The 72,089-nt window shown below is 35.5% G+C and overlaps 1 protein-coding gene and 1 long non-coding RNA gene across 6 annotated transcripts; one reads left to right on the forward strand and one right to left on the reverse strand.

Moving 5' to 3' along the window:
• Positions 1-15,323: 15,323 nt before the first annotated feature.
• LOC148845413 (uncharacterized) lies at positions 15,324-32,326 on the forward strand. 5 transcript variants are annotated; one of them, XM_088955604.1, is made up of 12 exons: positions 15,324-15,578; positions 15,673-16,019; positions 19,244-19,336; positions 19,458-19,683; positions 19,783-21,296; positions 21,853-21,930; positions 22,110-22,177; positions 24,481-24,599; positions 28,896-29,032; positions 31,244-31,391; positions 31,478-31,637; positions 31,927-32,326. In XM_088955604.1, the coding sequence occupies exons 7-12, from the start codon at positions 22,165-22,167 to the stop codon at positions 32,016-32,018; spliced, it is 669 nt and encodes a 222-aa protein (XP_088811730.1). In that variant the 5' UTR covers positions 15,324-15,578; positions 15,673-16,019; positions 19,244-19,336; positions 19,458-19,683; positions 19,783-21,296; positions 21,853-21,930; positions 22,110-22,164; the 3' UTR covers positions 32,019-32,326. The 5 variants fall into 5 exon arrangements, with proteins under 5 accessions (XP_088811730.1, XP_088811731.1, XP_088811732.1 ...); XM_088955605.1 differs by having other exon boundaries at positions 19,249-19,336; XM_088955606.1 differs by lacking the exon at positions 19,244-19,336 and having other exon boundaries at positions 15,351-15,578.
• Positions 32,327-49,912: 17,586 nt separating this feature from the next.
• Positions 49,913-55,382, reverse strand: LOC148845414 (uncharacterized). Its single transcript, XR_016101944.1, has 3 exons — positions 55,285-55,382; positions 55,082-55,190; positions 49,913-50,042 (listed from the first exon to the last, which is right to left on the reverse strand). It is a non-coding gene; the product is annotated as an uncharacterized LOC148845414 (long non-coding RNA).
• Between the last annotated feature and the right edge of the window lie 16,707 nt (positions 55,383-72,089).

A 72,089-nucleotide genomic window follows, 5' to 3' on the forward strand; every position in this document is an offset into this window, starting at 1 on the left:
TCTCTCTTTTTGCTCTCTATTTTCAACACACTACACAGATCAAATATAACCCTAATTTGGAAGACAAAAACAATGGGCCAAAGGAATATGGGCTGTAACATGGCTCAATGTCTCATAATGGGCTGGACCCAACAATTCTCCCCCTCCAGCTCACGAGAGAAGGGAGACACTTTAAAAAGCAACTATCCAAATTTAAGGCCGATTGCTCTGGAACACAATTCAAGCTTCTCTCGATGCACCACTTTTGTCATCATGTCAGCAGCATTTTGTCAGTGTGAATCTTTTCAAGTTCAATCAACTTGGAGTTCAAAATATCTCGAATCAAATGATATCTTACATCAATATGCTTCGATTTATTATGAAATGTTGTATTTTTACCAAGATGAATGTCACTCTGATTGTCACAATGTAGTATGTACCTCTCTTGAGTGAAGCCAAGTTCTTGCATGAATTTCTTCATCAAAGAAGTTCTTTACACGCTTCGGTAATAGCAATAAACTCTGCCTCAGTGGTGGATAATGCAACACACTTTTGCAATCTAAATTGCCACGCCACAGTTCCCCTGCAAAAGTAATCAAATAGCCTAATGTAGATTTCCTTGAGTCCAAATCTCTGGCCATTTCTGAATCTGTATAACCAACAAGCACAAGTTTTTCATATCCAAAACAAATCTTCAAACCACTAGTACCACGAACATATCTCATAATCCATTTCACAGCATTTCAATGCCCTCTACCTGGATTAGCAAGAAATCTACTAACCACACCAGCTGCATGAGCCAAATCTGGCATCGTGCAAATCATAGCATACATTAAGCTTCCAATTGCAAATGCATAAGGAACACTTTGCATTCCTCTCTTTTCTTCATCACTAGAGGGAGATTGTCCATTACATAACTTAAAATGTGCAGAAAGAGGCGTACCTACTGCTTTAGCATTTTTCATGTGAAAATACTGAAGTACCTTTTCAATGTACTTTTTCCTAAGACAGCCACAACATTTTAGCTTTCCTATCACGTGAAATTCTCATGCCAAGAATCTGCTTCACAGGCCCTAAGTCTTTCATTGCAAAAGACTTACTCAATTTATGCTTTAACTTATCAATTCTGGAAGCATTGTGACCAACAATGAGCATATCATCAACATACAACAATAAAATAATAAAATCATTATCAAAGAATTTCTAAACAAATTATACAATGGTCAGAAGTAGTCTTGCTGTAGCCTTGTTGAATCATGACAGACTCGAACTTCTTGTACCATTGTCTAGGAGCCTGCTTGAGACCATACAAGCTCTTCTTCAACCTGCAAACAAAATTCTCCTTTCCTTTAACTACAAAAGCCTTAGGCTGCTCCATATAAATTTCTTCCTCTAAATCACCATGGAGAAAGACTGTCTTCACATCCATCTGCTCAACTTCTAAATCAAGACTAGCAGCTAAACTCAACACAGTCCTAATAAATGACATTTTCACAACAGGTGAAAAAATTTCTTCAAAATCAATACCTTTCTTTTGACTGAAGCCCTTGACAACCAATCTAGCTTTAAATCATGGTTGTAGAGTGTTTTCCTCTATCTTCAACCTGTAAACCCATCGATTCTTTAAAGCCCGTTTGCCCTTAGGCAACTCTACCAATTCAAAGGTGTTGTTGTCATACAAAGACTTCATCTCATCTTTCATAGCATTTTGCCACTCATTTTTGTTCTCACTTTCAATAGTCTCATCATAGCATTTGGGTTCTTCAAAATCAGTCAAAAGAACATATTGGTCAGAAGGATACCCGGTGGAAAGCTGTCAGTCTCTAGTAGACCTCCGAAATGAAACATCAGATGGAATAGTAGAAGCCTGGTGTTGTTCAATTGCATCATCATCTAAAGAAACATCAAAATCCTCTATACCATGTTGATCATCAGCTTCCACATCATTCTCAACCACATCTGGCACATGTGTCAAAGGAACTGGGTCAACATCAATCAAATCACCACTACTCTGAGAGGTACTTGCATTATCTACCTTATCAATGTCTTCAATGGTCTAGTCCTCCATGAAGACCACATCTCTCCTTCTAACGAGTTTCTTTTCAACTGGATCATAAAACCTGTAGCCAAACTCATCTTGACCATACCCAATAAAGATGCACTATCTTGTTTTGATATCTAACTTAGACCTCTCATCTTTCGGCACATGTACAAAAGTCCTGCATCTAAATACATGCAAGTGATCATAAGAAACATTCTTCCCATACCAAACTCTATCAGGAACATCACCTTGCAATGCAACAGTAGGGGACAAATTAATTACATGTGCAACAGTGAGTAATGCCTCACCCCAAAATGATTCGGGTAATTTTGCCTCTGAAAGTAAGCATCTGACTCTTTCCATTAGTGTTTTGTTCATCCTTTCTACAAGACCATTCAGCTGAAGAGTCTTAGGAGATGTTTTCTAATGTCTAATGCCCTGTTCTCTGCAATACACATCAAATGAACCACAATATTCACCACCATTATTAATGTGAATGCATTTAAGTTTTGTTCTTGTTTATCGTTCAACTAAAGCCTGAAAAACTTTAAACACGTCAAGCACCTGATCTTTGGATTTCAAAACATAAATCCAAAGTTTTCTTGGATGGTCATCAATAAAAGTAACAAAATAAAGTGCACCACCATGTGTCTTTACCTTTAATGGACAGTAAACATCTGAATGTACTAATTCAATAAACCTAGTTTTCCTGGATGGAGGATGACTCTTGAAAAAAACCCTTTTTTGTTTCCCAGCCAAGCAGTGAACAAATCTTTTCAGCATCGTACCTTTCAAACCCGACAAAACATTTTTCTTGGCCAAACAATCAAACCCTTTTTCACTTATGTGACTAAGCCTCTTGTGCCATAATTCTGATAAGTTATCACCATTAATTGCATTCACAGAATTTGCAAAGATAGAAGCATTCATCAAATATAAGTTAGAAACTTTGTTACCTAGGGCCACAACCAGATTTCATTTCTTGAGTTTCCATTTTCCATTGCCAAAGAAGTTATAGTAACCATCATCATCAAGCTTTCCTGCAGAAATCAAATGTAAGCGAACACTAGGAGCATGCTTAACATCATTCAGTACCAACTTTATTTTGTTGTTGATCTCTAAGCAAACGGTTCCAATGCCTACTACTGATACAACTGCACAATTCCCCATCTTTAAACCCCCAAAGTTTCCTAAAGTATAAGATGTGAAAAAATCTTTTCTTGAAGTCACATGAAATGAGGCACCACTATCAATCACCCAACTTGTCTCATGACAAGCAACATTTATCAAGTTATCATCATAAACAAAAACAATATCATCATCAGTGGCAGTAGCAACATGATCATTATTTTCATATTCCTTTTTCCCTTGCTTATTATTAACACTCTTATTTTCTCTTTTCCACTTCTAACAATATTTCTTTATATGCCCCATCTTTCCACAATAATGACACTCAAGATTTTTGTATCTTTATCTTGACTTGCTTCTACTTTTATCTTTAGTAGAATGAAAATAAAGTTAGGTTGATAAGAAAAAATTACTAATAACTTTCAATAATTACAAATAATTTATTAAGATATAACAAAAATATAATGAAAATAATTACTTAAAATTTACTAACCTAAGTTCAATTTGACTTAGTCCCAACTTGAACTTAATAATGGGTAGAAACCAAGTTTACCCACAAACTATTTCTCTCCTAAATAACCAAACTTGTAGATATTCAACTAGCATAATCCTAAACAAGATATCAACCAAAAACAATCATAAGCCAAGCAAAGAGAGAGACACGATATTTAACGTGGAAAAACCCTCCAATGTGAATGGGTAAAAACCACAGAACCAAAGAGACCCAACCAAAATCACCACTAATAACTTGAGGTAACAATTGCAATAACTCAAACACCACAATTGCTCACAAACTTAGAGCAAATATAGATTCTCAAACATATACACGAGAATACCAAAAAATGGAGACCTCCAATAATCCAAATAAAATCTCAACCATTCACATCGTAGGTCCATGAGTCCGAACAAGCCCACCAAATTTTGGCCAAATCGAACCACAAATGACCATTGATTAGAGTGTTTGATGAAAACTACCGCGAGCTGTTTTCTTTTACTGACCAGCTGTGAGTTGTTTCTGTTTAACATCAATTAACCGACGATTCAGAACTCCGATCAAAGATCCAACCGTTCAGAATGAGGAGTAATGAGTCCTCCACCTGCTGTTCACGTTTCAGCTCGATCGGACAGTGAATCAAAAAGTTTCGGCCGTTTGATAAACACTGTATACTAAAAATCTACAACACATTTTTTCTGATTTCTCTCTTTTTGCTCTCTCTATTTTCAACACACTACATGGATCAGATATAACTTAAGTTTTGAAGACAAAAACAATAATGCTGAAGGAATATGAATTGTAACACGAGTGAATGTCTCATAATGGGTTGGACCCAATACTTAACTTAATATCTTGGGGTGCACTTGGGCTTAGGTGTATTGAGCTTTATAGTCAAATTTCCATATATAATATATTGATAATAAGTAAATATGTATATCATAAAATGTTGGCATAAAATCAAATAGATCGAGTATTTAAGAGTATAAAAAATAATTATGAGTTATATTTTAGGAATTGAGAGAGGATTTATGAATTATGAAAGGAATTTTTTCTTAAATAATTAGAAAGTTGGGTTTCAAAGACAGTGTATAAAAATGGAAAAAGAGAGTTTTGAGAGCAATAAATTAAAAGTGTGGATATGTTTAAAAGAAATGATAGAAAGAGATTTTATAAATAGTTTTAGTAAAGATACGTCTCAATAAAAAATGTTTTTATATAGAAATGAGAAAAGTGAGATGAGTTAATATAGTTAGGGAAAAGTATGTGTGAGTAGAAATAGTGAGTAACGTGAATTGTAAAAACAAATACCATGTGACATTGATAATTTTACTTTATATAAATAACATAAATGGTGTTTAATATCGCAAACATTTTTTGACATGATTTAAAAAAAAAATGCCCACGCCTAAGATTATGGATATTATTATTTTTTATTATTTTTTTTCTTTCTACCACATATGTAGAAGAAACATTTTTCCTTTTTTTGTTGTTTGATAAGGTGATTTTCATCACAATTTTTTATACACATTTTAATTGGTATAAAACAGTGACACATTAGAGAACCATTGTTAGGAATGATTTGTCAATGTATAAAATATCAAATTTGCATTTTATGAATTAAAAGCAACACAATTTATAAAGTATTGACACTTTTTACTTTTTTTTTTTAGAAAATGCCTAAGCCAAATAGCATTATAATTTGACATCAGTCATGTCAAAACAGTACAAGAAGAAGTTCTTTCAACTTCGCTGTTTCACCAAAGTTGTTAAAAGTCAAATTTTTTCCTAGCTCTCCGCCAAATGTAGAGAGTGAAAATGCCGATGTACTTCTAATGTAACACTATTTTTTTATAAACTACTCGATACCAAACATCTCCATAGATTGGGAGGTTTTGGATAAAAATTTGATATATTAAAAATTACTTTAGATCGTATGCTCATATTATTAAGAGAGTGGTAGTTTATAAAAATTATTTGTATCTAAGATTAAAACATTACAATTTAAACACAGAATGTTAGAGAAGTATTTATAAAATTCAACCATTTTATAAAAATTTTAAGATAGTTTTAATATAAAAAGATATTAATAGATATTGGTATAAAGGTAAAAAATACTTTGCAAAAAAAATTAGAGTGTGATATGATAATCAATAAAGAAATGTATTAATGATTAATAATAAAAAAACAATTACAAATTTATACAATAATATTCTTATAAATGTGAAATCTTTCTCTTATTATTAAATAATGTTTTTTATAGAACATTACCAAGTAATAATGGTTAAAAGCAAGAAAATCTATAAAGGATTTATACCTTATAACATTATTGAAACATTTTTAAATGAAATAATTGGTGAATTAAAAAATCATTTCAATATATTATATTTTTTAAATTGAAGTATAGTGAAAATAATGATTACCTTATCTCACAAATTTTTATTGTATCAGGTTCCTCTACTTATAATAGTGATAAATTTGTGAAGTGAAAGATCAATAATTTGCTTTGAAATATACAATGTTATAATTGTATTTTAAGGTCATTAAAAGAAAGATGGATGATAATAACCATATACATTTTATAATAAGAGCAATACATTCTAAATAGACAATATTAAAAATATATTTATAAAAATCATACCCTTTAAAAAATTTTGAGAAAATGTTCGTTAAAACCCACATAACACACAATCGTAACAAATTATAAATTTTAAAACCCCTACTTATAATATTATACTTATTTGTACTAGTATCAATTCTTTTATTATCATTTTTTTCAACTAAACACTATTATAAAGATTTGTCAAGTGTGAATAAATAAAAATTCATAAAATATTTTTTTAAAAAGACACTTTTAAAATAAAAAAATGTATAAATGTTTGCATAGAATTTGAAATATTTTATAAATAGACTCAAATAGTATTATAACAACAAAAATGGTTAAGAATATAATATTAAAAAAATAATTACAAATTTTTATTATACAATCATAATTTTTTAAATGTGACAACCTCCTTTTATTATCAAATAATAACATAAGTAAGAAAAAGATATAATGGATTATACACTTTATGAAATTTTGACAAAAGTTTTTCATAAATAAACTAATTAACTAAAAATTCATTTTTATTTAAATATTGTAACATATGGATTTATATCAACATGTGATATTTAAACAAAATCAACTAAAATAATGTTTGATTCCATTACCATTTATTTGAAAAATGGTGTCAGATCAACATCACATATGCATTTTTTCCAATTAAGTTTGAAATGTTATTTGGTTAAATTATTTATCAAATAAATGTTTTTCTCGGATTATGTGAAACCATATATTAAAAGATGTCTTTTTGATAATTTTTCTAAATGTTAAAGTAATTTTTATTATTCAACTTATGTAGCATGTAATGACATATAGTTTTTAAAAAATGTTAAAAACGTTAAAAATATTTTTAATAGATTTTTTTTTGTTTTTGAAAATGCATGTTGTACAAAATATTTTTTAAATAAAGTAAATGAAACTAAACAACCCCAATCATCCATCATTTATCTTATATTGTATTATATTTCGTTTGTAATAGAAAGTAATTATTGTTTCATTTTTTAAAGAAAAATAGAAAATTTATGTTGGAGGGATATTCAAAATTTCAATAATTTTTCCTCTCTCTCTTGTACTTAGTTTTGTCTTTTCCTCTTCTTTTTTTCGAATGCATGGAAAAGACTCATTATTCCACATTGCTTGAGAAAAGAGTAGAGTGGAGTGTATCTATAATTTTACTATCTCTCTATGAGTAGGGACCTATAGGAGGAAAGCAGTATAGATATTCCCATTTATATGAGGGGGGTTGGGGGTGCTTTTCACACATGCACACTGAGCTGGGTGGGCCAAGTCGGGGCGTGAGTGTGTGTGCGTGTATACATGCGCTACACCAAATCGATTCTATTTTTTATCGGATTAAACTTTTGACTTCTAAATTTTAAATTTATTTTTTAAAATGCTTTTTGTCCATTTGTGTCTCTTGCTCTCTATCTCTTCGAACAAGTGCACTATTCTTAAGAGGCATGTGTCCGAAATGACACTTCTGTGTCCATTCGGGTGATTGAGAACACTATAATAGGAGTGTTGGTCAGCCTAGAAACACACACCAGTGCACTCAACGCAATCTTCTGTGATTTCAATCGTTCTTCTCTGAGCATAATTCTTTGTGACTTGTGAATGTCTAGTAAGCGAGTGCACACCTCCCAGTGGCCTGTGGGTTGTTTTATCTTGGCGACCGATTTGCAATCACCCGACTACATCGTAGAGGGCAAATGCTATTTTAAGGAAAGTGACCAAGTGGCACGACTTAAACCTCATTCTCTTTACAGTTTTTCATATTCATAGTTCTGCAACACTACATGCCTACAAGTTCTCGATATGGAAAGTGATTACTATTAAGTTTTGTTCTGCCTTTTTTACTATTTTCCAACAACTTATAATTGCAAAACTTGTTGTAATCATTATGGATAAAGTACAAAAGTTTGAGCCAATAGTGGTTCAAGATTAAAATGGAAAAATGGAATGAAATGAGGGAACAGGGAAAAGATACAAAAAGTATGTTTCCCTCCCTTCATAATGGGTCTGATGGTATCTTGTTAATGATTTAAAAATTGAATTTGAGTCACCAATTTATTGTATTATTCGTGAATCATATTCATAAACTTTTTAGACTAAAACATTTTTATCTTTTCAACTTTACCTCTTTCAACTATTATTGTTTAAAATGTTCTTAACAATTATATATATTTGAGTATGAAAAGAAAAATAAAATATTCATGAATGCATGTATGACATGTCCCACTACTCTCTCTCTCTCTCTCTCTCTCTCTCTCATTTTCTCAAACTAGTTTCCCCACTTTTTTCTTACTTCAAGATCGTTCCTCATGTTGTCTTTCTCCCCTATTCTCTGTTGGATTCCTTTGATTATTTGTTTTTCTTTCCCGTTGCCCCTTTTTCTATCACCATTTCCTCTTTCCTCTCTCCCTCTCTTCTCTATTGTGTTTTCCCTGCTCTCAATGGTTTCCTTTAGTTATTTTTTAGTTAAGGTTTATTCACCAAGAGTAAATGATTGTAATATGATTTTAAAAAACAACCTAGAAATAGAACTGTTTTGGCCACCAATTTTTGGGTCAACAGTTCGACCATCCAATTCAAACAAACGTCACATTCTGATAACAAAAATTAAAAAATAATTAAAAAAAAAAAGGCCAAAAAACCACTAAAAGGGTTGATAGTTTGATCACCCGGGTCAACGTGTCATTGACTGATTCAATGGTTTTTGCTAGGGACCAGGTTTGGGGTAAAATGGAACAGATTGCCCCAACAGTTCCCGGGCCAAACAGTCTAACCGTCATGGTTAACAACAGTTCAAAAACCATGGTTTGTAATTCCGCAAGGTCATTGGGCAAGTAGATTGAGTGCCTTACATGAAAATAACCCAATCGTGTAGAGTCATCTCACTTTTGAAGTGACTTCCTGAAAAAATTGTCTTTGTTAATGGGCTTTCTCTTTCTATCTTGTCAAACTCTCTTTACTCGAATTCAGTCTCCAATGCCTTCTCTATCTCTCTCCCTCATCATCTATTTTTCTTCATTTGGTTGTTGATTTCCCTTTATAAGAGTATTGTTTCTTTTTCTATTTATGCACGGTCAAATATTTAAGGTATCATTCTATTATGTCCCATCTATAGAGCATATATATAGTATTCTCGCTAAATGAACGTCATTTCATAGATTTGAAATAAATTAAGCCTCCTATTGTCCTATAGATATGAAAGAGTATAATATTCTCGATCAACTAGAGAAATTTCACTAGGAGTTCCCTAATGGAGGCATTGACTACACCCTGAGCTTGTGACCCTCTAACTCCCTACCCAAATACCATTGTTGTAGTTACGACGACTATCAAACCTAGAAGCATGACATAAACCTTGAATCATATATGACTTTCTTCCAAATATACGTTCTTTTCAATTGATAATAATTGATCATCTATCTGCTAGTATCTGATGTTGAGCATCGTCTAAAGGATAAATATATCTATAATAGATATTTTTTTTTTAAATTAAAGTATTGCATTCTTGTGTTTTGAACATGAAAAAGGAAACCATGGTTGCACTTCGATCCTAGGGTTTATATTAAGCAAGTTTTTTCTTTTGTTTTGATGGAAGTCTTGAGTTTTTCTTAAAGAAAACTTATTTATCTATTTATTTACTTACAGAGGTACTATTTATTAATCATGAAATTCCACTAAGAAATGAATCTATCTTATTGATTCATCTATTTATTTATTTGATTCATGTTTCAATGGTTCCATATCCTCTTACCATGCCCACTCTTCCTTAAAGAAAACATATTTTTCCTCGTTATGTTTCTTGACTTTCTTGGCATATTATATGAAAGAAAATGTAACATCTCTTCCATGGTTTTTTATTTCATACATGATTGTAAGAACAACAATTATGGCTATCAAGTGAGGTTATTCTCTTCCCAAAAAAAATCCCTAGGGATGGCTACCAATCTCAATGGCAGTAGTTATAACAACTAGATTTTTGTATTATTCAATGACGGCTACTCTTTCTCTCTATCCCTACTTCCCTGTTTTGATGTTTTTTGTTCTTTATTATAATTTTCTAATATTCAACATTATTAGTTGTGTTGTGTTGTTTGATACAATAAACAATAAAATATATCACTTGGATTATTATTATTAAGTGGTTCAGATATTAAATCTTGCCTTTTCTATTGATTTTTCTTTACTCAAAATATGGTTTCAAAAGTTTTAAAAGTCCCTCCCCCAGCACACTCTCCCTCCCTCCCTCCCTAGGTATCCATATATTGTAAGTTGATTTACTAATCAATACATATTTTTGTAATTATTTAATATTCATTACAATTCGTAATCACTATTTAGTATAATTTTCTTTTCTATTCATTTTCTATTTCTTTTAATTTGTCCATTATTTACTTCCATTTTTTTCATATATAGAAATGGTTTTGAGGTCTTTTAGAAGTGGAGGTAGTAGGGTAGAAACTATAATTATACCATTTTTTTTTATTATTCTTTACATTTAATTTATTTTGTTTTTAGGTAGTAGAGATAGATACCAAATAAGGGATTGCAATGGTTAAGGTGGAGATAACCATTTTTCCATTTATATTTTCTTTTTTCTCTTATTAGGTGAACTTATTATCCATACCTCTAACTTTATCTAAAACGATTAATGGCTATTTTTTGTAGGGGCAATGAGAATTAGTCAAGTAGACTTGCTCATCTTTATCCATATGGAGCTTATCTTCGATTTTATACTTATATTGTTGGGTAAGTCTATGTGTAAATAAAGCACTCTTGCTTTATTTTCCTCAAATTTATTTATATTTATGATGTTGGTTGATTGGTTGTAAATAAGTCGATAGTTAAATGGTATTTGATATTAATCATGTCTTTAAGCTGTATGAACAACACTTGAAATTTGGAGATGGAAATTCAAGTTATGTATCCATTACATATGCTACAAAGGAAATCATCTTTTTCATTTCTTGTACAAATTGTAGTTTATACTTTTTCTTAATGCCCAACTCGATAAATCAATGGTAGTTCTACTTTGTTGCTATGGTATTTGTTGTTTCTTTTATATATTTGGAACTATTTTGTGTGTGTTCTTTTCTTTCCAATTGTATAAGATGTCTACACATTTTCCTTTAATTATATGCAAATTTCAACAATGTCTAAGTTGTCTACTTGTTATATAACCAAAACTTAAACCAAATAATTGGAAGATATACTATGCTGAACCATTACCAAAAAAAATGTGCTATAACCATTGTTTTGGAATATCTTTTTATAGTTTATAGTTGATAGAATATGTGAGAGTGAACTATTCTCATAGAGCAAACAAAATGAATGATTCTCATCCAATGAACGACAATGTCTATGAAGTGAAGGCCATGCCCATACACCCTATAGTATTATAAAGTCGGGTCTATTAAGATACAAAAAATGGCCTCCTTTCTCACCTTTTTCAAAATTGGTTGTACAAAACTCGAGACAATGCAAACATCTGAAACTATGTTCAATTGGGCATACTATTGTGTTATTTGGTTGTCTCTTTGATTGGTATTTGGTCAAAGGGAGTTTTGAACTAGTTTGTGGCCATTTTTAAAGATATTCTAATAATTTGTTTCTTGGAAAACTGTTTTGGTGCATTTTTATTTGAATTAAAAAATGAAACAAATATAAGCATGAGTCAAATTGGTATAATAAGTTAAGTAATTAATTCATTTAGTTAATTAAGTCAACTAGACCAAGCAAATAAGTTAGTTAAGTTTAGCCAATTAGTTTAATTAATTTAATTAATTAACTAAGGTGATAAATAAATTAATTAATGAACTTAATTTATTATTAAATTTATATTGATTTTTAGTAAACTTTATTGAGTTTTCATTGATGAAGTGTTTAGCATATAGAACCATAATAATGTACAATAATGTCTAATACATGCACTCATGTTTCAACATGAACTAAGTCATTCTTTTCACAAAAATTAAACATGCATGAACTAAGTCATTCTATCCATATAAAGTGGCTAATTACAAAAAAGACGATCAATGACAAAGCAAAGACTAATTAAATGGGAACTGTCAATTTTATCAAACTTGGTAAGGGGATTATTAAAAAGAAGATGATCAATGGCAAAGCATAGATGTTTAAATTTGAACAAATATTTTAAATAGAGCTAGATACTTGTCACCTTTCTAATACATCATGTGTGGAATGCCACTTCTAGTATAATCGTAAGGTTTATTCTCAAAAACAAAGTAAACATAATAATTGATTTTGTGTTTGAGATTGCTTTGTCTTATAGGATATGTAAAATTTGCACATAAAATTAAAGTCATGCAAATACGTAAACTAAAACCATATGTTACAATAGTTCCATTCAAGATTCAAAATTTTGATACGTATTGTATCGGGAGGCCATCGATATGCCTTTATAGGATATTGAAGTATGGATAATTCTCAATTAGTCTTATTTGCTTAAATGTAGCCTATGATAAGGAGTACATAGAACATCATAGGGATCAAATGAATTCCCAAAGTTCGAATACATAAGTGAAGACTTGAAAAGCTCGACTCCATATGCTTCAAATGGAACAAAATTAAAATCACACACAAAATGAATTAGGGGGAGGGGGATTGTAAGAGACAAACCATTCTAGCACTTAATGAGGGTATTCACCAAAGTTAATGTGTTGAGATCTCAAGAAATTTAGTTCAAAATTCTCCTTTCAAAATTGAAATAGCTAGCCAAAGCAAACCAACAAATGTGGCATAAAAGAAAGAGATATTTTAAGAGAGAGATCTTAGAAATATGAGAAGTGGGTAAGATAGATGGAGATATTTTATGAGGCAGGGAGAGAGAGAGAGAATATCATATAATGGAAACTAATCTAAAATAGAAACACAATTAATGGACGAGATTTCTAAAATATCAAAGGTGCACCTAAAAACCAATGCATGGCTCTATAACTATCAAGAGTCATGTATTCTCTCACCTTTTTAAAAAATCCAAGAAACTCTCAAAAATAAAAATAATTGGAAAGAGAAAGGAATGGAGAAAGCGGCTAATGTTTAACATCATGGTTCAAAGTATCAATACCCCCTTGTGTATCGGCATGGGCATATCAATACTTAAAACGATGTGCTTTGGTGTTTTTTAGCTTTTTTTTTTTCAAATTTTGGTTTTTAGTAATGTTTTTTAACTATATTTTTATTAAAAAGAAGCAGGTTCTTGGAACACCTATAAACAGGTGTATCATGACCAAAAGATACGATACAATATTGTATCGATACTTTGAACCTTGCTTAACATATAATGGGAGATGTGGGAAGGGGAAAGGAGAGAGAGTTGAGGAAAAAGCAATAAGGAAGGTTTAGAGAAATGAGAGACATGCTAACATGGACTACTTTGCTTTATTGTGGGAAGCCTATGAGGTCGAATGACCATACAATTGAGAGTATCCAATTTTGTTTGTTTTAGGGATGGGGTTAGGAGGTGTCAAATTCTAACCAGAAAGGGGAAATTCCCGATTAATACCCTGTACTTTGGGCCTAGTGCCACTTTGATCCCCGAACTTTAAAACGTGACAATTCAATACCCGAACTTTTAAAATGTGCCAATTTAGTACCTACCATTTAGTGACATTTGAAAAGACACAAATGCCCTTAGAATGTCATCTAATCTTTTCTATCAACCATTCAAACGCTGACAAAAAAATGAATAGTCCCAAATTCTTGCCTCTTCTATTTAGAAAAGTTGGGTTCACCAAAATGCCCATTGAGACGTGACCCCAACTTTTTTTTGAATAAAAGAGAAAAGGATTTGGGATTGTTCATTTTTTGTCAACGTTTGGATGGTTAATAAAGAAAATTAGATGGCACTCAAAGTGACATTTGAAAAGACACAAATGCCCTTAAAGTGTCATCTAATCTTCTCTATCAACCATCAAACGTTGACAAAAAATGAATAGTCCCAAATTCTTGCCTCTTCTATTTAGAAAAGTTGGGCTCACCAAAATGTCCATTGAGACATGACCCCAACTTTTTAAAATAAAAGAGAATATGATTTGGGATTGTTCATTTTTTTGTCAACGTTTGGATGGTTAATAAAGAAAATTAGATGGCACTCAAAGGGTATTTATGTACCTTTTAAAATGCCGCTTAATGGCTAGTTAACGTCTGGTTAAAAGTAGATACTGGATTGGCACATTTTGAAAGTTCGGGTACTAAATTATCGCATTTTAAAGTTTAGGGACCAAAATTACACTAGGCCTAAAATACAGGATACTAATTGGGAATTTTCCAAAAAGAGGGTGTCAAATGATCATATTGACTTACTGGCTTTTTTTTTTTTTTACTACGATAAAAACATTATAATTCAGTAGTAAACAAAGTACATGAGATCAGTCAATTGTTTGAACATCATAGGCTACCAGTGGAACGAGACAAGAGGAGCGACCAAAACAAAAACAACCTCAGTCCCTAATACCCCTGTTGGCAAGTGCATGAGCCACCTGATTTGCAGACCTTCCAACAAAAAAAAAAGAGACATCAAAAGACGAAATCCTCCATGGCCAATCTTGAGCTTTAGCTGTAAGTTGGTGTATCAACACTTGAGACTTCATCACATTGAACCACTTGAAAATATAACCTATTGTTTGGAGTAAGGTATGTCTGAATTGGGTCAAATTCAGATGAGATTTAACAAAATCTTAATTGGCCCAATTCATGAAAAATGAAATCCAAATCCAATAAGATTTTAAGATCTTGGATTTGATTCCAATTTTATCTTATTGCTATATTTCTAAAATTAAAGAATAAAATAAACAATTAAATACTTTTAACTTATATATAATAAATTAATAAAATATAAAATATTGAATTTATTATATAAATAAGTATATAATATAAATTTTATATACTAAATTTTTATATTATATATCTTAAATTAATTTGACCCAAATCAGATATATATATATATATATATATATATATATATTACAAAATGGTGATTCAGACCATCAAGTGAGCGTGCGAGAAAATGCCATTATTTTGTATGCGGTCCCCCCTCCAACGTGTGATATGTGTTTGGGCTTCTCAAGCACACTATCGTTTGCAGTCAGCACTGAGTCTCTCCTCTCTGAATCAACTTTCATTCTATCTCCCTCCATTTTGATCAAGACAGACCATGCCTGGGGAGAAGGCTTTCTTGGTGATGATAGGCTTTGTCAACAGATGTTTGATAATATTCTCTAGGCGACATTGACGTTGGGAGTTCTGAGGTTTCTTCTTCCTCTACTAAGCTCATCTTACTAGGCTTCGTTACCTAATACACCAATGTGAGCCTCATGTTTAGTTCTCTGTTACTTTCTTTTCTCAATAATATTGGTTTTCTTGGAGGAACAACTAACTAAGACAATCTTTTTGATTCAGAAATACGAAGGGGGGAGAGGGTTTCTCGAATGCTCCATCTGCATGGCACCAACCACTTTGTTTCTCTTTCCCTCCTTCTTGACAATAATGCCCAGAGTTGCTCGTCCTATTTCTGTTTTGAGCTAAACCCTAGGGCCCCCGCTCTTCGATCCCTCTGTTTCTCCTTCTCATCATCCTCTCTCTCTCTCTAGCATCCCTCTCTGGTAAAACCTAGGGTTTTTTAGTTTCATTTTTTATATGCTCAGCTTGGCATTTGCACACCATCGACGGAACTTTGTATTCAATTGATTCTATGGCATGCTTACGGGAGAATCCCTCACATGGCTTCCTTAAGTTCAGAATGCATGGTAATCCTTTTCCATCCACTACCTCTTTGAATTATTTTGAAGATTTTTGTACCTTATAATTGGATTTGGCTTTTATACTTTCGTGGAATTGTATCTTATAATTGTCTTTCCCTTCACATGGAATTGTACTTTCGTGTATCTATTTATAACACATACTAATTATTCTTCTTTAGTTGTTGTTTCGTGGTTTTCTTCTTTAGTTGTTTCTCTTGGTTTTCTTACTCTGTTATTCCTTTGTTTTTTTTTTTTCCTTTTCCCCTCTGTTCTTTTGTTGCGCGTTGTGCTATTGTTTCTCTGTTTCTCTTAAAATTTCTTATTCTTTCCCCTCCATGGGGTGATCTGTATGCTTTTGATCTTTGGTTCTGTAACTTAAAATATTTCAGGTATGGGCCTAGACTTTCTTCAATATTTTATTGTTTGCTATGTTGGCTTAGTTTGTTGTCAGGTTGATTTGTGCCACTAATGTTCCTTATATCTAGTTTCCCTCTCTATGTATAGGTATGTTGATTTGTGCCACTGATTACAGATGAGTCTGTGTTTTATTGTTTGCTTTAATTATATATGTATATTGGCTTAGTTTGTAGTCAGGTCGATTTGTGGCATATATGTTCCTTATATCTATGACTTACCATTGTGCCGAGTTATTCAATAAATTCGATACAAGTGCTCATAGTATAACATTTTGCATATTTTCTACCTTTTATCTTATGTTTAGGGGCTATATTTGATAAGAGTCATCTATTTTTATTTTTTTTTTCCTTACCCTAAATTTTTTCTCTGAACAACTATAATTGCACCTACAACTGTTGTTAGGAGAAGCATTGGAATATTGTTGTGTATTTAATTCCATTGGTTTTTCTCAGTCTTCTCTTTCCGTTGATTGGGTGTGGATTATTTCAACTCTAGTCTAACATAAATGGTTCTACCACTTAATATATAAAATTTACTCTGGTACAAAAGTAATGTACTATCCAAAACCTAATTTGTTGGGATGGGCTTAACCTTTTTTCTTATATTGTCCAATTATTGATGATTATGCATCACTCAATAGATTTCCTATTTCTATTCATTAGTTATTGATACATCATGACATTTAACCATCCATGGGCATTAATACCAACGCACAAAAACACTTGGAGATAGGCATCTCGTACCCTTTTGTTTGTGTGCATTATGCATCTTTGAGCTTGCATGTTGTAGTTAATTTTCCATGTTACAACAATGGTATTTGTACTTTAGTTTTTTTTTTTTTTTGATAGAAGTACTTTAGTTTATTTTGATTCCTTAAGTCTCATCCTTGTTTTTTTTTTTTTTTTAATTTGAGTTTATAATTTTCTTTTCCAGGTTTTGAGACAGTTACATATATGCTACATGTATAATTATTACGACTTGGATAAGTTCCAAGTTGTTTTCTTTAATTATATCAAGGAAAATAACATTGGCTTGTCTTATCGATGCCAAAATGTAGTTTCTTGCTATCCACAAAGGCATGACTGATAGAAGTATATCCTATATTTAAATGAAACTAGCATTTGCTTTCCATATGGATAAGCAAATATGTTTTTCTGTTCCCTCTAAGTGACTTTGCCCCTCAAGATTCATACTCAGGTTCTACATTTCTCTTTTAATTTGGGATTTTCCTTGATTCTTTACTTATTTATAGATTTTTTTTTCTTTTCATTTTCTTGATATTTTGCACTCGCAAGGTCTAAGGCCTGATTTTATTTCATGTATTGTGAAGCTATCAGGTAAGATTCATTATTCTACAATTAATTAGCAAGTAAGATTCTTTATTCTACAGTTACAATAGGTTTATTAGGTGAAAAATCCTTTGATTTGATTTGATGAATACCCAAGTATGTGATAATATTATATCTTTTCTTTGTCATTTCACATAAAAAATCCATGGAGAAATGGTCAAAAGGTGTAAACTACTAAGGAAATTTCATTCTAAACCGTGCAGGTCCCAAACACGTTCTTCATGTACAAGACAAGAATGGATACCACGTCTTGAAGTGGTATCATAAGTTAAAACCTGATGATATGGCTAAAACAGGTGTCATAAGTTATAACACTTTTTTCGTTGGTTGGAAGAGAATGGATACCACGTCTTGAAGTGGCTGATTTGTTCAAAACAAAGATGATGAATTTTGTGGCATTGCGTACACGGAGCAATTTTGTGGGGGTCTATGGTGTGAGAGAAATGCAAGGATTTTCTAGCGTATCTCTTATTAAAGAGAAACACAAATAGGTTGAGGAGTTAATGAACTCCGAAGTCATAACATTAAGAACTCTACATTGTGCCATCATATATGAAGAATTTTTCTAGCCTATCTTTCATGATTTATTTATTTAGAGGATAGAATATACCTTAATGCAATGTTTAGTTTGAAGGAAAATGTAGGGAAAGGTAGGGAAACCTTTACAAATCTTTCCTGCCTTTCCCTTCCTTTTCTTATTTTTTACTTCAAACCAAACACAGCCTAAGTTCCTTACCATTTTTCCACGAGAATTTCATGAGACCAGCTTTTGTCTAAGGCAAGCCCATGCCTACACTTTTCAACCTTGCATTGGGAATATCTCCCCATAAAATAAAGTGAACAAGTACAGAGATATTCTCAACACAAGGCTGCAAAGGCTGCTCCAGTGGGCTTTTCCCTGACGGAAGCCGAACTCAAACATCATGACCCATTCTAATTATTATACTTATTGGAAAACTATGTTCTATGTTAATTGATTTGGAATAACTACTTATATGTGATTGACAATATGAATAGACGAAACCAAGTAATTTTATTTGTGTACCCTTGTAAATATATATCGACCTGTAGCAATAACGTGAAAATGGTAATTTTTTTAAACTACCCTTATGGTTTAGCTAATTGACTAAGTATACTCTTACTGTTTGATTATTGTCTAGCATTATCTTTACTGTTTTGAAAAATTACCGTTAAAATATTGACGGAAGGGCTGAAATGTCTAATTTTCCCTCGAGTCAAATTAGAAATTCCTCTAGTTCTTCATCTTCCTGAGTCTGGTCTTCACCACCAAAGTCCAGTCTGGTCTTCATCGATCAAAATCATCACTGCCATTGCAACTTCCGGCAGTGACAGTGATCTTCTTCCTCCACCCCTTCCCTTCTTTGTTCTTCCTCTCCACTTCCTCTCTATACAATCCCATCTCGGGTTCTGTACCTACCAGATCTGTTATCTATATTTGTTCAGGACAGGTTACGATGGTTGGAAGCTGAGTTTGTGAAGATCTGTGGATGCTCTTCATTTCTGAACCGATACTGTTGGATCTAGAGGATTTGCCTAGTACCGACCTCCTTACTTTAAACTTCAACTTTTTCTTCTTAGCTGCTCAAACTCAACTTTCTTCCCTTGGGTTTCTTCCGTTCAATTGAATGAATGAATGGGTGGGTGTTGGAAAATGTAGGGGTAAACAGTGGTACTTCTTCACCCGTAGGGACAAAATGTACAGCAGTCTGAGATCCAATCCAGGAAAGGTGTGCTACATTATTTCGAACTTTCGGGCTGTAGGCATGAAAAAGCTCTTGGTTTTCCATAAGGATCGGGCTCCGACTGGCCAACTAACCGACTAGGTGATGCACGAATATACCATGGATGATGAGGAGCTTAAGAAATGCCAAGCACACTTTGAGGTTTTTACATCACTGAGTTTACATTTTGGTTTTGGTTGGGAGCTCTTGTTTTGCTTCTTTTATATTTCTAAATCTTGATTATTCCTCTTTTTGTTACAGGAATCTTATGCTATCTATAAGATTTACAAGAAGAGTGGGCCATATGCTACCTCTGTAAGATTTACAAGAAGAGTGGGCGTGGCCGAACAGTATGGGGTGCCATTCTACCTGGATGACGATGAAGATGATGTTCTAGTAATATAATTGATGAAAGCCCCACCAACCTGGATGCCCTTCATTTAATTTGACAGTGGGGACAACGCCACCTGTTCTGCCTCCACCCTTTCCCCTCTTAATTCTCCCTCCACCTCCCCTATTCGTTCGCTACAAGAGTAGAGGTCTCAGGCGATTGCTGTCATGTCATTGCTTGTCTTCGAATCACCATGGTGGTCGTGGATTACGTCTAGGAGGATAACGAGGAGGGAGATGGTGTTTAAAGGATAAATCACACTCCCCTCTTTTCACTGAGAGGACTGGTTTGACAGATTCGATGAAGGCTAGTCTAGAGAGAGAGAGGCTGGAGGTGGAGAGAGCTATCGCCGTTGCTAATAAAATTGAGTTTTAAAAAAAATATACATCATGTATATACGAATTGTGATAGAATATTAACGGATGCTAACATTAAGGGTATAACTAATCAGTTATCATAAATAATAAGGATAGCATTAGATAATAATCAAATAATAAGGATATACTTAATCGATTAACTAAACAATAAACAATAAGGATATTTTAAAAAATTTATCCAAGTGAAAACAACTTTGTCATTCTTATGATTTTACTAAAACTATTTTCTCCCTCCCTTATTTATACAATTTTTTTTTTCTAGAAAATATTTTTCGTTCCGCTTGTGTTGCATGGGCCTTTGCCAGCTTTTATATCGGGTGCAAATTGAAAAATCCAAATCGATTTCTAATTTTCAGTTTGGTAGTCCCACTATCGGGTTCGGGTTTTAACAAAACCAACATTCATCCTGACATCCTTACACTATTAGACCAATCTAAAGGTTTCTCAATTTGATGTACAATTCAGATATACAACACCCTCCACCCATGCCACTAGATGATCTACTCCACTTTTTTCAACGTGGAGTAACGTGGCAGATCCAAATTGCCAACCACATGTGGGACCTTCTTCCACGTGGTTCAAAATTCTAATTTTTAAGATTGTAAAATATGTCTGAAAAGAAGAGTTAAAAATAGACACTTGGCAAGCATATGGAAATTGCGATAAATTTAACTCATGAATAAGACCACTTGCCACGTTGAACACATACGGGTCCTATCCGGCTCCAAGCTGAAGCAGGTGGAAGTATTCCAGGTCGTACAGGGAAGGCTCACTGAATGACCCGACTAGCAGACCCGCTTCTATATATTTTTACGGACCGTTTTGTTGTCTGTGTTTATCGTATCCGTATGCTAGCCAGGTCCTAGGGTTCGATCAACAGCGGCTTTTGAGCACAAACAATAAGAGCCGACTGAACCAGCCGATTAAAGGGGGATTGATCTAAGGAGGAGGGCGACCAAAGGGAACTAGAGAAGGTGAATAATCGAAGAAGAGAACCAGTCAAGCAGGTATCTTTCCGCCTTGTTCTTGTTTTTCTTACTGTTGCTTTTTATTCTTCCCCTTCTTTTTTTTTTCCTCCGTCTCCGCCCATCTTCTTCCCTTTCTTTTATGAGTCAGAGCGCCCCGCCCCTCCTCCTTCTGAACTGGGGTTCCACCCCATCTTCTTGCCCTAATTTTCGAGTTCCTTCTTCTTCTTCTTCTTCTTCTTCTTCAATGAGACTCAAACAGGGCGGCTCTGAGTTGAACCTGACACTCCGTCAATCCTCCATGTTTTCCACTAAAGACAAAAAAAAGGGGGGGTCTCTATCCCATCTTCCTCCCCTTCTTCTCTGAGTGACACAGTGGGGCTCCGTCCCTTCTGCTCATGCAAACCATATCTGTTCTGTTATGACTGAGACAGGGCCACATGGGTAAGGTTTTAGTAACAACTGATAGTTTGATTTAATTATCTGGTTCTTAGATTAGGGTTTCTGTTAGAATTGGATTTCTTTAGTATTTCATGTTGTTTAGAATATTAGATTAATTTAAGTTAAGTTGCATTATGATTATTTCCCTCTTTTGCAGTGTATCAGAGTTGATTTGAAGAAAATTTCCGCACCTTTTCATTTAAGCAGCTCTTTCGAAAACAAGAAGTGCTTTTGGGTATGTTATAGATTCTGTTTGCTACATTGCCTCTATCAAAATCTGTTGTCTGTTGCCTTACCTTGTTGCCTTGATAATTATACTATAACTGTGATTTATTCGTCCATCAAATCCTAGGTACTACAGACATGAGCTTCTAAAATTAGTTTTCTCTCACATTTGTCGTTATGCACATGCAGGAACCACAATTTGATTTACATTCAGCGCATCGAATAGCAGAAGAGTTCAAGCAAGATGGAGGACTGGGGTAATGTTTATATTCTATTCAATTCATTGTTTATTCAGTTATTCTTTTATACCCCCTCACGCATTTCTTTTAACCACACATGTATATTATCAAATTACATAATAAATGCACATATATCTTGCATTGAACTTCTATGTGATTCTAGGGTATGGGTATTCTTATGGGGTTTGATACTATCAGTAACTGCTTGGTTTTGAAACATTGACAATTTGATGTAATTATTTCGGGTTATTATTGTCTGTTTTGGTCGCTATTTGACCTTAAAGGAGTAAAACTGGCCTGAATAACCAGGGTTTGTTGGATTTATGTGCGACTATTAGTGGGGTCTGAAGTTTCAGGTTATATATACAGAAATACATTTTTTTTTTTTATAATGTCAAGGAAGCTGTTCAGTAAAAATATGATTCTGAACTTCACTAAAATTATGAAGTTTAGGATTTACCAATTATCATAATGCAAAAATGGTGATTTTCATTTGGATTTATACTTTTGATGATAAAAGAAATGTACCATGGGAAAACTTAGTTTATTGGTACTCAAATTTACAAGATCAGAATATTTAGTACTACCTTGGGCCTTCATTTAAGGGATTTGATGTGAAGTAGGCACTGGTGAATGGGGGAGCTTTTGGTCAAGATGTTTTGCATGGAGATGTATTCTTGTCTCTTGAGAGCTTTTTCTTGATCGATCATTCTAGGCTGCTGAAAGAAAGTAGTCATGGTTGTAACATGGATGTAGTGGTATGGGGAGCTTGGATTTCTAACGTTAGAAGATAATGAAATAATTATGTGTAAGTGATAATGATTTTCTTTTCTTTTTGGTTGGGATGATATATTCTCTTTTTTTCTAGTCTTGAGAAGATCCCCTTTGTGGAGGGAATCAAATGCAATTGTATGGAAATGGTTTCCTAGATTATTTTATTCCCTATGACCCTATTATTACTGCCTTCTGTTCTGGATCTTTAGTTTCAAGCCAAGGTATGAATGTTTTCAAGAGGTGTAGGCTTGATATTACTAGAAAGAAGTAAAGTTTTTGAGGTGAAGAAGGGTTTTAATTAGATGAAGAAGAAGGAATTAGGATAAATAGATATCTGAATTCTGAAAGTGTATGGGAGAGGAGGGCCTATTATTGTTTTTTTTTATGGATGAGGGCCTATTATTGTTAACTAAACTATTAAATAAGATAATAAAAGAAAATGAAATTCTTGATGAATGAGGAAAGAGCACCATGATGCCCAAATTTAAAAACAAAATAGAAAAGTGTAATAACTATCATGGGACTAAACTTATGAGCCACACTATGGAACTTTGGGAAAGAGTGATTGAACAAAGGTTATGTCGTGAAATGTGCATGTTAAGAAAACTAATTTTATCTTATGCTAGGGAGATTGACCCTAGATGCTATATTTATTGAGGCAATTGATAAAAAGTTTTGGGAGAAGCATAGAGATCTTCACATGGTATTCAGTCCCTAGGAAGATAATAAGGTGGGTTTTAAAAAAGAAAGGAGTACCTAATAGGAATGTGGACCTAATTAAGGACGCTTATGATAGTGCAACAACAAATATTAAAACATCTAGGGAAGAGTTATCAGAGTTTCTCGTAATAATTAGGCTCCATCAGAAATCATCATGTAGCGTTTGTTCATTTGCATTTGTCATGGATTTTAGGAGGTTTGCTGGTTTCTGTTGTTTGCTGATGACATGATATTAGTTGATGAAACTAAATGGATTTAACTGTAAAAATGCTTTAGAAACAAGAAGTTTTAAAATAAATTGGACTGAAACATAATAAATACAATGCATATTTAATAATAATAGGGATTACCCTAAATTTGATAATAAAAGGAAAGGAAATAATGAAGTTACAGCCAAAATTGGACTTGGTGATCAAGAGATACTTCAATGTGACATCTTTCATTAACTTGGTTTGATAATTCATAACAGGGGAGATATTAAAAAGGATGTCACCCAAAGAATTAGAGCAGGATGGACAAAATGGAGGGTAGGTGAACATCACTTATGCTGGAAGGAAAATTTCTTCAATGATGCCCTTACTGTATGTACTTGTTTAGAAATGAAAATAGTACCTAGCAATCTAGCATCTCAACCAAAGGGACCCACAATATTTAGGGATGAAATTGATGACTTTTTGTAGGATTTTGAACTTTGAATTTTACCTTGTATGCTTTCAAAATAGTGAGCCGTTTTGTTTTTCCTACAACTTTTTAACTCTATTCATTGGATGTTGTTTAGATAGCTTAAGCAACCACTAAATTTATCAATGACACCTGGATTGTTACAGAGGATGAGCCAGTTCCACCTGTTCTTAAAAAGGAGCAACCCAAAAATTTATGGGATGATGAAGATGTAGAAGAAGATGATGTGAAGGATTCTTGGGAGGATGAAGATGAGCCTGCACCGGTACAATTCTTAACTGTTTTAGGTCATCCTTGTATTTGTTTATTTTAGAAATAATGTATGTAGAATACCAGTCTTATGTACCAACTAATATGAGGATGCAGCAAATGACACGCTAACTTCCTAGTGCAAATTTGCTTTCTTTTTATTTATGGTTGCATGGCCATGTTTTGATGTTGCTTGTTTTCTGATGGAATATATGTGAATAGGTAGGCTTTAAGTTTTACCATGCATTGTTTTCTCTTTTCCCTACGTGAACTATTGAATGGAGAGGAATATGACTTGTTTTGTACATTCATATATGGAAAATTAAAGGGGAGATTGTGTGATTTAGGAAACCAATCAAAGATTTTTTTTTGGGGTGTGGGTCATCATACAACTTGGATTAATGTTATTTTTTTGTGTTTTTTTGGTGGTGGACAACACCTATCTTCAGCTTCTAATGGCTAACCAAGATGACATTACTTTTGATATAATGTTCTATTTCATTCTTTCTAAAATCTTCAATTTGCTAACTGTAGAAAGATGTAGAATCACAAAATGTGACAATGAGTGAAAACACAGTACAAGCATATCATGTTATTTTTGAAGTATTTTCCATGGGCAAGAAAAATCCAAGGAAGCCCTTGTTGAAGGCATTACCATCAAGATTCTACATTTGCTGAAAGCTCTGCAACTATTCAAGGACTTCTCCCCAGTTGAATTAATTATAAGTTGGAGTTCTATAGCTGTATCCTCATCCTCTTCTCCTATAGTTCAAGAGAGTTGGCCCCACTGCCTCAGTTCAGGGTGAAATTAAATTTTGATGGAAGCTCCTTGGGTAATCTGGGTCTGTCGGGAGTTGGGGGTGTTTTCAGAGACGAGGAAGGAAGAGTTTTGGCCCTATACTTGTTCCCAATTGGGGTGGGAGATTCCTTAAAAGCAGAAGTCAACGCCTTACTCCAAGGCTTGAGATTGGCAAAACAATGGGGAATGCCACACTTAGAAGTGGAAGGAGATTCCAAGCTGGTAATGGGGAGGATGCAAGCTAGAAACCTGGGAGTGTGGTCACTTAGAGAGTCACTAAAAGAAATTGTAAGCTTAGCTAGGGAGATTGGGGTGCAATTTAAATGGGTAAGAAGGTCTGCAAATGGAATGGATGACACTTTAGCTAAGCAAGGAGTTAATAGGGAGGCTTTGTTTTGGGCTTGTTTGTAAGGCTAATTTTGTTTTGGCTTCTCCAACCATCCTTTGGGTGGTGATATTTGTACTTTCATCAATGAATGTTACCATTTCCTATCAAAAAAAAAAAATTTTGAAGACATGATACAGAAATGGTTAAAAGCTTCTACCATGATATAGAAAATAAAAAACATAAAAAATTACATACATCAAATATCATTTGCCAGTTGCCAGTGAATGCTTCAGATCTAGAAGATAATTTTTGGGATGTTCTTGAACTTCAAGATTGTGATTTTGAAAGTTTTTTTTGATGTGCTTTCTGGTGTCTGCTTGACAGTAGAGTGATTGTAATGTTATTTTCATTTTAATGATTTTTTCTTGTATGGAAATTAGCCAGTCCATAAAAAAGGACTAAAAGTATGCATAATTCTTCTATTGTTTTCTGCTTCCCATTAAAGCTCTTTCTGTTCCTATTCTTCCAAATGCCCAAGAAAATCACAAATGGAACCATACTACAATAAACAAAAGGGAAGCCTAGCAGCCTAGGCATGTGGACACATAGACAGGCCTTGAGGGAGGTTGGGTGTATTTCTTGGCATGTAGGATCTTCATTATCTTGGGTAAGAAGATCTGCAAATGGCTTTGCAGGTCCCTTAGCCAAGCAAGGAGTCACTAGAAATAAGATGTGTTAGGCAGTATTCTAATTTTTTCTTTGTTGTGTCCTGGTGTGTAATTATTTTTCACTTCTACTAATGGAAAGTCATTGTTACTGATCAATTTTTTTCTCACTTTTACACTTTCCTTGCTTTGATATTTTTCTCGAACTTTTCTTGATTCTAATTAACAAGTTCATTGTTATTCACTATAGAAAAGGACATTTTTTTTTGGTACTAGAGAAAGGATGTTTAAAGGATCGTTTTTGAATCAATAAAACCGATCCAATATTTCAGCAGCCAATTTGATGGTCTCTATGTGACAATTGTTTTGAACATGATGCAACAACCTTTTTTGGGCACTACAAATATCTCAAATTATTTCATTGTAGCCAATGTAAGGACCCAATGTAGCTGAATTTGCATACTCTTATGATTCTAGAATTGGATGGATTTGTTCTAGAAATACTTGTTTGCTTGAAAGTTTTGTAATAAAATGAATAAAATGGAAAACTTCATTCAAAGGAAAAGCGAGTACAATCAAAGCAAAAGGAAAATGTATCTCTTTGAAGAAAAGAATTTACATTTTATAAATCCTTGTCCACTAATTTTAAGTGTGACCAAATTTTCTTACCATGGAACTCTTTCTATCCTCAACTTTGGATGAACAAATATCCATTATTCTCTCACAGACCTGGAATCCTATAAGTCCTTCAAAAGTCAACTTTCTGATTTGGACGATGGCCCTTGACAAATGTCTTTCCAGAGTTAATCTGGTGAGGAGGGGCATCCAGGTCATGGATCTTTCATGTAGTCTTTGCAGGCAACATGCTGATTCGACAGATCATTTATGTATTCATTGTCCATTTTCCTCTCAGATTTGGGGACACTTTCTCAGAGCCCTGGATTTCATGTGGGTAATGCCTAGATTAGTTAAGGATCTTCTTTGTTGTTGGAACGTGAGAGGCCTAAGCAAGAAAGGGAGCCTGGTGTGGAGGACTATTCCTGCTGCTGTCTTATGGTCCATTTGGGCTGAGATGAATAGTAGAATTTTCTGTAATAAAGCTAAAAGTCCTGAAGATATCATTCAGAGGGCTATCTGAGGAATTCAAAAGTCTGAATTTGTCTTCTTTCTCTTGCTCTAATTCCTGATGGGAGAGTGTAACTACTGTGGTTTTCATTCTGCCCTTCTGGGTCTGAAGTCTGAACCCAGCTTGTATGTTTTTTTGAGCTGAATAAAATTACTTTACCTTTACCAAAACAAAAAAAAGGATCCAATATTCTCTCAATTGCACTTAAACCAATACAATATATATGGGCATCTATGAGGCTATGATCTATCTTGCATAACTATCTAGAACACATTTTCTGGAGGCCCCTTTTATATCTTGCCTTTTTTGCATATACATGCTACAGTGCCTTCTGGGGCCACCTTTTATATAAATATGTTGTCCATTATTTATTTGTTTCAATTAACTGTACTATTGCTTTTGTTTGTCTTATTTGTTTGAATTATTGTAATATGGAAATTTGTGATTTTAAATGTTCTTTTCTGCTTTTGCTGAATGTAAGGACAATAATGTTCTATGGAGCAGAGTATTGGGCGCAAGAAACATATTCAAAAATGAGTAACAGAACTATGAATGTTGAGATAGATGAGTGGGAATGCTAGAAAGGATAGACTAGAAATGAATTTCTATGGGGGAGACTTGGAGTATCTCCAAGAGGTAGTAAAATGAGGGATGGTAGATTAATGTGGTTTGGACACGTGCATGCAGGACTACTATAGCACTAATAAGAAGGAAATGACCTGTTACAAGTTGAAGGGGCTAGAAGAGCTAGGGGCAGGCGAAAAGGGCATTTTTTTGAAGGAGATATGACAATGAATAGAATGGCATGGAAAAACAGGATATTGTAGCTGATACCATATGGTTGGGATAAAGCTTATATGATGATGATAGCATTACCTAATATTATGTGCCTTGCTGCTTTATATGAAAAATTCATTATTACTGACTTTCTTTTTAGTGTTTTTCAATGTCAAATAACAATTAATTAAAGTTGCAGGACATCTCTACATGGATTATACTTTAGTAATTATAGGTCTTATCTGTCAAGAAAACCACTGCCTAAGTAAGTATTCTATAAGGTGGGGTACACTGATACCTACTCTTGCCTAGCTGCCTTGATTACCATGTTGTTCTTGGTGCTTGTTGAATAATTGCATTTTCACCATGTTTGTATGAGCTGGAAGTGTATGGTGCGGCAACATTGGGATTGTAGCATCCTTGCTATTATTGGCATTTGCGAAGCCACCACTGTTTCACATCTTTGGTGATGCTAGTTTTGGACTAAGCCACTGCAATGCTATAGATTTTTGTGAGGTTGCATTGTGATTAGCACATATTGTTTGCAAGACCATAATTTTTTAAAAAGATTGGCACTCATGATGGTTTTATTTTATATTTCAAAATTGTGTGGTCAGGCACCTAAACTAGAACCTCCTGTGGAAAAGATCCCAAAAAAATCGGCAGTAAAGCCTAGTGAAAATAAGGGAAAAACTGCAGAAGTAAAAGTCGAAGAGCCCTTGGATCCTGTTGCTGAAAAGCTTCGACAACAAAGGTAAAATTCTTTGCTGTTTTGTTTCTCATTTGGACATACAGCTATTTTATGCATGTGTCTTGTGTTTGGAGAAATTTAGTATTTTAGGCATGAATTTGAGTTCTAAGAAGTAGCATTTATAACTGACATTGATAACACCTTTATTACATGCATTTGATATTGTACTTTGATATATTTATCTTTGATTGATAATAGAAATCAGGGTATAAAATTTTATACAGAACACATATTAGAAGTAAAAGGACAAGTTTCCAATATGATGACAGGCAATTCAAGTTCTGATAATCGGTGCAAGGAAAAATATATGATAATTGTGGTAAAAAAAGTAGCATTTAGAACTGACACTGACAACCCCTTGATTACATGCACATTTACCATTCGGTTTCAATATATTTTATTTTTATTGATAATAAAGATCAAGGTATAAAGTTGCATAAAAAACACATAGAAAGGAAAGGACAAGTTCCTAATTAATGATTGACAATTCAAGTTATGATTGAATCATATAAGTGGCACAAGAGAAAATATATGATGAGCTGCAAGCTTATCCATATTGGAGGGTCTTATTTGTGGTTGATTACTTGATCTTGTACAAAAAATAATCAATCTGTTGAATTTGATATTCACTCAATTGAACCATCCCTTGATCTGGATTAGGTTTCTGTCATTGAGAATTGGCTTTTATAGGTTGAGAAAAAGTAGACAGTTGGGAAACTTGGACAGATTAGTGCATATCAATCTGAGAGATGCTCTTCAAACTTAATATTAACTCTAATAGGATGGTGGTGTTGTGGGTATACCATCCTATTTTTTTCTTTGTGATCCTATGGTTATAGAATAGTTTTTATTATGGTTAATTTTCTTTTTCTTATATTAATGTAGCATAATTTTTTAGTTACTAAAAAGAAAAAAATAGCGAAATGACATTTTATATTGTGGTGCTGCTTATGGCCTGTTCTCTTGCTTATTGTTTTCTTAACAGCTAATCAACTCTAATCTTTCCCTGTTACCAACAATGAAAAATAGTGTCACCAAAGCGTTACTAATCATCTACTAGTCAACTGAGAGCCATACTAACGACTTCACCAATCATCCGGTTAATACTTGGGATGGCTAAGCATTGGTTTGGTCGGCTAGTTGACCAATGATTAACAACCTAGTCAACTAAGAGCCACACTGACTGCATGACTAACTAGGTGCATCTCTAGCTCTGACTACGATGCTTAAGACTACATCCTCTTTAATTTCTCCCTTATTATGGTTGAATGATCCAAGGTACCGGAAGTGGTTAGTTTGGGGTAACTCCTGATAATGACTTTAACTGCACCCAAATTGTGACTAATATTTTACTAGAATTGCAATACATGTATTTTGTTTTACTCTAAAGCATTTCTCCATTGTTCATAGCTTTGCATTTAAAACATCATGGGACCACCTTAGTAGATCTATAACCACAGCAAATATATATGGATGTAGTGCTGGCTTATCATACCATCATCTGAGCCTTGTCCCAACTATATGGGGTTGGTTACATGAATCCTGTTTTTCCATTTCATTTTGTTCAGTGCCATATCCATTGTTAAAGTTTGAGCCCTTAAATCAACTTATGCATTTATCCTTGTATATGTAATATGCCTGAACAATGTATTATGTCAAAATTTTGTCATTTTGTCCTGTTTAGTAGCTTAAGTTTCGAACTCCCAAGGCACTTTTATTGGGATGTTCCTTCATTCCTCCTTTTAGCTTCAACATTACAACGGCATACAAAGATCATATCAATTTTGACGTGGGAATCAAAAGGTGTACTATTTATGTCAGCAGCCCAGCATGTTGCAAATTGCAATTGCCATGGACTTGCACCTCACAGCTTCGGCATTCATGCAGCCATTTGTAAGGGTGGCTTTTAAAACTCTAAATGGAAAAAATTGTAGTACTTTATGATGTACTTCTCTATGCCTAATGTGATACATGTTTTTATTTTTCCAAGCAATGCCCTTCATATCCCAAGGCTTATTGTCTTGATTTTTTGTAAGTAGAGATGGAATAGATTGCCCATAATAAAGAGAGTTGTTGATTTGCTGTCAACTCTTGATTCAACAGATACTGACTTTTAATGTCTTGAGTAGATACTGCTACTTCCTCTCAATCATAACGGTATTATTTGATCAAATCAATGAACCAAGAGCTCATTGATGTCTGTATTTCTGTCAGGCTTGTGGAAGAAGCGGACTACAAATCCACAACAGAACTCTTTGCTAAGAGGGGTGATGAGAAGACACTTGATAATTTCATCCCCAAATCTGAAAATGACTTCTTAGAATATGCAGAGCTTGTTTCTTATAAACTACGGCCATATGAGGTTTGTGTGTATTACTTTTCTGTATCTCTGTTAATTGATAATGAAAGATATGGGATTCACGAATCAATTGTGTTCTACTTTTTCAGAAGAGTTTCCATTACATAACCCTCCTCAAAACAGTAATGAGACTATCAATGACAGCTCTGAAAGCAGCAGATGCAAAAGAGGTTGCTTCATCTATCACAGCAATTGCAAATGAAAAGCTCAAGGCAGAGAAAGAAGCCAATGCGGGTAAAAAGAAAACAGGTAAGCATGTTGGTCATACTTCTGAATCTTGAGTAAAATAATTGAGGTACACCAGTGGAAAAATGTCATATCCATGTTCAGAATGGGAAGCAAATGTGGTTGTGACAAAGTTTGGGTATATAGGTTATCTGATATCTATTATCAAGTTATCTCATTAGGCAGGCTCACTATGACATTGATTGAATTTGTCACTAGTGCGCCATTCGTGGGATTTCTTCAAATGTCTTCATTTTTTCGTTACTTGCAGATTGGTCTTTTTCCTAATTGTGTTCTGTGTCTATTTGTTCAGGTGTCAAAAAGAAACAGCTTCATATCGAGAAGCAAGTAGACGATGTTGTCGTCGATACTTATGATGCTCTTGATGACTATGATTTCATGTGAGTGCTTGCTTGTAGGAACACTCCATTTGAACTGTAGATTAGGATCCAACAGCTGAATTCAATCATAAACTAAAAGGTGAGGATCCTTAGGCCTTGCCATCTCCTAATCCTGGAGATCGATTTGAGAGTGTTCTAATTTGCGGTTTGTTCAATAAGACGAAAGGGTCTTGGGTTACCATTGTTTGGCGATCGGTTTTTTTCGTCGTTTAGTTGATGATGCTCGCAATACCCATATAATATGATGTGTCATAATTGTACCGGATTATTTAAATACATCTTTACATTTACAGGTTTAGAATTTATGTGCTACTCAACTCTTTATTATTATTATTTTTTGTTTCGTCCTGTTTTCCCTTTCTTTCAGTAGTTATTTCGTATTTGATTATTTCTCATTAAAGAGCAGTGTGCTTCTTTCTGGGTGTTGGTGGGCTGTTTGAATGTGCGTTGTCTTTACTTCTGCTTCCTGCATTGGATATCATCGGACTAGAATGTAGTGCAAGTGTAGTATTTTACTGCCTTCTGCATTAGATGAAACCAGACATCTATTTCTTGTTCTCTGGTAGGTTTCGTTCTTGCAGACTGAGCGAAACTGACCGAATATCGACTCTTGCTAAATGGATGTCAAAAGAAACACTGATTTTGTTGTAAAATTCACCTCACTGAGATGGGGCCAATGTTTTTTGTTTTGTTTTGTTTTATTTATTTTTTGATAAATAACATGGGGCCAATGTTGTGGAACGCACTTTCTTTCGAGGCATGTTTATATCAATTCTTTCCATTACGGTTGCTTGAAGCTTGTGCCTAACTGTTGCTGTAAACTAGGGGATGAGGGAGATTTCTCTAATGTGAATTGTTTGTTTTTTGGTCGCCGGTTCCAAACAAAACAAAACCAGCTGGTTCGAAAACTATTTGGTTCTTAAAACAAAATCTTACAGAAAGCATGTTGTTGGTTATGTATATGGCACGGTTTTTAAAACCAAACCGGTCAGGGCACTATTTTCCAGTTTGGCAGTTCAACCGTCCGGCTTGAACGGTTTGACCAGTGATGTCATAAATAAATAAAGAACAAAAAATATTTATATATAATAAAAAATACCATTGAAATTTAAATAAAATACAAAAAATACATAAAAAATATAGGAAGAAGAAAAACATATGAAAAAAACAAAAATAATAAAACACAGAAAATACAAAAAGTACAGAAAATTCCGAAAAATATGGAATTTTTTAAAAAATTTAGAAAATTTTCTAAAAAATATAGAAAAAAACATGTAACCAAGAACATGTAATGAGCTTCCCTCTATAATTCTATCAGTATAGAATAAGATCAGGAGGTACCCACTTTGAATACAGTCAAATTCATTCAAACACTCTGCACCCTTCTCTCATATAATCATATCTTTATGTATGGTGGTTAAGGCAATATTTGATGAGGGCAATGTGACCTCTACACTGTTTTCTATACAATATAATCTGAATCAGCAGTGTATTTACAGTTGAGCTAGTGCGAGAGAATCTCTTCACAACTTTGTCATTCATCCGGTTCTGCCCAACAATTTGCAGTTCTACAAGGTGAGATTTCCATTCAATTGTCACCAACGATAAATCCGGTATCAAATTTGTAATCTAATACATACCTGCAATCAATTTGCCCAGGGGACCTTCAGGAATTTCTAGCCACGACCCCTCATTAGCAATTGCATAGACTACTTGAATCATTGATTCCATGCTCTACTTATCAGTTAGCGGTCTGGCCACCCGGGTTAGCGGTTTTTTAACCTTTTCAATGTTTTTTTAACAAATTTCAGTTATTAGTAAAAACAGACCTAAGGGCTGTTCGGTTAGCGGTTTTTTCGGTTTGATCCGGTTTTGAAAACCATGGTATATGGTTTTTGTTGTCAGAACTAAGACCAGAAACATGATTTTAAATATTGTTATTTACTAGCATATTCCAAAAATTTTGTACTTTTATACTACAAACGAAAGTAAAATCATTCACGTTAACATCTCTTATATTGTCAGATATCCCTTCACCTCCCTTTAAAAAAGATCCCGAGGGCTGCGGTTTGGAAGTATAAAAACAAATCTGTAGAGTATCAAAGAATGTCCTTCTAAAAGATCCCCAATGCTCAATTTGGAAGGAGTATAAATATAAAATTGTGGAGTGTAAAATCTTATATTTTGTATTGTACATTCTATTCTTAGAGTCTAACCGAGTTTCAGGTGACAATTAGAGGGGGAGAGAGAGAGCCCTTAAAAAGATCCTCGATCGACTTTCATTTCATTTTCATGCCAATCTAATTAGGCCACACAAGCTTTCGGATCTATCCCATCTCATTGATGTTGCCCGTCTTTTCTATACACTGAATGAATGGATAGGAAATCCAACAGATGAATGCCCAAAGATTGCAGAATAAGGGGTCGAATTTCAAAAAAATTTTTTCTCCCTTCAAATGGGAATCGAATTCCCCATTTAGAAAATCATATTTTCTAGGATCATTCTTGAATCATAAACTAAATCAAATATAAATCAAAAGAAATAGAGAGAGATAATACATGATACAGAGAAGTAGTATCTTCTAATGGAGGTGTTCACGCCTAAGGAAGGATCCAAAATCTGCTCCCACTGAAAATGGCACAGTGTAGGGTGGAGTAGAATCAACAGTGTTCTTCCAAAAGAACTTGATCATTCTCAAAAATCACTTGTATGGCTTGTGAATACAACTCACACTAATCTTTTCTCCAAAAGATTGGAATCAAGATTCAATCTTGATTTCTCCCAAGAACTAAATATCGAATTGCTGTATGTGGCGGCTACAGGAAATAGGCGGCAATAGAGTATTTACAGGGTGCAAAATTCTCTCTTCTGTGATTTCAGCTCTGAAGACAAGACTATGTATTGCTTGCTTGTGATTGTGTCTAAAGGCTGTCGCCCCCTCTTCCTTTTATAGACTTAAATGGATCAGTTCCTAATCCCATTAGGAATTGCTAACCCAAATCATATCTGGATTAGAAGCCCCTTTAACCCTTATCTTATCTGCAGATTAGATTAGCCATCTCCTAATCTAATTAGGAACTTTCCAGATCTAAATCTTATTTAGATCTTGGACTCTCTAAGTGGATAGGGTGTGGACCCAATCCTATCAGCTGATCCATCTCAGAATTCGCCCCTTAAGTGATTAATCAAATTAGTCCAGTTTGAAATGGGCTTAAGGTTCATTTAAGGTTATGTATTCATTTAGCCTTCCAAACTGCTGCCCAGTTGGGCTTCCTTGTATGGCGTGGGACCCAAACATTGATCTACACATTAGCCACATGGGTTCAGCCCAACCTTTGTTACAATGCCTGGCCGAATATACTGTTATGGATAATGCACCCCCTGAAACCCATCAGATGGGCTCTATGGGCCCAACACTTACCCTAAGTGGTCTTGGGCCAAGCCACCTTGTAAAACCCAGGGACTGTGGGCAGATATAAGATTAGCCCATCAGGTATTATCCTCAATGGTCTTACACTTAACCTCTCAGCCCATAATGATCATACACTGCTCGACAAGAGAGGACATCTCCCTCAGCTGCAAGGAACAGTGTTGCACTCTCCATTGAATGGATCCCGAGAATTAAAACCTTTTGCAAATCATTTTGAAACCATAATATATATATACTTATATATCTCATATAAAATATATTTTGCAAAACAAATTTCAATGATTGAAATCAACTGCAGACAGTCTTGGTTTCCATTAGTGAGAGTACATCCTCGATCATTACCTTTGTCCGACAAAGGGGCTGATCCTGTCACTATGATCTCCCACTCAGATGAATTCTCAGACAGTCCCAACATACTTAGGTTTTGACCCCCGCTAAGGATCTCACTGATTGGTACATCAAAGACAACCCAATCTGACACTTAGTGCAATATCATAATCGAGTCTAGGGGTCGGGTGTAACTTTCCAATTTTGCCCATCAATTTTCAAGGTACAGGGCAATACTGAAAATCTGGTCCAGTTCAAAGATTCAATTAATCCTACACTATATATGCCTAAGGTCTCACCCCGGTAGTTGAGACACCATAGTGTCGGCCATGTCAAGATGGGTCTCCCGAGACCAACCCACTGGCCGTGAACATTCTAAACTAATACGAGTCTCATTAAGTGTCCAATTTAATGGTATTACACAGAAACATACATGGGGAACATGAATCAAATATGCACTTTTATTCATTTACAATAAACTCATAAAGTACATCATTTTGATTGAAGCTAATGGCATACAAAACTATCTAACAGCTCCCATTTGCACTTAGGTCCAATCAGGTATTAGCCGGAGTCCCATGTTTTTCACGTATTTCTCAAACACTTTCTGTGATAATGGCTTTGTCAATGGGTCTACTACATTTTCCGCTGACACTACATTCTGAATCAGGACGTCCCTTTACCAACAATCTCTCTTAGTACATGGTACTTCCTCTCGATGTGCTTCGACTTCGAATGGGCTCGTGTCTCCTTAGCCTGAGCAATAGCTTTATTGTTGTCACACAACAATGGGATGGGTGATGTGCTGGACGGAACTACTCCCAACTCATGAACGAACTTCTTCATCACACGGCTTATTTGTCAACCTCACTTGCGGCAATGTACTCGGCCTCGGTCGTGGAGTTTGCAGTGGACCCCTGTTTGCTGGAAACACACGATCCTATCGTGAAAACATATCCAGATGTAGACTTTCTATCATCTAGATCCGACTGGAAATCGGCATCAGTATATCATTGGATCTGTAGTGAATTACCATCGAATATTAGACAAAACTCTTTTGTCATTCGAAGGTACTTAAGTATGTTTTTCACAGCAGTCCAGCGCTCCTGCCCCGGGTTGGCCTGAAATCTGCTTACTACACTCACTACTTGAGCAATGTTAGGACGAGTGCACAGCATGTCATACATGATGCTCCCCACGGTAGAGGCATAGGGAACGTCTCTCATGCCATCAATCTCCTCATAAGTCTTAGGAGACATCTTCTTGGAGATAGTGACTCCGTGCATGAAATGAACATTTCCTTTCTTGGAGTTTTCCATACTGTATCTCTTGAATATTTTGTCAATGTAGGCAAATTGGGATAATCCTATTATTCGCTTTGATCTATCTCTATAGAGTCGAAGACCCAGTATATAGGAGGCTTCTCCAAGATCTTTCATGGAGAATTGTTGTAAAAGCCATACTTTCACCGTAGTCAACATTCCTACATCATTTCTAATGAGTAAAATGTCATCTATATACAGAACCAAGAAGGTAACCTTATCTCCACTGTACTTCCTGTAAACACAGGGTTCATTCGGATTCTGCTCGAAGTCAAACGATTTGACAGCAGAGTCAAAATGGATGTTCCAACTTCTAGAAGCTTGCTTAAGTCCATACATGGATCTATTGAGTTTACATACCATGTTTTCCTGACCTGTAGCTATGAAGCCTTGTGGTTGCTGTATATAGATATCTTCAGTAAGATCTCCATTTAGGAATGCAGTTTTGACATCCATCTGCCAAATCTCATAATCATGGTATGCTGCTACAGCTAGCAGGATCTTAATGGATTTAAGCATGGCCACATGCGAAAAAGTTTTCTCATAATCGATGCCCTCTTTCTGAGTGTACTCTTTCGCCACCAGACGAGTTTTGAAGGTCTCAACCCTACCATCGGGGCCATTCTTCCTCTTGTAAATCCATTTGCAACCGATTGCTTTTACCCCGGAGGGAGGATCTACTAGAGTCCAGACTCCATTGGTCTCCATTGAGTCCATCTCTGCTATCATGGCCTCCACCCACTTTTGGGAATCTTGTCCAACATAGCTTCTGCGTAAGTCACGGGATCCTCCTCACTAGTCAAGGTTTCCACCAGGTAACTATCCTGGTCATAACCATAACGGACTGGTGGCTTGGATACCCGAGTGGATCTTCTAGGTTGGTCACTACCTGGAACTTGTGGGACATCTCCCACTGCTCCTGAGCTCTCCTCATCAAGAACAATTTCCTGACGATGGGTGTCTAGGATGTAATCGATTTTCAAGAATTGGGCATTTCGACTGCAGAACACTTTCTGCTCACTTGGGTCGTAGAATATATAACCTATAGAGCCTTTTGGGTAGCCTACAAATAGGCAATGGCTAGTTTTGGATTCCAACTTGTTTGCACTCATTCTTTTAACGTGTGCTGGATAATTCCAAATCTTCAATTGTTTGACACTTGGTTTTTTTCCGGTCTAAAGTTCATATAGAGTGTTCGGAACCGATTTGGTTGGAATCCGATTCAGCACGTAAATCGCAGTCTCTAATGTGTAACCCCAAAAGGATGTTGGTAACTCTGAGTGTGTGAGAAGTGATTGGACCATATCCAATAAGGTCCTATTCCTCCTCCCTGAAACACCGTTGAGTTATGGTGTAGCAGGAGGAGATAATTGTGATACTATCCCATTGTCCTTTAAGTAGTCTCTGAATTCGTCAGAGAGATACTCGCCACCTCAATCAGATCGAAGGGCTTTAATTTCTCTCCCCAACTGTTTCTCGACCTCTTGTCTAAACTCTTTGAACTTTTCAAAGGATTCAAACTTGTGTCTCATTAGATACATGTAACCATATCGTGAGAAATCGTCTGTGAAGGTGATGAAATACACGTGTTGATTTCGTGTCCTAACACTCAGGGGACCACATGCATCAGTATGTATTAGGTCAAGTGTGCCTGTACATCTTTCAGGCTAACCGTTAAATGGCCGTTTCGTCATCTTGCCTTGTAGGCAAGGCTCACTGGTGGGAAGATCTTCTATAGTTAGAAAATCCAAAGGACCATCCTTTACCAACCTTGTGATTCGGTCAACACCGATGTTGCCAAGTCGGTAATGCCATAGACATGTGGGATTAACTGTATCACGGGCTCTCTTCTTAGAGATTTCAGCCGACATAGTTTCAGTTATATTAGTTTCTAGAGAATGATGTAGAATATAGAGACCGTTCTCTAGTTCCCCGTATGCGATGAATCTGTTATTTCTTTTAATAGTAATCGTATTGCTAAAGAAGACGGAATAACCATCTGCATACAGTTTTGAAACAGAAATCAAAATTCTTCTTAAATTTTGTACATAAAGACAATCTTTCAGTACAATTTTTCATTCTCTAAAAATTAACTCCACGGTTCCTATTGTCGCGGCTGCAACAGTTGCAGTAGTCCCCAAGTAGAGAGTGACTTCTCCTTCACTTAGCCTTCTGCTTACCTTGAACCCCTGCAGTGAGTTACACGCATGAGTTAAAGCCCCGAAGTCAATACACCAGAACGCAGAAGCTACCAATAAATTGGTTTCTATAACACAAGATTCGAAAATACCTTTCTTGGATTCCAGGTAGGCAAGACAATTCCTTTTTCAGTGGCCGGTCTTCTTGCAGATGTGACAGGCATCCGATGCTTTGTCTTTCTTCTGCTTCTTACCCTTAGTGGCTTTCTTCTGAGGCTTCTTTGCCTTCCTCTTTCTCTTGCCCGTCTTGCTAGTTTCAACAATCATAGCTACAGACTCATCATTTCTATTCAGTTCTTCGGCTCTGTGCAACATATTGCTGAGCTCTTGCAAGTTGACATTCAACTTGTTCATGTTATAATTTATGATGAGCGGATTAAAGGAAGGAGGCAAAGAATTAAGGATAGCATCTATTTGGGGTGCAAGGTCCAGCCCGGATCCAAGAGCCTCTAGTTCGTTGATGTAACCCATCATCCGAAGACAATGGTTGTGAACTTGTTGGCCCTTGGACATTTGTGTGCTCACGAACTGTTTCAAGACCTTTTGTCGGGTAGAACAATTCTGCTCTTCATACATCGTCCTCAGACTGTCCAATATGTCATTGGCAAGTTCGATCTGATTGAACTACCTCTGTATTGGGTTGTCCAATGAGGCAATGATGTAACACCGGGCTAGGGAATTTTTCTCCTCCCATTCTTGATAGTCTCTCATTCGGGTCTCAGAAGCCCTGTCACCCGGACGCTCCTAGGCAAGATTCTTTGCCACTTTGTCCAGCTTTTCAGAAGCTAGGACCAGCATAAGGTTCTTGTACCAGTTGGCATAGTTTGAGCCCTTAATCTTGTTGTCATCAAGAAGCTTTGCAAAAGATCCATTTGCCATTTTCTGATAAAAGAGCAAACATTAGTCCACAACCTAATTTGATTCATGTTCATTTCATAGATATGGATTTTAATCTATGATCCATTTCCATTTATTCATCTCTGAGATTTTCCTCATTTCTCAATGACGGAGACTACGGGTTGTCTCTGGAAATGTGGGAAATCACATGGGGTGCATGGAGCCAACAGTTTCAGCTGCATAACCCCACTACCTTTCTGTGAATGATCATATCCACTTATCATATGAGTTTTCCCTTTGGCCTCTGTCAGACAAGGTTCAAAGCCGTTTTTAGGTAAACCTTTCTGTCCAATGAGTGCTTACCCATCACATTCGTGAACGCCAAGGTACTGTGAGAGAGTTTCCATTTTCTGGTGAAGCCCCTCCCACATCGGTCTATGACGCCCCTATCATCTTATGAAACACTCAGGCAGGCCCAACAGCAAATGGATAGCCCATTTTCTGGTGTGTTTTCTCATTACTGAAGGACCCATCCTCATGCTAATGATAGAAGGCCTTTAGAGAGTTTATCATATGAATCTCCCTATCACTTGCACTCATATTAGTTGGAGGGAACAGTTAATTACGCCATAGTTTGATTTAGGTCAAACCAAAGTGGCTCCCACTGACTTTCATAAAGCCAGATTTCGGTGGGCCTTAAAACGGCTAGGGTTCCGCACGTAATCTCTTGATGAGGTGTGGAGACCACCACTGAGGGAGGTCATCCAATGACTAGAATGGACACCATGGCAATGATGTGCATTCAACCATGGTGTGCGCAAGAGCCACTGTCGAATGAGCATGGGCCAAGCACTTATGGCCCATGTACGCAGCACATCAAACATCCATACATCTCATGCAGGGATGAATTGATCAAATCAATTGATTATCTGTAAGGCCCATTGGAAGCCCATTAAAAATCCATAATATTAATTGTTAATATTATCTAGGTATATGGGTTGAATTAGGGTTACCTAGTTCGACCCATATAGCTTTATCCTTTGAAATGGGCTTTTTGGCAGTTTTAACTATTTAAAACTAGGCCTTTAGTGGGAAAAATTAGGGTTGACTTTCAGCCTTGATTAAACCATAGATTTGGTCCAAACAATTTGAACAAATCTTGGTTCGAATGGGTCTAGGGTTTGATCTTTAATTAAATCTTTAATTCAAGAAAATAATCTGAAATTAAATAACTGATAAAAGAAAATCAAGAATCAGTTAATCAGGGCTGTTTGCACACTCCATCCTGCAAAACAGAGGTTAGATCACAGATTACAGTTTCACAAACTGCAAATCGCAGATAGCGAATGTCCCATATGTGAAATCTCCTTCTCTGTACCGCCATCTTCGATCCAAAATTAAAATTAAATAGAAATCCTATTTCTATTAATATGTACATCAGATCGAATGCCTATACATTGAGTCTAAAAATAAAAAAAAATTATTTACAGACCAAATGTAATAAATAAATTCAAGAAACTACAAATCTTGCAGTCCATCGCCTATTGGAAACTAAACCACCACTAGCTAGGAGCAGTAAGATTGCACAGCATCAAATGGTTTTATATAATGTGCAAGTATTATAACTATAATATTTCTAAATCACTATAACTTTGTCTTGTGCATATAATAATTCTAAAATCTGTAAACCTTGACCCATCAATTTTAAGTCTTAAGAAATAAAAAATGTTTTAGCGAACTAAAGTGAAGAAATTGGATTAATCCAATCCCAAAACTCCTGTCCTACAACTTGGGCTGGGTAGGTTGATCTCAATCTGGCAAAACGTGACTCAACTTGCACCACTAAGAATGATCATTTTCATGAAATACAGCTGATCCACTCTTTGAAGACGCATAAGGATTAAGGGCCTGTTTGGGAGGGTTGAGTTGAAGAAAGAGCTGTAAATAAAGCTTTTAAATGAGGGTGAAGCAGATGGCCCTTCAAATGACTCATTGATAACCAAATTTGGGCTCATGATTTTTTCACCAAATATAGCTCATAGGCTGTTTATGTGGGGCTAACCAGTCCCGTCCTTTCAAACGGAACTAAGAAGGGCTCCCTCAAACCCTCGTCTTGGTGTTAAAGGTACATAAAAATAACAGCCAGCTGCAGTGGATGATATTCGGTTGCTAGTCATTTCACCATTCTTCACATTTTATGAACCTCTTGATTTTGGCATGAAACCGTACCCTTTCACTTCAAATTTTTGGCATGAAAACTAATGCACAGTTTCAAAGGAGTACAAATGCAAATATGTACAGTGCAAATACATATAAAGTAATAAAAAATACAAGATTTTGCACTCTACATATTTGTATTTGTACTCCTTCCAAACTGAGCCTAATGCATTGGTTATACAATTTGTGGTTTCTTGTAAACTCCCATTTTCTTCAGCTTTCTTCCCTACCTCCTTGAAATAAATACTTGTTTTCACAAAGTTTGCAATTATGAAGTTAGTTGTTGTTAAGATCGTAACTTGATTTCCAAGGCAAGCCATGATCAGGTTGCCTGCTTAGGTGGGCTTGGGTTAAGCATTTCTCAAAATTTGAATGGGCCTGCCATGGGGTCCAGGCCCAGTTCTGTGTTTTCATTGAAGTCGGTTACCCAACTTACACCCCTACTAAATGTGGCCTTTGGCCTTCCATCAAGTAATTTTTAGCATCTTTTGTTAAAGCCATCACTATTGTGAGAAAAAAACTTTGGCTCAGTTTGGAAATAGTATAAATATAAAAATGTACAGTGAAAATGCATACAAAATAATACAAAATTCAAGGTTTTGTGTTCTACAAATTTGTGTTTGTACTCCTTCCAAAAGGCTCAGTTTGGGAAGAGTACAAATACAAAAATGTAGTGTGAACCCTTGTATTTTGTATGTATTTGCACTGGACATATTTATATTCGTACTCATTCAAACTGAGCCTTATGGAGTGAATTAATCCTAAGAAAACTCACCTATATCCGTTGGATTAGTTTGCTGTGCTTGCTCATAAGAAATCCTATGGCCGCCTTTGGTTGCAGTGCAATTTTGATTTAATTTTGTTTTGAGTTTCAGGTCATTTTATTTCATTTGTACTGCAATCAAACTAAATGAAGTAAATTTGAAACAAAAATGAATCAGAATTTGCACCCAAATAGTTTGCATTCCAACCAATTGCAAATACAAGGAAATGATGACAATAACATACCAGACCCTGATGGGACAAAAAACTGGGAAGCTCATTGTGATCATTTTACCAGTTAACCAGCCAGTTAGGTCATTCAACCCGTAAAAATCTTCAAATTACTGCCAACGTTTAAGCAAAAATTGTGTATCATACAATTCAAAGGGGGAAATACACAGCAAAGGCTCAGTTTGGAAGGAATTCAGATACAAATATGTATAGTACAAATACATATAAAATTAATACAAAATACAAGATTTTGCACTTTACATATTTGTATTTGTACTCCTTCCAAATGGAGCCAAAGTTTCAAGAATTCATCTAGGACATCTCTAAGAAAGGCATTGTCCTTTGAAAAGCAATACATATCGTACAATATGCACTGATATATGTATCAATACTTTGAACCTTGATTACTGGGATTGAAAAAATTCATTGCATATCCTACACTTTTGTATGCACCCCATATTATTTTTCTGAGTTTTGGACATTTAAGGCATTGATGAGAACACCACATATGGCACGCAAAACGTTCATACATTTGATGATTTTTTTTCTTTTGTCATCTTTGAATGTTTTCACTAAACTAAAGAGTTCAATTTGGGTTTTAGGACTATTTGCAGTGCAAATCCAAACTCAAGGCAATTTTTTTTTGCCATCTTTGAAAAACCATATCTTTCATACTATTGACGACTTTTTTTGCCATCTTTGAATGTTTTTTGTAGGTAGGGTGGTAAGGCGGCTAAGGTAGTCTCCCTAAAAGACAGAGGGTGACCGGAGGTCTGTGTGGATGAGAGGAGTCTTAATGAAGAGGGAGATAGCTAGGGTATAGCAAAGGAGGGGAACAGGAAGGCAGGAAGGCAAAAAACTCTCTCAAGGCAAAATTTTCACCTGCTTCATATTTGCATGCATTTGTTTGTGACTTTGATTAGCACTTCTTCCTGACAAAAGTATTGCACCTTAATTTTGTCTTATTTCCACTCATTGGTATCATAAATTTTGCTTCCCAAAAAATTGCTATAAAATTTGAAATGTTTTCTTTTCCACTTATAAGGCTTAGTTTGGAAGGAGTATAAATACAAATATGTAGAATGCTAAACCTTATATTTTGTATTGTTTTGCATGCATATGCCGTTTTGCATGGTAATATTGGGCTGGTCAATGTATCTATAAAATAAGAAGCCAAAGTAATTGGATGATCTTACCAATTAAAAAATGGTGCATAGTCGTAGGTAGGATTTTTTTTTTTTTTTTTGCTTGTGGAGTCATTAAATAATTTGTAAAATAATATTTTCATGCATTAAATGATTTGACCAAAAGTAACAAAAATAGTTTAAAATTTTCAAAACACAAATATAAGGAAAAGGCTTAATACATTAATCACATTACTTCAACAAAAAATAAGCAGTGCTATTTTACAATTGTCGAGGACAATTATAATGTCTTAAAAAAAAAAAAAAGGATGTACATACAAAAGATACTTAAGGAAAATTTGAAATCATATTGACTTACTAAATGAACTACACGATTACCATTATAAGTAAGAAAATTAGAGAATTCATACTTTATATTTTTCAATTTTATACTTGTAAACATTAAATTAATGTGATAAGTGAGTTCTTGATTTTAATTTCATAACAAGTCTTACATCAAAAAATAAGAAAATTACATTAGAATTGATACACATAATATATATAAGAGGGATATTCAATTGGAATGATAGCTTTCTTTTGAAGTTTTATCTTTTGTCTTTTGTTTTTCTTTATCTAAGGATAAAACCCAAGGCTGAGTTTGGAAAGAGTACAAATGCAAATATGTAGAGTATAAAACCTTATATTTTATATTATTTTGTATGTATTTATGCTGTACATATTTATATTTGTATTGCTTCCAAACTGAGCCCAAAGGATTTTTGTCTTTTTGTGTTTTTTATTCAACAGTTAAAAGCCTATGTTTCTTTTGGTCAATTGACCCCACTCAATATATATATATATATATATATATATATATATATATATATATATATATAGCTCCGCCCCTTTGGGATATCACTCTTTAGTCAATCTGTTTTTTTTTTTTTTTTTCTATTACACCATACTCACATAATATTGGGCTGGTCAATGTTTCTAAACAAAATCCATAAAAGCCTAAAAGAGATTGGAGCTAAATCTTGAAAGGTAGAAATAATTGACAAAATATTTCAAAGGTTTCAGCTGCAGGTGCCAACTAGTTTAGGGACTGTTTGATAGTCGTTGAATTAGCTGAACTAAATTTCCTTTTTTTTTTTTTTAATTTTTTAAACCGAATTTATTGCTTTGTATTTTAGAAGGTGAATGCTTGTTTCAAAGTAAAAGGCGTGGTGAACGATGTTTTGAAGGTTAAAAGGCCCAACATAACTTCTACTAAGCAAAATTTTCTATTGTTTCTTGGTGAAAGTAGAACTAACTATAATCAAACATTTAAGTTCTGTTTGGTTTATCAGAAAATAAGAGAGAAATAAAAGGTTAAGGGAAAAGATTTTAACAAATTTCATATTTTTTTTTCAAGAACATGTCCTCAGCTATCTATTTCTCTCTTATTTTTTTGATAAACCAAACACAGCCTTAGGGATAAAATAGTAACTAGGAACTTCAACTTACCATTCAGGAGTAAGGCTGCAACTTGGGCCGGGTTGGCCCGAACCCAACCCTAACCCAACCCAAAAATGTTGGGTTGGGTTGGATCGGGTTGATGTTTGGGTTAGGGTTAAGGTTGAAATTCATTAACTTGACTTTATTTCGGGTTGGGTTGGGGTTGACCCCTTAGCCAACTTGACCCAACCCGAACCCAACTCTATAGTACATGTCATATATAAATATATGTTATATGTAATATACAACATACATTGATTTTTTTTGGATGCATGATATTTGTATAGCCCCTGCCGTATAGTATCATGTATTTCTTTTAAGATAATCACTTCACTTAATTCTAATAAGAAAGACTAAAACCTTAATAACATTATTTTATGTTTTTTGAAAATTTTATTCTTCATCTCCTCTATGTTGTTTGCTGCCTAAGAAAGATCTACCGTAAGTCATAACTCATAATAAAATATAGTCATTTCTGCCACTTGTTTTTCAAAAATTTGTATCAAAAGAACAAAAAAAAATGTCAACAAACAAGTATCAATGAAATATAGGACTAATATATATGGTGAGACTTGAGTTAAGATCTAAAATCGAGAAATTATATGAGGTTTTAAGGGATGGGAAGAAAGTTGGGTTGGGCCCAAAATTGACTTCAGGTTGTGTTGGGTTGGGTTAGTGGGTTTAGATTTTAAAGTTGGCTTGGGCTGGACCCTAACCCAATGTTCAGATCATGGTATTGGGCTTGTGTTCTTCTCTCTTAATCTGAATCTAGCTTTGCCAGCCCAAATTCCACCCCTAACAAAAATAATAGAAAGTCAGTGCACTTCTCAAGCAGTGAGTATCCCTTATTGATTATATTATTACCATATTTCAAACACAAGTACACTAAAGAATTTTATATTGGCTGTGGATAATTTTGCTAATCCAAGAGTCCAATTTGGGTCCCATCTTCAATATCAAAAAAAAAAAAAAATCAATGTGATGGGATGATGTAACCAACTTTAGAACAATTTTATTTAGAAAATAAAAATATCAGAATAACTTTTTAAATAAATAAAATTTAATAACTACCAACATGCACAGGCCAGTAGCCATATCGAGAATTCCTTTAATGATTAATTATTACACGCATGGAAGTGCAGCAGATCCGGACCCTGTAGTAGTTTATTATAACACCAAGCAGCTGAACTTTTTGTCGTAGAAAAGGGTCAAAGAAAAGCCTAAAAGAATAATAAAAGCCATATCTTAGAAGACAAGAAGGAATTGGTATTTGGTAAAACATTGAAAAGGACTTGAGCTTGTCAATATGGATGATTTTGTTTTTTTTTTTTAAATAAATAAACAATAGCCACGTCAGCAAAGAGCAATTTAATCTTTGCTGAGGTGGCAACTTTTTTTTATTGGAAAAAGAAATAAATCATTTTCAAAAAACTAAGCATTCACGCACGCGAACCTCCCCGTCCATTTCTTGCAAGTATGTATATGTAAACGCAAGCTCTCGTTTTATGCTTGCTTGCAAGCTTTTGCTCTAACCTTCACGCCATTCTGATGGTGTTGGAGCGTGGGTTGTTGCGTTGCATCAAAATCCTTCTCTACGTACACGCCATGAACGACTGTTTTCATGCCTCAATTCAATAATAAGTTGACATTCATTTTAGTATAGAAAAATGGGTCTTCATCATTTGCATGCCCGGGCTGCCATGATTACGTCCTTGTGGTTTGCCATTTCACCAATAGATCTAAAGGCCTGTTTGGTTTATGGGAACAGGGGTCTAGAATCCGGATCGGAATGGGCCGTTCTGGTTTTAACTGTTTGATTGGATGAAAAAAACAGAAGAGAAGAGAATAAAAGAATAACAGTTGCTTTGTTTCAAAGACCAATGGAAATTAAATACTAGAGAGAGCTGCAAACTCTATTCATTTGTCCTAATTCAAATCCGAATCCAATCTGATTGATACAAGATGAAAAATTCAGATCTAATTCGATCCATTTATAATTGGATCTAATCTAATGTCGAATTATTGATATATATATATATATATATATATATATATATATATATATATATATATATATATATATATATATATATAGTGTAGTTGATCTTAACTTTGTATATTAAAAACAACTCGAATCCGATCTGCAGAGAAGGCAAGAACTGATCAAATTGCTGAAAATTTTATTAAGGCTAGACGTCAAGAATGATATAATTAAGAAACTGGGAAGACCCATGAAAGAAAGACTTCACCTTCTTGACCTTTTGCACATGCGAATCGCCACGCCCCTCATCTCTACGTACGTAGCAAGTTTGGCTGGTCATTAGGGTGTTGTTGCATATATTTTAGGTCAAGAGCCAGCGATTCATGACTCAGTGAAAAGTATGGCTTATGCTGAATTTTGAAAGCAAATTCAGAGCTTTTGTAACCAATATAGCTATTTAATGCATGCTTTGGAAGGATGCTATATTAATCAACTTTTTTCTAGCGTAAGGAAACAAATATACCCACGCGTATGCTCGCCAGGCCAAATGAACAAGTAAGCTTGAAGAAATGCTTGATCAAGAATTGCAACTCTAAGGAAATCATCAGTTGTATTCAATCTGATGGGTTGATGGAGGACAAAACTATGGCTCCCTCAACGTCAACGAGCTAACCCCAATATCTTTTCAAATTTGCTGAGTTGGTAGTGGGCCCTTTGGTTCTCTTGTGACAGCCCAGTCCAAAATATCGCCCAAGTTATTAGACCAGTACAGTACAACCCTTAAGTACTGTTGTTTCATGTGGCAGCGGGCCGGACTTGATAGAGATAAAGTGCTCAACCTATAGCTCCCACTGACCAACAGGGCCATATGCAGCCCACCAAGAGAAAACCATGGAACCCACATTTGACATCCTGTGTGGACTTTGGAGTGTGGGGTCTCTCTCTCTCCATGTGAAACTAATTAGGAGCTAATTGGTAGTTTGTACCATTGGCGTTTCAAGTGTAAACGCCATCACATCAGACATCGATCGTTTTGATTTTAGTTGTCAATGTTCTGTTTGGCTGGAGATTGTTAAATCTACCACCAGTCAACTGCCTTCTGAGAATGAATTAGGATTAGATGAATGCAATAGCTTTTCAGTAGGCTGTGGGATCAATGATAATGCCCTACACCAGTCTTTTGATGAATGAGGCCCACAACCATTCAAATTTTCACTGTGGGAGAACATGTAAGATTAGCCATGAAATACATCCACACTTGGAGATAGGGTAATGAAGGGATGGACTGACTAAGTCTATACACTTTGACCGATTTATCATATATGGTGCTGGCATAAAAGGAAAAAGCACACAATTTTCTCCAAACTTGATTCAATCACAAATAGCAATGTTTGTGTTTTAAGTAAACGTTGTTTCAATTCAAAACATCGAAACTTGAAACACCAGTATCAGTGTCTCTTTTATTTGTAACATGTTATGTTGATTAATGCAATTTTTTTAAAAATTGTCTTATCACATCACAATAAATCAGATAACCATTTCCACCATGGTTTTTAAAACTGAACCGGTCTGGACGGTCAGACTGGAAAAACCGGGAATCGATAGGTGACTGGTTCCGGTTTTCCCCAAAACCGATTTTTCCATAAAAACCGTTGATTTTGGCCAGCAAACCACTGACCTGGGTGGTTAATTGTTCGAACCGTTCGAACAGTTTTGACTGATTTTCATTTTTTTTTAATTTTTTTGTCAGAAAGGGCCAACCGTTTGACCTGGTAACTGGACCTCTGACCGGTTCGATCTCTAGGTCGATTTTAAAAACCATGACTTCCACTAAAAAAATATAAACATGAGAATGAGATTGATGTTGGGATTTATAATAAAAACATCAAATTTGAAATAATAATAATAATAATAATAATAATAATAATAATAATAATAATAATAACAAATATTGTATTGATGATTGAAAACATTTATGATAGAAAAAAATTATATTCTCATAAAATTCTGACCTGAAACATTGCAGATGGAAATAATGATGATATCAAATGCAACCTTAATCTTTACCGTTCTGCATCTAGCATTCACTATTGCATAGAATCTGTTTGGAAAAAAGTTTGGCCATTTAGGTTTGGCCCATGTTTAGGGGTGAGAAAAAAACCAAAACACTAAATCAATCGAAAAAACTGACTGAAACTAAATCGAAAATTTGGTTAATCAAACCTGTCGATTTGGTTTTGATTCAATATTTAGAAAAGTCAAAGGTACCGGTTCGGTTTTGATTAACTAAAATAGAAAACTGACGGTTAATCAAACCAATCAATATACATTTTATGTATATTTATATATATTATATTTCTATACATTATAAATTAATAAATATGCATTATATATAAATAATATATATATATATATATACTTATAATATAAACTATATTATTTATTATTTAAAATATAATATTATATATATTTCTAATATTTTAGTATATAATTATACATTTCTATAATAAATATTATAAATAATAAAAAACTAAAAAATCAATAAACCAAATCATTAATTAACCGAACTGATCAACCAGTTAAGTGATGGACTCCGATTCGACTTCGATTACCAATTTTTGAAAAACCGATAACATCAGTTCGATTTCAAAAATTAGGCGACGGATCGGAGCACCCCTGACCTGTGTTATCCATACGTCTCTCCTTGTGCCAATATTTTATTTGTTAGTAAGGCTGTGTGACACGTTAATTAAGATGGCACTAACTAATGTAATCATATTCTAACAGCCATATTTATATTGGATTAATTAATTCAATGTTTTAGAAATGGCAGAGTACGGCTTTGTTCGTTTGCACTTTGTACTGTACTATATAAACCCTTAAACCTAATTAGAAATGTCAATATATTAACCTTTCCTTAAACTTTTAATAATGTCTCTCTAAACACTACAACAGAATATTTACTCTTGATGTGGACCCTCAATATACCGGATGCTTGCGATTCCTCAACTACATGCCAATGGAGGCACTTTTTTTTTATGAATTTCATGATCCCATTCAACCTAACTACCACTTGACATTTATGTTATATCAAATTAGAATTTGTCTTGTGAGTAGCTTCATGTCAATGTCTCTTCCTTGTTAGAAATTTGGAAAATATATCCCTAAACACCTTTTCACCGTCCTCTATTCACTCAAGCTGATGTGGATCCAACGTGGTTTCTATTATTTATCCATATCTATGTCTATAATCTTTTCAAGTGTAATATACTTTTCAAAATTTTAAGTTTTCTAACCAAAATATCTCTATTTGTCAATATATTCCAATATTACACAAGGTGTATCTATCATTAAAGACTTTAACTAGGTTAAAGATTATGTATCACTTTATCACTGATTCATTCATGTTTGAATTCTATATATCATTTTTTATGGAATGCATTATAGATTTTGCCTTGATTTGATCATATATTTGTTATGAAATATAAAAAAAAAAAAAAAAAACACTATTGCTGTTTATAATTGTTTTTGTGATTGAATCATCTCTATTTGGTAATCTATTCTTATTGTAAGATGAATGTAAAATCTTATTTGGTTTTAAGCTGTCCCATCTTACTGATCTCTACTAGTATAAAATTTAGAGAAAATAGTAAAGAGTGTTGGAGAATAAAGCCTATTCAATGACCTCAGTTAACGGTTTAAGTTTTTAGGTTGAATGATTTTTTGAGACGGTATTGGAGCCACTTTGAGCAAGTAGTCTAGTATTCAATTCTCGTCACCCATTATAATTAATTAAGTTTCACTACAAGGTATGGATGGGCTTGTATTATCCACGTTTCAAGTCTAATAGACTTTTGTATGAGAGGACATGTTAGAATACAAAACCTATTCAAGGACCTCACTTAACACAGCTTAACCTTTTAGGTTAGATTTAATTTGAAGGAAAAATTAGAGAAAGGTAGAGATACTTTTTCCTTGAAACTTAGGTTGAATGGTTCTCAGAGAAAGAACAATACATGGTGAGTTTGGCAGGTGTGGTATTACGCTTGAAACTTTCAAGTTTCATGAAGTTTAAGTCATGAATAACTCTTCCTATTGCTTTACTCATGTTGTATTATGCCCCATCAATTTTCCTTGATGAAAATTAAGGATATGGACAAGAAAATACCACAAAGCCCTTGGTGGATGTTCCTTTCTTTGTTATCCAAAGATTTAGTAAATAATATTTTTGAAAATAGTAGGTAAATGGAGCCAACAGAAAAAATAATAATTAAGTATTTGATAAAAAATTTAATAATAAAAACATTATACACACAAAAAAAAAGTTGGTAAAGCCTGTTCTCTTTCTTGTTTTTATAAAGGACTTCAACTTTGACCTTTTGCACGTGATAACCACCCCGTCAGTCCGTCACTTTCCCTCTTCCACACATGTCGGCCTTTCTTTTTCATGTTTGTGCAAATTTTATGGTTTATTTATTTATTTAAATTTTTTTTTTTTTTTGGGGGGGGGGGGGGTGGGTTAATGTGTTATCTTTAGTAACTTGATTGAAAATTTTAGAAAAGAAAGAAAGAAATTGAATCATTAATTTTAAGCTGGTAAAGAACAAGAACAGTACTTATGATCAAATATATACTTATTTGAAGAATAAGAGTATCTAATTAATCTGATATTTTGTCTAAGTAAACTCTTAGATATGGTCTTGATTAAATTAATGATGAATGGATATTCTGTATTCCAAAGGAGCTGTTGTTCTACCAAAACAAAACGGGACTTGTTTGAACTAAAAACAGTGTTCAAATGGGTAGAGTGTCTTATAAATTCGACCATATAACCATGTGAATGTGAGTAAATATTAGTTGATTGGCTATTGAATGATAGTACCATGCTACCATGATGATTCTCAGTTTTTATTAGAAGACATTTTTGGTATCATAGAACGAATATTTTGGTGTTTGATGCGTGTATTTGAATTAGGAGAGCACTGACAAATTTAATTTGGTTATATATAAATAGGGTTGAGCAAAATATTTATTTGATTAAAAATTGAATGGGATAAATCAATTTTTTAAAACTAAAATTTTAAATGAAAAACCAAATCGGTTATTTTGGTTAAAACTGAATTTCAACAATATATATATTTTAACATTACATTATAGATATTATATGTGTATTATATATTAAAAATATATTATACAATATATATAATGAATTATATATTTTAATATATAATATAATACAATATAATATATATTATACATATTATGTATGTATTATATGTTAATATATATTATATAGATAATAAAGTTTAATTAATTCGGTTTTTGTGGTTAATCAAATTCCTAAACCTGAAAATCAAAACTGAAATCAAAATTTTATAAAACCGAAATAACCAACAATCCGAAAAACCAAAACCAAAATTTTCAGTTTTAGCTGAATAATACTCACCCCTATATAAAAACAAGATTTATGCATCAATGCCGATTATATTAGTTGTCTAACAAATACTTTGTGTTGGGGGCTGACAGCCAGGGTGACCTAGAGGAGCCATGGCCCCCTTATGGTTTAGAAAATCTTCACAGTAATACAACGTTTTGTGTAATTTTTCCCCTTCCCCCACTCTCCACCTCAATGGTTGGCCCCCCACCTATGGGTCCATCCATACTTCATTTAGGTTTTGGCCCCCCCTTATAAAATTTTTCTATAAAATTGTTATTTTGCTCAACATTCTTATGACTATAAAGACAAAGATGGGATCAAATGAATTAACATGTCATGGTCAAAAAAGGTTCGTAAGGCCTTGTTTGGCAATGTTCCCACCTGTTTCTATTCTTGAGGAAATTTAGGGATGACAATTTTCCCCATTTCCCCCATCCCCGTGGGGATCCGCCCTAAATGGGGCAGGGATAGGGATGATTCCCCCTCCCCCCGCGGTACAGGGCTGGGGAAATTTTCATCCCCGTTAGCGGGGATGGGGAGGAGATGGAGATAGCACTCCTCACCCCGTGGGGACCTAGATCCCCGCCCCATGAGATCCCCACTAATATACATGTATATATGTATGCATACGTTATATAAGTATATATATATATATATTAACATTTTAAAAAATACGGTTGAATATTTTATAATAGGATTATAAATTTGAATTATTTCATTTTTATTTTTTAAATAAAATAAAAACAAAAACAAATTGGTTAACATTATAAAACATTACGAGGAATGGGGATCCCCATGGGGACGGGGATGGGGATGGGGATTTTCACGAGGACGGGGATGGAGAGAGGCTCCCCGTCCCCGCCTCACCCTGTTGCCATTCCTAAGGAAATTCTTATTTCGAAATAGAAATTTTGTTTCTTGCTCTTCAAGAATAATAGAGGTGTTTGGCAATTTGTTCATTGGGAATAGATTTTTGTTCTATAGAAATAGAAACAACATTTGGATAGCACAAGTATTTCTTAATATTAATTCTGCAAATCTATGAACATATTTTGCATTGTTGCAAGTCATTAAGCCTAAAATTAACAAAAAACAAGTGTCATTTTGAGTCTCAAGTCATATGAATCATAAGGGTTCATTTTCCAATTATATTTGACTTGAGCTATAAAATAATGAATAAATACGAGTATTCAGTCAATGTTCAAAATATCGATACGTATCGGCCGATACGTATCGTATCGTATCATATCGGGAGCTTCCTGATATGCCCCTACAGAGGGCATATCGGGATTTTAACCGGTTCAAGGGGTGGGCACCTTAAACTTGCCCCTCTAAACCGGATTTGAAAAAAAAAATAAAAAACTACTGATATTGTCCAATATGCCTCTACTAACGAATCGGGCATATTGATAATTTGAAACTTGTATTCAATAGGAACATTGAACTACAAGATCAATTCTAGGGGGAACCCATGTTGGGAATTGGGAAAAGGAGTAGACCAAAGCTGAGATCATGAGGAATTTCAAGATAGACAAAATTTTAGATCGTTAGGAAGTAGTTAGAGTTATGAAAACCAACTTGGTTTCATTTCATGCAACCCAAGTTGAGAGTTGGGAAAATGAGTAGACGGTAGCTAATATCATTAGGAATTTTAGGGTAGATGGAACTGTATATCGTTAGAAAGTTGGGGAAATAAACCATACCTATATAAATGATAGTTGTCGATAGGCAGACGTCAAAGAGTTGTTGCAGCATTCACTTTGAAATAATATTGGTAGAGAGGAAAATTGAATAAGAGGCAAAATAGGGTATCTAGTACAAAGAAAAAGCGATGATAAGGAATACACACAAAGCAACGTTTACCGTCGACATTGAACAAAAAACGGTGCAAAACAAGAGTGTTCACCTTTGTCGTTCATCGTCAATAATGAGCAAAACCGAGTGCTCACTGAAGTCCCTGATTGTTCGCCAAAAATCCAATGCTCATTGCTCCTTGGTTGTGCGACGGTAGAGAGAAATCAAAGGAAGAGGAAAGCCATTAGGATGGAACTTATTAGGTTAGGAAAAATGTCTAAAATGCCCTTTCTCTCAAGTGGGAAGCAAGGAATAACGTGTTCATGAATTTAAAGGATGATGCGAGAATTGCGTATTCTCTAAGAACATGTTCTTTGAGAGTGTCGATTTGTCACTCATTTTTCTCATTTTTATTTTGCCAAACACATTCTGTTATACAAAAACATCGAAAATAGAAGAATCACTATCGTGAAACATTGCTAAACGGAGCCCAACAACCAAACCTGTTGGTCCCCGTCTCCCCAAGGGCAAAAGTTTTTTTCAGCTGTCATTGTTGTAAGGATATGAATGTTTTCATATATAATGGCCAGTCCTCACAAGTCAAAATGCTTGGAAGACGTCTTTTCATAAATAAAAACATACAAGCATGGAAAAAGTTTATGATATTAATGTTCTCTAAGATGGGTATAGTTAGAAAATCTGAATTTCCTTTTGGTCTCACATCAATAACTTACTCCTTTCAATTAATTCCCCTTATCTACTAATAGGAGATCTCAATGAAGCAGTTTCCATTGATGGCTCAATGCCTTCCTCATCCACTTGTACTAGTCAACACCTCACCTCTGCCCAATGCTGGTCTTTAATCCTCTCGCATAATTTGGTGGAACTCAACCTCCAAGGAGGAGGTTTAATCTGATCCAACAAGAAAACCTTAAGTCATATTCAAAGGATTTTAGATAGGGCAATTCTTTCCCCTGATTGGCTGCAGTTGTTCCTTGATACAACGTTATATTTAGGATCTAAATGGGGTTTAGATCAGCACCCCCTCATTCTAAACCTTCACCCCAAGATCCAAACCCTTCCAAAACCTTTCAGATTTTTTGAAACGTGGCTTGCCGAAGAGTCTTGTAAAGATATCTTAGAGGAAGGTTGGAACCATCTGGTCTCTGGCTATGTAGCTTTTAAAATAGTTAAAAAATTGGATGCGATCAAGAAAGACTTAATCTTGTGGAGGAAAACTCATTTTGTTGATCCTAAAACAAAAATAGAAGGATTAGAAAAGCAAATTATCCAGGCTGAGCAATTAGAGGATTATCCCCTAGTCCAAAAGCTCTACAAGCAATTCGAAGATGCCTCATGGCAATTAGAAAGCTTTTGGAGACAAAAATCCTAGCATACTTGGCTTTATTTGGGAGATAGAAACACCAATTTCTTTCATAAAAACACTCTTTGTAGAAGGAAAATGAACTACAATGAAGGGAGTAAAGATAATTCTGATCAATGGAAAACCCCTCATCAGGAGATTACTAAGATTTTTGATGACTACTTCCCGGGTCTCTTTACTTCCCAAGAAACTCAGAAGCATGAAAATCTCCATTCCCTTATTCCCTCAATAATTTCTCAGGAAGACAACTCTATGTTAGTAGCCCTTCCCACAGAAGAGGAAATCAAAGCTTATTTGTTTAGCATTGGAAGTCTTAAGGCTCCTGGCCCATATGGTATGCCAGCTTTGGTGTTTAAAGACTGTTGGGATTTTATGGGACCCGACATTGTTCAAATGGTCCAAGACTTTTTCACAAATAGGAAGCTTCTAAGGAGAATAAACCATACTTTCATCTGTCTCATTCCGAAAAAAGTAGATTGCACAAAAGTTCAAAACTATAGGCCTATTGGTTTATGTAATGTCACTTATAAAATTGTAGCTAAACTCATAGCTTCTAGGCTGCGTCTCGTTCTTGACAAGTGCAATTCTCCAAATCAGGTAGACATATGTCTGACAAACCAACTCAAGAAGCTTTCCATTTTCTAAAACATAAACAAAGAGGTTCAGGATTCATAGCTCTAAAATTAGACATGTCTAAAGATTATGATCGTTTAGATAAACGGGGTTTTCTGTTAAAAATTTTGTCTGCCTTAGGCTTCTCAGAGGACTTCTGTTTTATCATTAAGGAATGTCTCTCTATAATCCCGTACTGTCTCCTCCTAAACGGCTCTTTAGTAGAACATTTTTGTCCCTCTAGAGGCATTAGACAGGGAGGTCATTTATTTCCCTACTTTTTCATCTTAGCAATGAAAGGGTTAAGCTGGCTCTTTTACCAAGCTGAAGCTAATAACCAGTTACAAGGCATAAAGTTATCCCCTAATTCTCCGGCCTTCTCTTACATTGTCTTGGCAGATGACATTATGCTTTTCTTACGGGCCCACTGAAATGAGTTAGATAATCTGAAATCCATCCTGTCAAACTTTCAAAATGCATCAGGTCAAATCATAAACTTTGAAAAGTCTAGAGTTTATTTCAATAAGAATATCCATCCTCAACATCAAAGGATGAAGAGACAACTTCATATAGGGTCCCTTCATAAACAATTGGAGGGCTTCAACCATTAGTCAACCTAGGAAGAAAATCTTGATCCAATCAGTCCTTCAAGCTACCCCAATCCATGCCATGAGTCTCATCCAATTCCCCCATAAAACAATTCATCAAATGAAGAAAATCATCAAAAACTTCTGGTGGAACTCCTCAAACTCTCACAAACAACATTACTGCTGGTGTGCTTGGGCAGATTTATCACTACCAAAAGCTTTTGGTGGGCTGGGTTTTAAAAATTTGACTCCGGTTAATCATGCTCTTCTTAAGAAAATTGCATGGAGATTCTTAAATGAACAACATCAATTCTGGGCTCAAATCTGAAAGTCAAAATATTTAAAGCCACAAAATACCTTCCCTTATAACATCCATGCTGATGCTTCAGCTTGTTGGAAGTCTATGTGTCCTAAGCTTAGAGAATTTGCGACTGAAGTAGGTTATTTAGTCAATGACAACTCCGACTTCCCAATCTCTCAATACCCTTGGATAAAAAAATATCAGAATTTTACTTGGATTATGTTGCCAATAGCACCTCAAATGCGAGATATCTCTATCAATTCCCTCATGTTAAATGGACACTGGAATCCATCATTAATTCATCATCTTTTTGAAGCGAGACTGCTTCTTAAGTCCTTCAAACCCCAATTTTCCCTTCCTCAAATCATCGTCATTGGATTTGGTTCCAGCATCACTCAGGAAAGTTTATTGTCAAAGAGGAATACAAAGCTAAACAAGCTCTCTCTGTCCCTAGGATTGATGATAATCTCAAATTTTGCCTTTCAAGAGTGTAAAAACTCAAAATTCCTCCAAGATATATGTTCCCACAAGGAGTTGTCTCTTCTCAGACCCTGCTAAGAAAATCTGCATTTTGTGCAATCATGAGGAAGAAACCCCTTACCACCTCTTTCTACATTGCTCCTTTACTCGAGCTGTTCTGTTTGGTAATCCCTGGAACCTCAATCTTGCTTTTTCCACCAACTTTTCTTGGACAGATCTTCTTACCCAGCTGTATAATCAAATTAAATACAATTCCCTTTTCCTTCAAATTTTAAGTTGGTTTGCAATAGCTTGTTAGTATATTTGGTCTGCAAAGAACAAAATGGTTTTCGAAAACAAACATCCTCATCCCTTTTAAACCCTTTCAATGGTAAATAAAATCTGTCACAATTCCCTCCAGCCAATTTCTGTAGCTCGAGCTCAGTCTCCGCAGGATCATAGTTTTCAGCTTCGCATTAGTTATGATACTGATCTCATCATTTTTACAGATGCAGGAAAATTGGCTAATGCTTGCTTCACTTATGGCATTGTGATCTTAAATTCCAATCTTCAGTGTTTAAACATCATTGGAGGCAGAACTTCTCAGCCTTTAGACATTGTTCACGCTGAATTATTTACTATTTTGTAGGCTATTTTGAAATTATAAAATGCGAATCTCAAAAAGATCGTCATCTGCTCTGATAATATTCAAGTAATCCAGGCATTACAACAGAAGACTCAGTTACCTTGGTTCTGCCTATGGCTTTTACAAAAAAAACATAATTTCAATCTCCCAGTTTCAGCTGTCTGTAACTTTTAAACATATAAATAGGACTTTTAATATCTCTGCTCATATGGCATCCCAGTAGGCTAAATCTCACCCGTTAGACTTTTTTGAGTATAATGTGTACCCTGACGGGATACCTCCAGTGAATCAGTATGTAAATATTTCCTTTAGTTAATGCAAAGTGCGTTTTTACCTTGAAAAATAAAATTGGAAAATCTGAATTCGAGTTGCAAGACTGAAATCTAAATTTCTTCATCGCATAATGGGTTTTCACAATACTTGCAGCGTGCTGACAGCTGTGCATTAAAAACGTTTCTGTACTTTAATTCATGGCAAATGTTTCCAATTCACAGCTGCCAATGCGGTGATATGGGTGTAAATACCAATTTTATGACGAAGAATTCTGAACCCCGCAGACTGAAAATTGACAACCGTACCGTTGACATTCAATTCACAGTTTTTTTTTTTTTTTTTTTTTTTTTATGGGATAAAAAAGTAATTTTGTATTCAATTCACAGTTTTGATTTTTGAATGGAATTTGGTGCCCTGATCATTAATAAACTATACAACAAGTGAACAACTGAACAACTGATATCGTCAAAAAATAAGTTGGCATTCTCTTTTCTGACAAGCAATGTAAGTAGCTTGACATTGACATTGTAAAGAATACAAAACTGCTTGTATTGAGATGAGAGAGAGAGAGAGAGAGAGAGAGAGAGAGACTTGAGACCAATTGCATCCAAATCCCTGTCGGTCCTTCACTCTTTATTGCTTCAATTGTTCAGGGACTCGGAGGAATCAAGCCCATGTTAACTTTATTCATTCTCAATGCAGCTGGAGCCTGGATGAGCTTTCTGCAGCTTCCTACGCATTGCTGTGCAGCCGCAAAGCCATCTTTAGTTTGAAGGAAACCGTGGGCCGGCCGGTCAAGGACCACGCCCTACTTCTACTGTATTACTTTTGGACCGGTTAATGTGCACCGCCTAACATTAACAAGGTCAGACTAGTTGAATCCGTACACCCGGCTCCTTCCAGGCTCCAGGCTGGTGGGCTGTGCTGCAGCTCAGTCCAACTGTCCAAACCATCCATCATCCAGCATTCCTTCCCTACACCCGGCCACCCCGGCTCTAGGCTGCTAGGGATTCTACATCCCAGCCCATAGAAAAACGGGTTTCTAAAATGTGGCAAAATTAAAATATATAAAATCAATTAAATAATTGAAAATATATTAAAAATTTTATCATAAATTTCAAAAGTTTCGTTTCAGATCAAACACTTATATTTGCTAAAATTTCAAAATTTTAAAATCAGGCTCTGAGTGATGGTAGATGACATTGTCAGTAAATATCATATGTTAACATCCAACGGAAGATGATTAGCAAGCCTAATCCTACTTTGCTAGTAGAGACAGTATTGCGTTGTGCCCGATAATAGCTGAATGAATGGCTGAAGGACATATTAGGTTAGGTTAGGTATTTAGGCTGCTTGAGTCGCTGCCCCTGATAATAGCTGAAGTGGCTGAAAAACATATTACGTTAGATTAGGATGCTTTCAGTGCCTATCCCTCATAATGGTTGAAGTGGCTGAAATGAATGGTTGAAGTACAATATTAGGTTAGGTTAGGTTAGGTTGCTTCGGTCCCTGTCCCTGGTCATAGTTGAAGTGGATGGGCTGAATGACTGAATGGCATATTAGGTTAGGTTGGTACAGTGCTTAAATATTTAATTTTATGAGCTAAAAGAAAAGACTGAGTAACAAGTCATTAAGAAGTTTCAGCTACTTGGGGTTTGCAGAAAACGACCAAGAGATAGAAACACTGAAACAGGGGGGGCTTTTACAAATAATACAGAGGTTTTAGGGTGGTATTAAATTAAACCCAGTTTAATTTGTGGATTTGTCATTTTGTGATTAAAAATATAGGCTAGCATATAATGTGGGCTTTCCACATCTCTCCACATCCATAGTTCGCATAAAAGGTCTACTACTTTGCTTATAAAAAGGGGCAAGTGGGACTGTAGAGATAGAAACCACGTAGGTTCCACATCAGCATGGGTCTACTGGAACGTGACTTCTCAATAGAATAGTAGAAGTGGGTTGAAATTTGGCCGGACCCACAAAAAAGGAGTGGTGCCGAGGCTGAGCTGAGATCGAGGTAGTTTTTTACTTTTGTTTTTGGGTAGAGGAGATCGAGGTAGTTGGATCATTGGAGTGATGGAAACCAACGATCAAAATGTCATTATTAGCACGTGGAGGCTTCTACAGATTATATAGCTCAGAGATCACAAGCACGTGGAACACGAAAAATATCTCGAAGGAACGCCCACCGTGGTCCCACAGTTCCACCAAGCGTAATTATGAAATGGGAGCGCCCACCGTGGGGATCGAACCCACGACCACAAGGTTAAGAGACTTGCGCTCTACCGACTGATCGACTGATATGGACGGGATGTATGTCTACGGTCAAATAACTTAACATACAGCCAATGAAATTTATCTTCTTTCTAAAGAACAATGAAATTTATAATTACCCTTGGTCCCACTGTTCCACCAAGCGTAATTATATAAAGAACACCCACCGTGGTGCTCGAACCCACGAACAAAAGGTTAAGAGCCTTGAGATCTACCGACTTAGCTAGACGACCTGTACGTCGATGAAATTTATCTTCTTTAACACGTCAAGAATAAATATCGTGCCCCTCTCTCTCTCTCTTGCCGTACCAATTCGTACGGCTCATATTGCTAAAGGTACCGGTGTCAGTATTGGTAATGGTGCCTACCGTGCCTTCGCCCGAAAGTATGTTTTTCAGTTTATTACCGTTTACACATTTAGGTACCCTATTTGGTAAGATATCAGTAAAACCCGATTACGCGTCGGGTCGGGTCGGATCGGATCGTGCATTACTTATTTTTTATTAATAGAAAACGCTCAGGTTCGAACTCGAATATGATTTGAACAGATATATTATAATATATTAATTATATTATTAATATATTACTATATATAATATTATTGATCTAGGCTTATTTGAAAAGGTCCAAGAGGCTCGGAATCAGAGCCTCTGAGCCTAAAATATTAAAAACTTATCCAAACTTGATAAAAAATAGGTCGAGTCAGACCAATCGGTTTGAGTATCCGGCTCATGAATGGGTATTAGATATTACTGTTTTATTAAATAAATGATTCAGCGTGTATTTGATTCATGATCGGAATGCAAATCAAAATCTTTGAGGCCACGTTCGGTACATTGGAATAGGGGTCTGGAATGGGAATCAGAATTTTGGTTGGGTGGAGTCAGATTTCCATTTTAATTCTTGCTGGAATGGTATAGGGAATGGTCATTTCCTGCCTCTCCTTTGGGAATGAAATTTTATTCTTATTGATTTTAATTCTGATTCTCATTCTTATTTGAACCAAACAGATTATGGGAATGGACCATTCCGATTCCAATTCTAATTATAAATCAAACGGTTCCTTAGAATCTAAATCAGAGTAGTTCATTCTCATAATCTATTTGATTCAGACGGGAACTAGAATGAGAATTGAAATCAAATGAAATAGGATTTCATTCCCAACTCCCAAGGGAGGGGGAGGGAATGACTATTCCCTCAAATGAAAGAATGTTATTTCACCATAAACGGAAAGGAGATTCCAATTCCATCAAACCAAACAATTAGAATCAAAATGACCTGTTCCAATTCTAATTCCAATCTCTATTTCCACAAACCATACGTGACCTTAAGATTGTAAGTAATTTTCGAGCATTTACGTATTTTCAAAATTTGTATAGAGATATCAGCGGGTTGTGCTCAATGATGCAATATCATAATGGGTTGAGTTAGTATGGGTTCACCTCAACCCCAACAGAACTCAACCCAAAACCCGTTATAGGTGATCCAAAATCCGATTAAGGTCCGGTCATGTCCTGGTTTAATTGACCCCACCCAACATAACTCGACCCATAACCCATTTATAATTGATCCGAAATTCGATTCATATCCGGTCATCTGCTGGTTTAATTGTCCCTACCCAACAGATCTCGGCCCAAAACCCAGTTATAGATGATCCGAAATCTGATTCAGGTCCGGGCATGTGCTGGTTTAATTGACCCAAAACCCAGTTATAGACTTGGGTCTTGGCCCATTCCATTTTGATCATTTTTATAAGACATTCCATTTTGGCTAGTTAGAACACCCCTTGAAAGATGATGAGGGCAGATTTGGCACTTTAGTGACAGTGCGTCATATGGTGATCTCAAAATCGTTGCATGACATTTTAATACTACGCAGGCAATGACTTGCCTTAGCCAAAATGATGGAGACTTAGCTGCCAACTTATTGGAGATTTGGCCAGTGACCTACCTCCATCGACTTGATAGAGTCCCAGCTAGCGACTTCATACACAGCTCGGGCACCTCGGCAAGGTGGCTAGGAGCACCTCGTACTTTGTCATTATCAATCCAAGGGACCTCGCATGCGAGGAGCGACCTCCTCGAGGACTTGCCAACCTATGGTACCTTGTTAGTATTGGTTGAAGTGGCCTCGGCGTGAGGAAGGACCTCCCTCGAAGACTTGTCGACCTAACCGAGTCCAGGTGGCAACCTGCGAGACGTGCTCGCCAACCTCCTCTAGATGCATTCCATAACTCCTGAATCTTTCAGAAGTCAGCTTCCACACCGAATGTTTTCGGAGGAAACCGAATAAGGCACAAAGCCTTCTCTACGTGCGCTACTACCTTCGAGGACTTCAGATCGGTCAAACACGTCTTCCCGTAGATCTCGGACGCGATGCATGAAGCCCAGGCCAAACAACACCTATATAAGGGCCTCACCTCCAACCTCAGAGGGAATGTGCAATTCAACTCTTAAAACACTAGCTCTTGCTCTTTTCGCTCTCCAAAATCTCTAGCTCGTTGACTAAAGCATGGGAGTGCCCACTCTGGGTAAAGCAGCCTAGGTACTTTAACATTGTCTTTTTGCATGTCGACCAGGCGAACTAGCTAGCTCGGCAATCGAGTCACCTTCTAGCAGGGAGCTAATAGGTCGTGCATCATCAATTAGTGCCATCTGTGGGATCCGCTACTTAAAAGCCAGGTTCTCAACTCATTTTAAATTCACACTCAATGGTAATCAGCCTTGACGAGCCTTGTCAACTCAGTTCGTGAGATCACCTCTATAGGTCAAGCCCTTAATGGCTCCCACTAGAGTTGGTGGCCAACAAACTGTGTGGTTGCCCATGCAGGTTGAGCCTTTCAAGGCTCCCATGTGATTTGGCGACCAATAGTTAGTAAAGCTGCCCTCACATGTTAAGCACCCTGTGGCTTATCATAGGAGTAAACAACCAGCGTCTTTGAGGGCTGACGTAGTGTAGTCGTGGCATTGACCCGCTTGGGATACATCGGCAGCTCGATAGCTAGGCATCATTTTGATGACCAAAATTATGAGTAATCGCTTTGGCCACCTGGTCAAAGTGAATTCTAAGGGGAAAATAAACCGCTTTCAACATCAAGGTCCCCTAAGCCAACCTTGAAACACGTTGGCAATAGGTAGGCCGACCTATGCAGGTCTCAAAGGACATTTTGACTTTGTCACTACTACACTTATATCGGTCTCAAAGGACATCGGTATCTCACCGCTAACCTGATAAAAAAAACAGAGAAACAAAGGAAAGGAGGACTATTTCACTTTCAGCACCTCGACAGACATGCAAACTTAGCCAACTTCTTCACAATCGTCCTCCACCTCTATTTCAGGCTCCGCATCGACTTTGTCTACTACTCCTTCGAGGACTAGCTTGAGGGACATTGCATTGAAGTCTATACAACTGGAGTGATTTGAGGAGGCAGCCACGCAATTTGAAGTCTCTTTTGAGGATAGCATGACAAATTTTGCTCCTGAGGTATTTGGCTGAATTGCAGAGCTCCTTGATGGTTGCATCCCTAGTACGGTAGATGTCTTTTGTGTGCTTGCTCTGCCTTTCCTTGAGTAGACGAGTTCGCTCCTGTGCCCCGATAATCAAGACCGCGAAGTCTTGTGTAGTATCACATTCAACCCTTAGACTCTTCCGACTTGAGGAGAAAACTGAACTGATGCATACGAGCTCATCAAACTAGTCATTCTGAGCCAATGACCTATAACGAGCTACTCCCTTCATCGAATTGACCTCGTCTCGAGAGTTGGGGGCAATTGATGAGGGCAGATTTAGCCCTCTAGTGACAGTGCACTATATGGCGATTCCAGAATTGTCGCATGACATCCTGACACCATGTAGGTGATGACTTTCCTTAGCCAAAATGATTGATCTCCAGTTGGCGACCTACTGGAGACCCAGTTGGAGACCTATTAGAGATCCAACTGGCAATCTACCTTCGTTGACTTGATGGAGTCCCAACTAGCGACCTTATAGACAACTCGGGCACCTCGATAGGGTGGCTAGGAGCACCTTGTCCAGGGCCAACCTATGGTAACTCATTGTTATCGGTCCAAGGGACCTAAGTGCAAGGAGCGACCTTCTTGAGGACTTGCCGACCTATGGTACCTTGTTAGTACCAGTCAAAGTGACCTCGGCGTGAGGAGCGACCTCCCTTGAGTGCTTGCCGACCTAACTGAGTTTAGATGGCAACCTACGAGACGTGCACCACTCTCCAGTCTCTTAAAAGTCAGCTCCTGCACCGAATGTTATGGAGGTAACCAAATAAGGCACAAAGCCTAGTCTACGTGTGCCACTACCTTCCAGGACTTCGGACTGGTCAGACACATCTTCTCGGAAATCTCAGACGTGGTGCATGAAATCCACGCCAAACAACGCTTATATAAGGGCCTCACCTCCAACCTCAAAGGGTATGTGCGATTCAACTCTCAAAACATTAACTCTTGCTCTTTAGCTCTCCAAAATCTTCAACTCGCTGACTTAAGCATCGGAGTGCCCACCCCGTATAAAACCACCCAAGCACTTTGACATTATCTTTCTGTAGATCAACCATGCAAATTAGCCAACTAGACATCCGAATCACCTTCCAACAGGGAGCTACCATGTCGTGCATCATCAAAAGACACAAACCACTGTTCTTACAAAAGTCAAAAAGGGTGTATTTGTTTTTTATCATATACATTTTTTTTGTGACATTTTCAATATACATTACATTTTTTTTCACTAATGATTAGATTTGCACTATTTAAGGAAAATGGGACATGCCCTAATAATTCTATTAAGCCATAAAAGAATCGACTAAGAGTGCCTTTTATTTTAGTAGGTGTTTGGGCCTTACGTCAATTTATGTGCACGAGGTTAGTGGAACAAAAAGTTCTCACCAATGCCCTTTGATTGTCTTATGTGGTGCAGTATACTTTTTTGATTCCAATGCTATAATTCATTAATTCAGGTCCTACTTCAGACATAAAACACCACAATGCCACCAACTAAGCGGTGGTTCACTGGTATGTTAACTGATTTGTTTCAATATTGACACGAAATCGATTCTTAAAATTCACCCTTACATGGTGTTTGGAAGTGTGGGTACTTTTTAGGACTGATTTTCAAGAAAAAATGCCTATGTTTTTAAGACGCGGTTTTTACAAAAAAATGCTTCTGCCACATAGGCTGTGAGTAATAGTATGCTGTTTGGTAAGGTGATTTTCATCATCGTTTTTCATGTATGCGTTGACAGGTAGACACCATATAGGATACACATCAGTCAACCATTAGGAGAAACGGTTCACCAATTTCATGCATCAGTGGGATCCCGATTTTTGAGGCATGCCCGATTTTTTAATAATCGGATGAACCAAACATTAAGATACATGGGCATTTGTTGAAATTCCTACGTGGATCCAACGTGGCACCGTTTTTTTTGAAAAATGGCCACGGTCTCCTTACTCAAAAAAAAATCGATTCCTACAATCATTGATTTGGATGAAAGGAAAGTTATTTGTAGTACGTGGCACCAAATGCTAAAAAATATAGAAAAAAAACACCTACAATTGTTCCATTCATTGATATATGATCAATGCTGCAAGACAAACAGTTAGTTGGGACTTTGCTCAAATCAATCAACAACCATCTTGATCTCAACTTGATCTGAACTCTAAAATCTAGATGGGGTTCAAATGAAAAAGAAAGACAAAGGGTTGGTAAGAAAGCTATTAGGGTTCAATCGGCTGTCTTGAGCTTAAACCAATAATCTTGACATGGTTTTATAAGGTTGCATTGGAGATCCATACACTAACACTTACCCTGTTGAATTTGTCATTTACCTTCTCATAGACCATATTGCTTGCTTTAAGGGCATGAACAAGAAAATCTCATGAAGAGTATCGCAAATCATTCTTCATTCATCAATCATCACCAGTACTCCTTTATGGAAGGCTAAACACCAAAGCAATAACTTAGAAAGTTAGAAGTGTGTTCATCTTTGAGTACAAAAATCAAAATTCTTTTGAAAAAGAACAGTTCTGTAAGAGCAAGAAAAGTAAAAGAAAATTGGGAAGATAAAATCTGGGCTTTAGAAAGATCTGAATAATTGATTGAAGCCTGGAGTAACGTAGGAAGAGGACTTCAAGTTCTCTTCCCTTGGTGTTGATATTTCACTATATTGACCCCTTTTGCTTGTGACCACCACTCCCCGCCAGCCCTTCTTTATACACAAATGCCACCTTCATTTGTTCGCATACTCCACTTTTACACAAAGCTTGTTGTGCCGTGTAAATAGGTCTCATTGCAAGCTTTGGATCAAGTGAGAAGATAGAAAAGAGAAGTTCATGTAGTGAAGGTGATATCAGTAACTTTAATTATTGTTTTTTTTTTTTTTCTACCTTTTCATTTTATATCAATATATTGTCTTATTCAAGGGGTGTTTGGTGTAATGGTGTTGTGAAAGAGAGATTTTTCTATTTGGAACATTTTGGAAATATTTTGAGTTGATCAATGTAAATTGCTATTTTTACCTAAAATGCCAAATTGATGTTTCCCAGGCACATGCGTTTTTCTAGTTGAAATGGCATTCATGTATGATATAGTAACACATTTCTCACCAATTTATATTGATCAACTCAAATTGCTGAACTGAAAGACTTATTGCTTTTTTTAAGTCAATAAACAATTAAATAATAAAATTTTCAAAGGTATAATCATCTCTCCATCTTCAGCTTCAGCTATTAAGGAGCCCACAACCTCCTTATAATCTTTTTTCACTAAAAGACCAATAACATTTTCGGTTCAGCATCTTCAGCTGTTATCAAATGACCCTTTAGATTGAACTGAACTGATGGTTGGACCATTTGGACCAAGCATCCACAAGTTGGATAAAAATTTCCCTAAAATATGTGTTTTTAGGTGCTATAATTTTAAATAGTTATTTTGTAAGCTTACTTTAATGAAAATTAGTTTTAGAAGAAAATCCAAAATCAGTATTTTAGTTTTTAGTCTTTTACATTTTTTGCATTTTCTTTATTGTTATTTGGCATTTTATTTTTGGTTCAAAGCATCGATGCTCTATATTGCAAAAATTGCATATTCAGAGTTTTCAACGAACAATATACTCAATTTTTTTTTCACTAAGATGTATTAAAAAATAGACTGTCAATAAGAAAGATCAATCTAATTGATTGAGGGCCAGAGGTATTCTATCAAAATAGTCCAATGGGTTGAACCGTTTGACCTGGAAACCAGTCACATGTCCGGTTTCGTTCTCATTTGGCCGGGGTTTTCCTAAAATTCTGTTGAATAAGTCAGTGAACCACTGACTCAGATCTGTGTCATTTTTTATTTTAATTATTTTGTAAAATTTTAAATTATAAAAACATTATGGACCGACCATTTGGACTAAATGGTCAAACCATTCGACTCAGAAACTGATAACGAAAACAATTCTATTTCCTGATCGGATTTTAAAACCTTGCTCAATTTTATATATTAAAAGAAACCTATGGTGGTTCTAAGTATATTTCTCACTTCACAACCAAAAATTAATATGATAATATATAGTAGGTGGAGTGAGTGAAATCTAAATGAGTTAAACCCCAGGACCCCAACTATCTTTTCTACCCGAGAGATGGATACAATCAATCCAAATTACTTTTGGAGGCAGCGTTTGGCTTCTATAGGAGAAAGGTTCTATAAATCAGATATGTAGTTACTAGTTAGCGAGGGTAGTGGGGATGGTGTAGCGTCCACATGAAGCCCACCGACCATATCACAGAAAGCCTGCACTTCCTTTTCTTTGGGAGTGATGCCGAGTGATCATCTGGTAATTGACAAATTCTGCATCAAACAAGAAACCCTGTTAGTTAGGCCATTTGTTGATTTCCCCCACTTCATATTGTCTCTATATCACACTTTGTATTTGCATTGTATATCACTTTCCAAAGTTTGAGAATAATGATTTAAAGAAACCCTAGTTGAGAGCGAAGTCTAAAGACTAAACATTACACAAAGATTTCAGCCTTACATTTGCTCTGGATTGATTGTAATGGAAACATGCATCACCCTTTTGGGCTCTTAACCATCTTGGTATGTGAGAGATTCCTGAGTATCCATTAATGTTTCTTCCCCACTAGTAATCCAGTAGACAAATTAACACCATCTTCTTCTTCTTCTTCTTCTCAACCTCTGAAATTCAGAATCTTGCTAATGAAGAAAATGACACAGGAACAACTGTACTGTCTCATATTAGTTGAGAGTTTCAAGGCTGCAAATCCTTCTATTTTCTTTTCATCATGTGTGTGACCCACCAACGTCCAACAATAGATGGGCCCTGAATTTAAAAAGCTTGCTTAAATTGCTCGAATATGTTTCTGTTACACACTTCCCATGAGCCGTAATATACAGATCAAGTCTTAGAAAACAAGAAAAGTCACCCAATTGCATTGCCATCAACAATTTGAAGTTCCAACGTCTACAATTCTTGGAATCGTGTTTGGGAAAAAAGAACCGAAAAAAGGGGGAAAATACGGAATGGGGAATGGCCCACTGGGATATCTTTTTTCCAAGCAAGGCATTTGATGGGCCCATGGAAGATCAAAACCATGGGCCAGTCAATGGCCCTACCCTACAGTATTTTAACAGTTGTTGTCGGCTATAGCCTATAGAAACCTTCTTGTGTGGTTGGCTTTCCATGCAAAGCGATGCCCAAGTTGTTAGACAAGTTGAGTCCGTACAGTTTCAGGTGACAGGAAAATTTTGGCTAGGCCAACTTCCGGTAGGCCCCTCGTGCAGCTTTCTGTGTAAATTGATGCCCAAGCGGCCAAGCTGTTAGACCCGGCTGCCGCTACCGCTAAGGCCGTACTAGTTCAGGTGACAGCGACATCATCAACTAACATAATTAGCCATATTTACTATTTAATACTCATTTTACCCAAGAATTTGCATATATTTTTTAAATAATATTAATTAATTAATGTGTAAATATTACAAAATAAATAAATTTCATTTAGTTTTTAAAAATTATTTTTTCAAGAATTATATCAAACCAAAGAGTGTCAACTAACGAAAATTTGTAAGCTCGAACCCTAAAAGAAAGATTTGTCCTCTAAGAAATTTGGCTAATACAATATGGCTGGGATGGCCTCAACTGAAAACTTTGTCTTGCAACCGGGGGCGGATTAACTGGAGGCAAAAACATGCACATCCGGCTGAATTACCTGTCATGGTTGAACACGCTATTGTTCAGTATAGCTGGGCCGCATATGATCCCACAATGAGCACTAATGTATTTAACCGTGGTTCATAGTTCAGCCGGGTGTTTATAGTTTTGTCTCCTACTCATCCAGACTGCTTGCAATCAACAAAAGGACTTTACCAGTGAGCCAGTTGGCATATTTCATAAAGAAAAAGACTGTGGGATTCACTTTAGCAAGTGGGCACTTGTAGTTATATCCTGATCTTGACATTCACATTTATTGGCTGCCCTAATCCTTTGTTGGACTTGGAACTGGCTGGACCGGTATTGTTTTCTCTTGGCATCAATTTCAAAATTTCGATATCTAATCTTTTATAAGTCAATACGTCTATTTTAAGGGGTTTAAGGAAAATCTTTTCTTTTTTAATAATTAAATAGCATAAAATGGACCCTTCTTTGAAATTTCGAAAAAGTATTGAAAATAAAAAAGTGCACTATTCAAAGTGTTGCAAAGGTAGTAGCAAATTTAGCAATTAAGGTAAAGAGTGAATTTTAGAATTGAAGTAAATTGTTGGTAGGGAATGGAATTAGAAATTTTTTATGAGGGAGTCAAAATGTAAAGTTGATTGAAAGAAAGAGAGGGTAATAAACATAAATGGGTTCATAGGGGACCAACTATTAGATAAAGAGTATGAGGAGAATTTTATAAGAAAGACTGTATTAAAAATAGAGATTTCCGGACGGGCCATGGCTCTGCTGATCCCCTGGCTTCGCCCCTGTCTTCGAGGTCTACCACATGTCAAGATCTTATTGGGCCGAAGTATTTGACGGTATCATAAATTCACAAGTACTGATACATCCCCTTTGATTGGGGTGTATCGATATTTTATATTTTATTTGACATCTGATTTTGGGAGACATGAAAATCAATGGGGAAAAAATGGCATGGGAAAGAAAATAAAAATAAGATGAAGATTGGAAAAAAAAAATTAATGTACATATGAAACAAGCCCTAAATAATTTCTTAGCAGATGGTTTATTTGTATTATGTGGGGGCATCTCATAAAATATTTATAAGACCGGTTCGTTTTTTTTGGATTTTGAGAAAGAAAGTTGCTCAATAGAATTACTCATGTTTTTTCTTTTAGATTTATGTGAGATTCATAAAATATTTTT

The sequence above is a fragment of the Nelumbo lutea genome, chromosome 7, assembly GCF_056320005.1.
Source record: "Nelumbo lutea isolate HS-2025 chromosome 7, American lotus-T2T, whole genome shotgun sequence".
NCBI lineage: Eukaryota > Viridiplantae > Streptophyta > Magnoliopsida > Proteales > Nelumbonaceae > Nelumbo > Nelumbo lutea.

Coding starts and splice junctions, on each gene's coding strand:
- LOC148845413 (XM_088955604.1), top strand. Junction 29,033..31,243: donor GAAAAGCTTCGACAACAAAG/GTAAAATTCTTT, acceptor TATTTCTGTCAG/GCTTGTGGAAGAAGCGGACT. Junction 31,392..31,477: donor ATAAACTACGGCCATATGAG/GTTTGTGTGTAT, acceptor CTACTTTTTCAG/AAGAGTTTCCATTACATAAC.